The sequence below is a fragment of the Gadus morhua genome, chromosome 3, assembly GCF_902167405.1.
Source record: "Gadus morhua chromosome 3, gadMor3.0, whole genome shotgun sequence".
Classification (NCBI taxonomy): domain Eukaryota; kingdom Metazoa; phylum Chordata; class Actinopteri; order Gadiformes; family Gadidae; genus Gadus; species Gadus morhua.
Window position 1 is genome coordinate 21546699 of NC_044050.1, and position 70825 is coordinate 21617523.

General features: G+C 43.1%; 7 protein-coding genes across 9 annotated transcripts in view; 1 reads left to right on the forward strand and 6 right to left on the reverse strand.

The window, feature by feature from the left end:
* The window catches only part of LOC115540116 (claudin-9-like), a 3395-nt gene extending 1000 nt beyond the window's left edge, over positions 1-2395 (reverse strand). The window contains exons 1-2 of the mRNA XM_030351118.1: positions 1003-2395; positions 1-714 (exon numbers count right to left, since the gene is read on the reverse strand). The exon at positions 1-714 is cut by the window's left edge and continues 1000 nt beyond it. Coding sequence (XP_030206978.1) covers positions 1-383 — 383 coding nt within the window. The 5' untranslated portion in view covers positions 384-714; positions 1003-2395. The remainder of the gene's footprint in view (positions 715-1002) is intronic.
* A 187-nt stretch (positions 2396-2582) lies between these two features.
* Positions 2583-4640, reverse strand: LOC115540110 (GTPase IMAP family member 9). Its single transcript, XM_030351111.1, has 3 exons — positions 4265-4640; positions 4000-4074; positions 2583-3772 (listed from the first exon to the last, which is right to left on the reverse strand). Exons 1-3 carry the CDS (start codon positions 4272-4274, stop codon positions 2802-2804), a joined length of 1056 nt encoding a protein of 351 aa, XP_030206971.1. The 5' UTR covers positions 4275-4640; the 3' UTR covers positions 2583-2801.
* A 3922-nt stretch (positions 4641-8562) lies between these two features.
* Positions 8563-11050, reverse strand: LOC115540112 (GTPase IMAP family member 9-like). The gene is made up of 3 exons (XM_030351112.1): positions 10890-11050; positions 10684-10785; positions 8563-9809 (listed from the first exon to the last, which is right to left on the reverse strand). The coding sequence occupies exons 2-3, from the start codon at positions 10772-10774 to the stop codon at positions 8926-8928; spliced, it is 975 nt and encodes a 324-aa protein (XP_030206972.1). The 5' UTR covers positions 10775-10785; positions 10890-11050; the 3' UTR covers positions 8563-8925.
* A 2141-nt stretch (positions 11051-13191) lies between these two features.
* LOC115540114 (GTPase IMAP family member 9-like) lies at positions 13192-37673 on the reverse strand. 2 transcript variants are annotated; one of them, XM_030351114.1, is made up of 3 exons: positions 30765-30924; positions 30559-30660; positions 13192-14880 (listed from the first exon to the last, which is right to left on the reverse strand). In XM_030351114.1, the coding sequence occupies exons 2-3, from the start codon at positions 30647-30649 to the stop codon at positions 14045-14047; spliced, it is 927 nt and encodes a 308-aa protein (XP_030206974.1). In that variant the 5' UTR covers positions 30650-30660; positions 30765-30924; the 3' UTR covers positions 13192-14044. The 2 variants fall into 2 exon arrangements, with proteins under 2 accessions (XP_030206974.1, XP_030206975.1); XM_030351115.1 differs by lacking the exons at positions 30559-30660; positions 30765-30924 and adding an exon at positions 37581-37673.
* A 4317-nt stretch (positions 37674-41990) lies between these two features.
* LOC115540113 (GTPase IMAP family member 9) lies at positions 41991-46404 on the reverse strand. Its single transcript, XM_030351113.1, has 3 exons — positions 46332-46404; positions 46119-46223; positions 41991-43731 (listed from the first exon to the last, which is right to left on the reverse strand). Exons 2-3 carry the CDS (start codon positions 46210-46212, stop codon positions 42851-42853), a joined length of 975 nt encoding a protein of 324 aa, XP_030206973.1. The 5' UTR covers positions 46213-46223; positions 46332-46404; the 3' UTR covers positions 41991-42850.
* Positions 46405-56611: 10207 nt separating this feature from the next.
* rasd2b (RASD family member 2b) lies at positions 56612-58459 on the reverse strand. The gene is made up of 2 exons (XM_030352427.1): positions 57567-58459; positions 56612-57437 (listed from the first exon to the last, which is right to left on the reverse strand). The coding sequence occupies exons 1-2, from the start codon at positions 58147-58149 to the stop codon at positions 56899-56901; spliced, it is 1122 nt and encodes a 373-aa protein (XP_030208287.1). The 5' UTR covers positions 58150-58459; the 3' UTR covers positions 56612-56898.
* A 72-nt stretch (positions 58460-58531) lies between these two features.
* The window catches only part of mycbpap (mycbp associated protein), a 14151-nt gene continuing 1857 nt past the window's right edge, over positions 58532-70825 (forward strand). The window contains exons 1-17 of one of the 2 annotated variants that reach the window (XM_030352425.1): positions 58532-58998; positions 59120-59169; positions 59479-59638; positions 59942-60048; positions 60497-60698; positions 61456-61571; positions 62188-62338; positions 63264-63382; positions 64745-64860; positions 64967-65096; positions 65392-65593; positions 66952-67139; positions 67353-67499; positions 68919-69017; positions 69347-69570; positions 70134-70252; positions 70346-70470. In XM_030352425.1, the coding sequence (XP_030208285.1) occupies positions 58926-58998; positions 59120-59169; positions 59479-59638; positions 59942-60048; positions 60497-60698; positions 61456-61571; positions 62188-62338; positions 63264-63382; positions 64745-64860; positions 64967-65096; positions 65392-65593; positions 66952-67139; positions 67353-67499; positions 68919-69017; positions 69347-69570; positions 70134-70252; positions 70346-70470 (2328 nt within the window). In that variant the 5' untranslated portion in view covers positions 58532-58925. The remainder of the gene's footprint in view (positions 58999-59119; positions 59170-59478; positions 59639-59941; positions 60049-60496; positions 60699-61455; positions 61572-62187; positions 62339-63263; positions 63383-64744; positions 64861-64966; positions 65097-65391; positions 65594-66951; positions 67140-67352; positions 67500-68918; positions 69018-69346; positions 69571-70133; positions 70253-70345; positions 70471-70825) is intronic. The other variant, XM_030352426.1, reaches the window with a different exon arrangement.

A 70825-nucleotide genomic window follows, 5' to 3' on the forward strand; every position in this document is an offset into this window, starting at 1 on the left:
GCGAACAGCGCCCCCGCCAGCTTGGCCAGCCGAGGCTTGGCCCCCGGGTCCCCGTCGCCCAGGCAGTGCGTGCACTTGGCCCCGGCCACGGCCAGGGCGAGGGCCCCCACGCAGAGCAGCAGGGAGAGGACCGTCATGGTGCGGGCGGCCTGGGCCGAGGCGGGCAGGGCCAGGGTGGAGTCGTAGGTCTTACACTGGATGTGGCCCGTGGTCTGGGACAGGCAGTTCATCCACAGCCCCTCCCACTGCACCTGGGCGATCACCAGCTCCCCGCCCACGAAGGCGGAAATCCGCCAGAGAGGGGCGGCGCACACCAGCGTCCCCAGCACCCCCCCCAGCACGGCCAGTAAGAGGCCCAACAGCTGCATCCCCGTGGAGGCCATGGTCGCCCCGTGGACAAGACTCCTGGTCGCTGGAGCTCTGCGGGAAAAGTAGTAGTAGTAGTGGTCTTGGGAGTACTAGTAGTCGTTGTAGTGGTGGCGCAGGTTGTTGTGGTGGTGGTGGTAGGGGTGGTGGTGGTTCTCAAAGTCAAGTCATGTAGGCTTCAATTGGTGGTCAATTGGAGTACCAAGGAGCCAGAGAGAGTGTTGTTCTATCTGTTGAAGACTTGGGGTCCAGAGACAGGTCCCAGAGATAGTCTAGTGCGGGTCTTCCCCAGGAGGAGTGAACGTTGTGAGAAAGGCCCCCTTCTGCACATCAGAATGCCGTGTGTAACTGAAGAGATTACAGTAAGTAATGTAAGATAAAAAAAAACGGGGGAAGTGTTTCAGATCAGATCATACATTATGTGTAGTTAACATCCCATAACAGAACATTAAAAAAAACTTTACAATAGCGTAACAGTATTAAAATAAACCAAACTAATCCGTGGTAAGCAATAAAACAGTGACCCTACCTTTACTGTACTTAAATAAACCAAACTCAACGGTGGTAATTGATAATAATCTCAAGCCACAGGGCGACATGAAGTGATAATAAATGAATCCTTTTGGTTGAACTCACCAGCTGAAGGCACGCGGTCTGCTGGGACGGTCGGTCTGGATGCCTCAGGGCGGTGGAGCCGTGTGAGGGGGGGGGTCACTCGCTCCTCTGCTTTTCTACTGTTATATTATGACAGGCCCGCCTGTCTTGAAATCATACATAGATGTGTGGGAGGGCAGCAATGTCCAATGGCCCACCCTAAACACACACACATGCACGCACACATGATTATGTTAAAATGACAGCACAATGTCACTTTGTTTATGCACATGACTGCAGACTTACAGACATAGACGATTGCGGAATATCTTTGTGCGCGAGGGATTGTTATTGTTGTTGTTGCTTCACTGTTCTCTGTGATAGAGGCTTATTAGTGGTGCTATTTTGTTGTGGCCTTCTTGTCAGATTGTCAGAACTTGTATTATTATATTTTACCTCTCTATATGATGTATCATGGTGCATATTTGTTAAATTGTATACATACATATGTTTAAACTCTCTTTAAACTCTTGGATGATTATGCCAATACTGTTCCATAAGCTAAACAAATGCAAAAGGTGAACTCATTACACTTTGCCTAAGGTCGTTTTTTTTGGTAGGCAACAGACTCAAACAACACATTTTCCTTTCGATTTATAGTAGATTCAAGTGTTTTCAAGAAGTTTTCAAGTTATTTCAACTGTAAACCAAACATTGTTTGGACTATGACTAATGTTGGTGAGGAAGCATCGAAGTAGACCTCCACAATTGTCCTCCCCCCGGCGGAGAAAAGCTCCCGGGGTGAGGCAAGGTCGTTGGAGAATACAACGCTGGCTACATTGTGTTGGATATAACAAACACCAATAACAGGGAACAGGTGCGGATGCCGTTGCCTTTTTGGATTGTAGAGATGGTTTGTAGAGATGGTTGAGTTCAATAAAAGTCACTTCACCAACGAGCTATGCCAAGTGGCTCGGAGGAAGGCGCGTGAACGCGCAACAGCGAGGGTTAGGGCTGAGATTTTGAAGCGAGCCAAGTAATGGGATTCAACCCAAGTCTCAATAGAACGCAAAAAGCTACAGGTCTGGTAAGGGCCGGAGTGGAGACAATTTCCCACCCGGGGGTTTCATGCCCAAGACCAACCCACTTGTTTTTTTAGTGATGGAAAGGTGGTGGTATTTTAGTTTTGTCATGTTTCATTTTATATTTCACTTGTTAAACATAAATGTACAGCAATACATATCTCCTTGGATTAAAGCTACTATTTAGAATCCTTTGGGAGTCAATAGTTAATGCTCGGAGGAATGTGTGTGATTGTTTTGAAAACCAACCCCTTTAAATGTGATCCCTGGGCAATCATATACCATTGTCTCTTATTTCCTTGAAGGAAGTGAGGTCAAAATGCTCAAAATACACCCGGCAGACGACATCAAATTTCTGCTCTTCCATAAGAACACATCAGACTAAAAACATTTGGCTTTCCTTTGACCTTTTGACCTTGGTATCTCACATCTAAAACTTTCACAAAAGGTCATGGAGTTGCAGTAACATTTTATACTTGGAGTTAACACAAAAATTAGGTTTAATTAAGGGAATCCATAAAAAAGTGGAAGAAGCATGGATCTTGTTCAAGCCATTTAAGAAAATAAATCATATTAACAGTAGGGTGCTGCGAATGGCATAAAAAATCAACAACAATACATTGAAAACGCTTGTTTTTACATTCTTGGTAATAATGTGGTGTATAATGACAGTGTTGGAGAGCTCAGTTTCACAATAAATACACCCAAAAGTGGGCTACTTCATTCAGAATAATACTTTAATCAAACTGTCAGGCAGAATCAGTGGACCAACATGCCGTCACATGCCTGCGGGGCATACACCGGCAAAACCACGACCTTGGATTTGCCGCTTCGTCTTTTCCAGATGTAAACGGCAGCCAGACCACAGGCCGCCCCCAGTACTAGGGTGGGCGCTCCGAGGGCCAGGGCCACCGTCGTCTCGGCGCCGATCGCTATGGCGGCCCCCACCAACACCAACACCACGGCGGAGGCGCAGGCCATGCCGATGGTCTTTTTCCTGAGCCTTTTCTTCTTCTCCCTCTCTATCTTCATCTTCTCCCTCTCCTCGTCCCACACCTTCCTCTCCTCCTCTTTCTTCTGCTGCTCCTCTTGCGTCTTGCGCTCCTCCTCCTCCCGCAGCTTGCGCTGGGCCTTCTCGTACATCTCGTTGGTGTAGTGCTTCCCGCCGTTCTCCTGCACCATCTCCCGGATCATGGTGATGAGCTCCGTGACCTGCAGGCGGTCCTTGGGGTCGTTGTTGTTGAAGGCGTGATACCGCCGTCCGAACGTGATGGAGAGCCGCCGCAGCTCCTTGCACTCCTTCAGCGCGTTGTCCGCCTTGGCCTGGTCTTTGCACGTGAACAGCATGATGGTGTACATGGAGGCGTCGTCTCCAAAGTTCTCCTGGATCCATTTGACGGCGTTCCGCTCCTCCTCCGTGAACCTCACCCCCAGCCTGATCACCAGCAGGAAGGCGTGGGGCCCGGGCACCGACATCTGGACGCACTCCTCTATTTTGGCCTTGACCTCCTCCTGCGTCACGGCCGTGTCGAACAGCCCCGGGGTGTCGATGACCTGCACCACCGTGCCGTCCACCTCCCCGCGGGCCGTGTCGCAGTGCTGGGTCACCGACACCGAGCTGGGGTCCTCCTTGAAGGCCGCCCTCCCCAGGATGGTGTTCCCGGACGCACTCTTCCCTGATCCGGTCTTGCCCACCAAGACTATTCTCAACCCGCCAGTTAAGTCCAAAGCTGTGCAGGAAAAAAGGGGGGGTTGTGTTAGTGCAGCACAGAGTAGGCCCGACTACACGATCACAGAATATCAAGGAGGAGAAGTTGGATTTTGTATTTGCTCATGTTAGAATATCATTGCATAATGAATCCATTTGGCACTTTGGGTGGATTATTTTGATATTGTGGTCATTTATTCAGAACACTAGAGGCAAGTATCCAAACCCAAGCAAAATGGATATGCTTACCTTCAGGGTTAGAGAGACCACACCCATCATCAGTCCGAGGGAGAGTCTTCTGTTTTTTCTCTCTGAGGGGAATAACTGACACAAAAGGACACTATTCAGATCTAAATATGAAAACATAGACCATAAGATATCCACTCTCCCCCCAAACTCTTTGCTTCGACCATCTTAATGTAACATATTCCTAAACACTGTGTTTTTAAGGCTGAAGTGCACCGCTTTGCCAGACAATGATTCTATAATCATGGCTTCAAACAATTCTTCTTACCTTCGGCCATTATCTCCGATTCCCGTCAGCCAGTTCAAAGACGTTGTTGACCCAGCTGTGGAACTTTTAATCTAATTTCATTAAAAAAAGCTTTTGTTTCTTCAGCTCTCCAGCTACACCGAAGTGCATGCGTGTTCTGGGAACCTCTGGAATCTTAGCCCATTCAGAAGCCTCTTCCCATTTCCTTGTATTGTCTCTATTATCGGTTAGAAAAAAGAAAACATCCTAAAGTAACTGTGGACAACACTATGAATATGCTGAGTGGACATGTATGCAGCGACACTGCATGTCCTCTGTATTGAAATGACAACCCATAAACAACGGGGGATGAATTAAAGGGACTTTAGCGTCTCTGATTATAACCATATAAAGAGATGTCATTGTTTGAAAGAGAGGAAGACAGCGACACCCCTGACTTCATCACTTCCTTCCTCTGATCCCCTCTGCCCCGCCTCCACTGAGGCCAGTAGGGAATATGCATTACTACTTCCATTCAAAAGTCTTAATATATAAACCTTCCTCAGCATGCAGTATCCCTAGTCACGTGGTTCTGAGGCTACTCTTTGTAACGCAAGCTCCTCATGCTCTAAATCCAGTAACACTGTCGCGTTTAAATGTGAAACGACTTTGTAGCGCACCGTTCTGGAAGAAAAAAGAAAATGAAAGAATCGACAAAGAAAAAGGATCTCAGCAACAGCTCCTTTATGTAGGAACTCATTGCAGCAAGGTCATTTGCTACATTACACCCAGGCGGCTGCCACACTCCACCTAGGTGGCTTCTATATGGCTTCTCCAAGCAAAGGACCAGGCCCGCCGCTCCCTAAACGCAGAGTACGCAGAGTGCGTAGGGCACCAAGTACCTGAGGGGGCACCAAAAACGAAGGTTTGTAAAAAAAAAAAATAATAATACATTATTGAATTAAAAAAATATGCAAATTAGTTATGAAGAGACCCACCGTTGTTTGTTCTTAATTGTCTAACCTATCACTGGGGTTAGACAGTGATAGGTTCTAACCTATCACTGGGGGGGCTCCCTCCCCAGTGGGGCTCCCTCCCCCCGCTCGCGTAGGGCACCGAAACGGCCAGCAACGGCCCTGCAAAGGATGCAGGATGTTTGTGTTGAAAGACCGGTTCATGGTAAAGGAAAATGTTTCATGACCTGGTGCTCTGCATTTCCGCCTCAGAGAACTCTCCCGAGTGTGTGTGGAGATGGCTGGTGCAACCAGTGCGCACTTATTACTCAATGTACAACAGTAGTGCAGCCTCAAGTCCAATCAGACTCAGCCAGGTGAGGCTGAACCAGCCGTCATTCACACACACTCCTACACTCAGGTTGCCACCACTATAGCTGAACTAAATCCTATATTAACCGTCAAAATGGATTGGAGCTGGTAACAGAATTTGGTTTCTAAACATTTTTGTCACGTGTGGAGATTCTCTTCATCTGATAATAATCAATAAATTAAATGCTCTGATCAAAATCCCAGGGATACCCTTTAATACCTCATACCTTTTAAAGATTTAAGGATTTAAAGATTAAAGAAAATAATACATTCATTACATTCCAGACATTGCAGTCCATGTGTATGTATGAAGAAAGGTAAATTGTGGAAATAATATCACAAACAATAAATGTCCATTAATTGTGTGGCTGATGCATCCGTGTCCGAAGAGTTCTGAACAGCTCATTCAAAACCAGCCTCATATGATTTTAGTCCAGCAAAACCTAGGCATATGAGGGAATTGCTAGACCTCCTCCTTGGAAATACAGCTTTTTCCTGATTTCTCCCGGTTTATACAAAATGTTTTGTTGATTTGAAAATCTTTCATATCATTCGTATTTATAACTAGCATATTAAGACCTGTGAGATCTACTTTTGATCAACCTATAAATGAGCTTGAATGTGATGTATTCTGGTGCTTAACCATAACTCATACACACATAGAAATGTGCTGTGAACTTTTCTGTCAGTTAATGACATATGCGTAAAAACAATGAATAATAGTAATATAATAATAGTAATAATCAATGTTATTACGTGTGTTTGCCATCTAGTTGCGTGCCCTCGCACGGCCTTCACCCCCATATGTCAACGTTATCAGGTCAACTCCCATCACTGTGAACAAGTGGCTGATTAAAGTGTTGAGAGTCATGCTTCACCTCAGCTACACCTGGCCACACATACTGACATTTCACCTCCCCTCCTCAGAACCATTATCTCCATCTCTTATCTCTCGCCTCACAGTGACAAACAATGAGTTTATCTTCAGATCTCTCGAGGATTTAATGCAGGGTTAGTTCACTAATGCTTGCAGGATGTATAATAAGTAGCGGCATATTATTGGGATAGGCATCAGTGAGCCCATGTGGATTGTAGTGGCAGGTGTTTCTACACGGGGATAAAGAGATGGAAGAGATGACCTTTGGATATAAACATTAGGAGGACACAGAGACACAAATAATTCTGCTGGTTTACCATCAGACTTTTTAACCCTTCTATTCTTTAAACAGTGGTCATTCAGCAAGACTCAATGTTTTGCTTGCGAACTTGTAAATAGTTGGAAGGTAGTATGACAGATCTTAGAAGGAGCATTGTGGCTTGTTGGTTGCATGTATTTGAATATGTCCAAATGTATATGTGTGCATGCATTTGCTAATGTATTTGACAAATTTCTGAATTATTTCAGTATAACGATAATGAATTACTAAAATAATAGTTTATTGCACAATTGCACTTCTATCAGCACATTTTGAAACGTACCCATAAAGATATAAAGAACATGTGATATCTCGAGAGTATTTGTATTTATATATATATGTATATATGTGCTTGTGTGTGAGGGGTACATCTATGAATGGTGAACTTGGTAGAATTATAAAAACGTGCCGTACAGTTTGAGCGCTCACACAAAACCCAAGGCCAGTGCACATGCTGAATAATGGTGGAGACTTCATGTTGAATACAATAACCATTTTCTTCTTCGTTGAAATAGCTGTGTCAGCTTCCCACACAAAAAAAACATTATTGGTTTGTTTTCTTCTTAAGTTTTGTAATTTTATTGATATGAATTGAATAGAAATCTCCATGGAAACGTACCAGACTGTGTGGTCTTTGTCAGCAATAACATCACCGTTTATAATTAAGACATCTTTAAGAGATAATCCAAGAATAATGCGATGGATTATTTACAATGCACAGCTACCTATTTTAAACCATACTCGTTCTCCCACTGCGAGGAATTATCAACATTAATGACTATCATATTGAGTAATTGATTAAAGTATGCTGAGGCAGTGTTTGGCGATGGTAAACCTCAAACCTGCCGTCATTCAAAACCTAAACACACTTGCCTGCTTGCCTGGACTACAAATGTAGGCTAGATATGAACTATGCAGTGCAGTATACAGTAGTAGGAACTCCTTGTAGATCAATCTATCCATCCATTTCAGTATCAAGTGTAACGGAGGGGTTAGGCTAGGCAGAACCCAAGTGCACAGACTGACAATGGTGACAGGGCAGTCCAAAGTTTTTATTGGTCGCACAGATGATCAGGGTCGGGCAGGCAGAGTAAACGGGGACAGGCAAGAGTTCGGGAACCGGCAGGCAATCAGGCAGACTGGGGGTACCGTCGGCGGGCTGGTAGTCGGTCAGGCGAGGGGTCGATACCAGGAGGACAGACAGGCGGCGAGGAGCCGGAAAAAGGGGAGCAGACAGGCCGGCGGGGACTCGACAACAGGCGGGTGGTCAGACAGGCGAGGGTTCGGTAACAGGGTCAGCGTTGGAGAAACTTTTCTGGAGTCGCGGGAAAGCTCTGTGAGTATCGAGAGACGATCTGGCAGAGACTGAGTGGAGAGAGAGGATTTATATAGGTGGTTGGGTTAATTAGGGGAGATCATGGTGGCAGAAAGGTGAATGGGAAAACCAGGGGCGGCGCATGACAATCAAGATTTTGCGTTGGACTAAAGATTCTCACTTCATTTCACATTTTCTATAATGTTTGCCAAACCATCAGGCTGAAAAAAACATCTACTCTTCACTCCTCAAAATGTCATGACAACATGACATTTTGAGATTGAGCAATTGTTGGCAACACACACAAATTTACAATTTCAGATACGTGTAATAATAAATAATCTCCTTTCTGGATAATATTAATAAATAATTTCAATAACTTTTTTCAAACTCACATGTATACGCACATATCAATCTTGGAACTTAGAATGATGAAGTTTAACTAAAGACCGGTTACTGATATGTGTGTATTAAGGAATCTGGCACAAAATGAAAGAATTGAGAAAGATTAAGGAACTCAGTAAAACATCTTTATTGAGAATCGTATTTTGCCAACTAAACGTAATCCTATAATAACATTCAATGTAAAATGGATTAAAGCTAGGGTAAGCAATTCATTTTTTTCATTGTCATATTTGTGGATTTCTCTGGAAATCCCAACATTAATCAATGAATGAAACGCTCTGTCAAAAAGAAAAGATGAAAAAATCCAGTATCCGCAGCTGTCCCAGACCTGTAATAAGACGTTAAGCACACTTTTGATCATGCCCATCAGCATACCCTTGAAGATGTGTTTTAATTACATAAGGTCCAATATCGATCAGGAACTTTTTATAATCATTATCCTGGAATCACACTTCATGTAGCCTATCCCAAAAAATTGTGAACAGCACATTCATAACCAGCAGTAGAAGCTATTGCTGTAGCCAAACCTACTAAGGCAGTTGAGGGCATCAATAAACCTCCACCCAATGCTGCAACAGCCGTATAAAAGGCTGCTTTGCACCTGAATCGTCGAGACTTCTCTTTGTCTGCTTTTTCCTTCCTCTTTTTCTCTTGTTTTTTCCTCCTTTCCTCTCGTTCTTTCTTCTCTTTTTCTGCGTTTTTCCTAATTTCTTCCTTGTCAAGTTTCCTCTGAGCTTCCTTGTACATGCTATTGGTGTAATGCTGCCCTCCATTGAGCTTCACCATTGCCTCAACCATTTGTAAAAGCTTTTGAACCTGCTTGGGGTCACTCCCCGGGCCGTTGATCAGTGAAAAATATCTCCCGCCACAATTGTTGAGGACTCTCTTTAAATGTTTACTTTCGCTCACAAACTGATCCACCCCTTTCCCTCCCAGCATGTCTCCATGGGTGAATAGAATGATGATGTACATGGAAGAATCTGAACCAAAGTTAGTCTCGATCCACTCTACAGCACTGCACTCTTCCTCCGTGAATCTGGCCTTCAGACTGATCACCAGCAGAATCGCATGGGGCCCCGGAACGGACTTCTCGACACACGCCTTTATTTTTTCTCCTATGACCTTTGTAGTTTGGTTTGTGTCAAAGAGGCCGGGGCTGTCGACCACGACGATGGTGTGTCCGTCTCTGGTCACCTGCTCTCTCTGGCAGTCCTCTGTCACAGATCCAGGAGAGATGTCTTCTTTAAAGGCGTCCTTACGTCCCAAAATGGTGTTTGCACTTGCGCTCTTTCCTGAGCCCGTTTTTCCAACAAGGATCAGTCTCAGCTCCTCCGGACGCTTATAATCTGTGGAATATTTAGCGGTTAAGGCGAAAAGAATGAATAGTGTTCATGCATGTCAACATATACTCTCCTGAACAACACGGAGTCATAGACTCGTCCATGTCAATTGTACATCACTGACAGACGCTGTGCTTAAATATCTCAGACATATCAGTCCATCTGTGTTTTATTTGGTGTCTCTACTTCCCTGTCCTTTTGTTTCAGGTCAAGTTGTCTGCCTTTTGTTCTAAATCACAGTCCCTCGTCATCATCATATTATTATTATTTTTGTGTTAGTATTAAAGCTTAGGTTATGTTTTGAGATAGAAGATAGAGAGATATAGGGCTTCAACAATAATATGTACAATTAAATACTTGCAGTACACCATTGCAGTAACAGTACACTGTTTCCATACGGTGGTCCTGTGGTATCAGATTCATTGGACAACAGCTGGTATAAGATAATGGTTCTGACTTGGACACAGAAAAAACTTCTTGGTTTATATGCCGCATCCACTCAGGTTCTCAACAAGGGGGCCTTCGTGTTGCTTGCCATGGCAGAGGTCTTTTTTCTACTCTATTTTCTAGTCTCCAATGGTCTCCACAATTTCATTATTTGCTTCATTCTTGGTAAATGATTTCACGTAATGCAAGGTCTCGTTTAATTTCAATGCATATTGTTGCCAAACTGTTTAGAAAAAAAATGAAATTCTTTGTAACTAACATGTCCTGATTATAATGTGTTTATGCACATTTTTCATGAACATTTCCAATAACGTTTCGTGTGCCTTTCCTTCTTGTTGGGGTTGTGGTGTGCCTTTATTTGACTTGCATAACATTACATATAAATAGTATGAGGCCTATTTATGTTTGTATTTTGAAGTGTGATAAGTTTTACCTGAATGTTGGCACTGAACAGAGGACCGGTCCGCACAATATGCTACAAACAGCACAAAGATCCAACGTAGCGCAACACTAACTTGTATCATCTTTGCAGATCCTGAAACCAAACACAAAGAGGAAAAAAACAACGTCATTGGTAAAATTATCCATCCAAAACACAGTTCAGGTAATTGATTGTTATAAAATGGCAGATTATATTACCCAAATTCGAGATTTTTTTCTTTTCAGCTGAAGTACTCCTACAACTCTTGACGGAATAACTTAATATGGGCTTGTTAATGTCTGGTGTGTTAGTCCCTGCTTTGCAATTTGGTTGAGTTTCATTTCATACAAAGCCTTCCCATTTCCTAGCCTACTGGGTACACTGGGCTGGTTTGCCATATGGCTCTCTGCCATAAAGACAAATCCCTGAAGGTGACGTAGTATGATGAACAACAAAGTACATAGGGAGGAGGTTTTGGCAGATGAATGGTTTAAACACAGGACACAAAACAAGGAGACCGGCTTCTTTTTGGTCTTCTGTTAATTTATTTTAGAAAATTGCAGCAATTAAATGATCAATGTTATTTCATGTGTTTGTCATCTAGTTGCGTGCCCCTCACCCCGCCTTCACCCCCATGTGTCAACATTAGCGGGTCAACTCCCCTCACTGTGAACAAGTGGCTGATTGAAATGTCACCCTAACCCTAACCCTCTTCAGACCATTATCTCTATCTCTTACATCTCGCCTCACTATGACAATCGATGCATTTATTTTCAGGTCTCTCTCGTATTTCTTGCAGGGTTAGATCGGTATATTTTTGGGATACAAGTAGGCATCAGGGAGCCCAGGTGGAGTTTGATGGCAGATGACCTTTGGATATCAACATTAAGAGGACACAGAGAAACAGATAATTCTGCTTTTTTTCCATTTGGTTTGTTTATTCTATTCTCTAAACAGTGGTCATTCAACAAGACTCTATAACAGAAAGATTTGTGCCTGCAGAAAACCATGTTTTGATTGTGTACTTGTGATTACCAGTTGGAAGTATGACAGATCTTACAAGGAGCATTGTGGCTTGTTGTTTGCATACATGTGTTTGAATATGTCCAAATGTGTGCATGCAGTTGCTAATATATTTGACTAAGTTGTGAATGATTACTGCAAAACGATGATGAATTAGTAAAACAATAGGTAATTGCACAATTGCACTTCAATTAGCACATTTTGAAACATACCCCAATATATTGTGGCAACCCGGCCTTTGCCAATTAAGGAGGTGAAGAGCACCTGAGGAACCGGTGGAGAAGCAGCTTAAATAGCCTGCTTCTCCACTCATTCGGGCCTCTCTCAGCCATGTGGCTCGTGCCGGGAGGGAGCCGAGTGAGAGACAGTCGCGGGAGAAGCCGAGAGATGCCGGGAGCGGGAGCCTCGCCGACCTCACCGACTGACCGGACCCAGAGACCCCTCACCCTTTTTGCCCCAGTGTGGAAGAAACTTGAGTTACTGTATGATTTCCCATTTCTTTTGTGAGCTGCAGTAATAAAACCGTTGCACCGCAACTGTGCTCGAGCGTTTGTTTCGGGAATCGCAGCCGCCGACGACCAGGGTTGCCACGATATATATATGAACTCCTGATATCTTTATATCGAGTATTTGTATTTATTTTACTATTTTTGTGCTTGTGTGTGAGGGGTACATCTATGTATGGTGAACTTGGGAGTATATTATAAAAACCTTGGCATACAGTTTGTTGAGCACTCACACAAACCCAAGGCCAGACCAGACGCTGAATAATGGTGGTTTTACGGGCGTGGCCGTACGCAGCAGATGCTCTATCTTCGTCATTGAAATAACTGTCAGCTTTTCCACACAATAAGGAAACCATGATTTTTTTTTTTTTGTCATTATATGAATTGAATACACGTCTCCATGGAAACGTAGGCTACCAGACTCCGAAGTGATGATAGCCTTTGGCTTTCTGCAATAACGTTGATAACTTAGACATCTTTGAGAGATACTTCAAGAATAAATGGATTTATTATTTACAATGAAGAACTAACTATTTTAAAACCATACACATTCTCCCACTGTGAGGAATTATCAACATTAATGTCCCAAAAAAAACCTAGGACTACTAATGGAGATATGAACTATGCAGCATATAGTTGTACTACTTGTGGATCAATATATCCCTCCATTTCAGGATTGTTATTGTGCATTGCAATATAGATGCTAACATCATTTCACATTTTCTATATTTTTGCCAAACCATCAGACTGAATGAAACCAAAATCAATAACTATTTATTTTCCGGATTCTACAGCATTTATTCATAGCTCTGAATCAATGTCACGACAACAATACATTTTGAGATAGAGCTATTGTTGGCAGCCTTATTGTAAGCCAACACACTACATTTGAGATACTTCTAATAATAAATAATCGCCTTTCTGGATAATAATAACGGACCTGATATGTCACTCATGGAATCTGGCACAAAATTAAAGAATTGACGAAGAATAAGGAACTCAGTAAAATCTCTTTATTCAAATGGGTGTTTTGCCATAACCATAACTAATCTTAATCCTATTATAACATTCAATGTTAAATGGATTAAAGATAGGTTAAGCAATTCATTTTTGAAGCATTGTCATATTTGTTGATTTCTCTTGAAATCCCAACAGTAATCAATAAATCAAACGCTTGGTCAAAAGGAAAAGATGAAAAAATACAGTATCCGCAGCTGTCCCAGAGCTATAATAAACCCACCCAATTGTGCAATTCAGCATGAATAAATGATTGTATAGCGGACCGGTCTGTCTTCCTACCCGGCTACCTGTGCACACTCTGGCCATGCAGAGTGCATGACTCATTGTGCATGACTGGAGTCTTCCCAAAGGCTGGGCAGACATTCAGCTAAAGCTATAGCAGTCTTGTGGTTTGGGGGAGAGGCTTTGGAGGAAGGGGTAGGATTTTTTTCTATTGGATACTTATCCAACATTAAAATTTCATGCTTACTCTGGCTAACTTCTCCAAATTACCTACCCTAGTTTAAAATTGAATTTAAAAACATTGTTACAATTACATTGCAAACCTGTATAATTGTCCCGTTTAACACAACTTTGAGCATAATCAGGAAAATTGTATAATTTTTACCTCCCAGAAATTACTTATTTTGTTCTGCAATACCCATGTAACTGTACTTAATAGTAATTCATTAAAGTATTATCGTGGTCAATTAAAATATCATGCAGAAAAATGTTAATGTATTAATTGTTATCCGGTGAAATTAATAATTTTGCATGGGGGTTGAACCCTTTTGTCAGGCACTGCATACATAAATGTATGGTCATACAATCACCCTTCATTTAGCCTATTCGAAAAAGGTCTTCAGCATAAATGTGTAGCCGGTGGCAATAGAAAGTATTCCTCTAGCGACAAATACTATTTGATGTGAGGGCAACAATAAACTGCCACACAATGCTCCAACCATCACCGAAAGGAGTGCCTTGCTCTGCAATTTTTGATACTTCTCTTCTTCTTCTTTCTCTTGTTCAGCATTTCTCCTAATTTCTTCCTCTTCAATTTTCCTCTGAGCTTCCTTGTACATGCTATTGGTGTAATGCTTCCCTCCATTGAAATTCACCATTTCCTCAACCATTTTTAAAAGTTTTTGAACCTGCTTGGGGTCACTACCCAGGCCGTTGATCAGTGAAAAATATCTCCCCCCACAATTATTGAGGACTCTCTTTAAATGTTTACTTTCGCTCACAAACTGCTCCACTGTTTTCCCTCCCAGCATGTCTCCATGGGTGAACAGAATGATGATGTACATGGAAGAATCAGAGCCAAAGTTAGTCTCGATCCACTCTACAGCACTGCGCTCTTCCTCAGTGAATCTGGCCTTCAGACTGATCACCAGCAGAATCGCATGGGGCCCTGGAACGGACTTCTCGACACACGCCTCTATTTTTTCTCCTATGACCTTTGTAGTTTGGTTTGTGTCGAAGAGGCCGGGGCTGTCGACCACGACGATGGTCCGTCCGTCTCTGGTCACCTGCTCTCTCTGGCAGTGCTCTGTCACAGATCCAGGGGAGATGTCTTCTTTAAAGGCGTCCTTACGTCCCAAAATGGTGTTTGCACTTGCGCTCTTTCCTGAGCCGGTTTTTCCAACAAGGATCAGTCTCAGCTCCTCCGGACGCTTATAATCTGTGGAATATTTAGAGGTTAAGGCGAAAAGAATGAATAGTGTTCATGCATGTCAACATATACTCTCCTGAACAACACAGAGTCATAGACTCATCCATGTCAATTGTTCATCACTGAGCGATGCTGTGCTTAAATATCTCAGACATATCAGTCCATCTGTATTTTACTTTGTGTCTCTATACTTCCCCGTCCTTTTGTGCAACCCAGTCACCAAGAAAAAACGTCCACGGTGTACGTTTCCATGAACACTGGAAACGTACACCGTGGACGTTAAATAGCGTGTTATACCTACAGTATCCACGTGTGCCGCTGTGGAGGCGGGTTTCGGGGTTTGGGGTTTCACGGCTTTCGCGGCAAATTGTGTGACACGATTGTTTAGGGGGGGGGGGGGGTGGGGAGACTGTTGTTGACCGGGTAGGAGGGGGGGGGGTGGGGTGGGGGGTGGGGGGGGGTGGTTGGGGGGGGGGGGGGGGGGGGGGGGGGGGGGGGGGGGGGGGGGGGGGGGGTGAGACCACGTTTGTTGAGGGGGGGGGGGACCACACGATTGTAGGGGGGTGGGGGGGACACGTTTGTTGAGGTGGGGGGGGACACGTTTGTAGGGGGGGGGCACGCTCGACAACGAGAGTTGGTTTTTATTGAACGCTCGACAACGAGAGTTGGTTTTTATTGAACGAGACTTCAACACGGAACAGCTGCACGAAACGATGGTCACGTCACTCTCGGTGACGGTGTCGACAATAATGAACACACGAACAATGTTAATAGAACAACACACAACCACATAACATCCCGAACCCATTAACCCCTCTTAATCCTAACAACAAAACAAGTTAACAAGAGCCCCATTTGTCAACTGAGAACCCCATTTCCCAGAATCCCCCGCGGCTCCGGAACACGGCGTAGCTTATATTAATCTTTATTATCTGAATGGGAAATGAAATATTTAGGACAGATACACCATTAAAACGCGTTTCTAATGAATTTCTAGCGAGAAATGTACATTTTCCTTACATAATCTCAGTTCAGTGAATGTGTATGATCTTTATTGATCTTTATTATCTGAATGGGAAATGCAATAGTTTAGGGACCGATCACCGTTAAACGTGTTTCTAATAACATTTCTAGCGAGAAATATACTTTTTACTTGCATAATCTTCAGTCAGTGATTGTGTCTGATCTTTAGTTTTATAGTTATTAGGATTTGAATCGGCTCGCTCGCATGTTTCAACGACGTCAGGTTGCTTTCGCTAAACTAGCAGCTCACGTGCTTCCTGCGTTTGTGTTATTAAACTGTTACTTTATGTAACTTTTAATGATATCATCTTGTTAGAAACACGTATATCTGAGAGCCAACCCAGTCGCCAAAAGCATACCTACGTTGACAGTGTACGTTTCGTGAACACTGGATTACGTCGCATTTCAACATAAAATAGCGTGTTATACACACACACACACACACGCACAGACACACACACACACACAAGCACACACACGCACGCACAGACACACAGACACAGACACACACACACACACACGCACACGGTGCATTTCGCTGCTAAAACAACAACAAAAAAAGATTCCCTCAAATATTATTACTTTCAAAACGTTGGCCAAAATGGCCAATAATATCATTTTTTATTTGGGATGCTTCTAGGAGATTTTGGGTGGATTTTGATCAATTCATTAGTCAATCAGAAGCATGTAAATATCTTCCCGGTGGCGTAAGAGGACGAACAAGGTGTCCTTCAACATCTACGCTTCCAGGCGATTGCAACGGTGCCACATGAGCATATTCGAACATGTTTAATGGTAGTAATTAGCTGTCGAAATTGGAGGCCTTAATCAATACTGAGCAGCTATTGATTTGCTTCCCGATAAAGATTTGTCACAAATGACATGTTATTTAGCATCTACACGTTGAGCTGAATCCAATGATACCAAGAACGACACTCTAGCTAATGGTAACATGTATTTTACATGGTACACCTAGGTCTAGGACATGATCTCGGTGTAGCAAGAGGCCGAGCTTGATCTCATTGGACTCAGCTTAACGTGTAGATGCTAATTAACATGTAATTTGTCAAAAATCTCCATCGGGAAGCAAATCTATAGCTGGTCATTATTGATAAAGGCCTCCAAAATCGACAGCTAATTACTACCCCGAAACATATTCAAATATGATCATGTGTGGCACTGTTGCAATCGTCTCGAAACGTAGATGTCAAAGGACACCTTGTTTGCTCTGTTGCACCACCGGGAAGATGTTTTCATACTTCTAATGGATTGATTCATATATTAAGGTTCTCGGAGTGAGACTTTAAGTGGCTGCAGCAGAAGTGTTGAGACGAAAGATGATATCAAGAGATTTATAGAATATTCCCATTCACATTATGATTCTTCGTCGTAACATCCGACCAAACATCCTTTACATTCACAGAGCGAAGATTATGAAAGTCCAGGCCCCCCCTTCCTGCACTCGGGGTCCGACCGGGCCAAGTTTCGGTGCGGGGGTCCCAGTTAGGCCCTAGAATATGATATTCAAATTTCAGGGCGGTAGGACCTTCCTATCTCAAAAACTTTTTTTCCACTACATTCTGAACCATTAGGTCTCGCAGGCAACACTTCTGAAGGGGCTTTGTCCAAATGACAGTGCATTTGGGAAAACTTTTTTTCTCTATGGGCTAGAACTACAAATCTTGCATATGTCGTTCTCGGGGCCCCGGGAAATGTGTGTCAACATTTTAGCATCCCTAGCTATCTCGAAAAGGCTTGAAAAGGGCGTGACCTCCAACAGTACAGTCAATGTACATAAGACAGAGGTTAGTTTCTAGGCCCCATTTTTTGCGGGATGGAGGTGTACATTTGTGGCTTAATGTGTGTAGACACAGCTGGCCTGTGGCCACGTCTTTGAAGTCTGGGGTTAAAAGGTCAAAAGGAGCCGGCACCACGCCGCTTATGAGATAACAAAAAGTGAATCTGTATTTCTCTCATTACATTTTGTCATTATTGAAGAAAGGCCTGATTCTCAGATATGCATATTGGACTGTTAGGGTATAGGTCTGGGAAGAACTTCAGGCCAAAATCTTGCAAGCGAGCCGCTCGGTGCAGGTGCAACGAGATGGAGCACTTGCTGAGCCTGGACTTTCCTAATCTTCGCTCTGTGAATGTAAAGGATGTTTGGTCGGATGTTACGACGAAGAATCATAATGTGAATGGGAATATTCTATAAATCTCTTGATATCATCTTTCGTCTCAACACTTCTGCTGCAGCCACTTAAAGTCTCACTCCGAGAACCTTAAAATATGAATCAATCCATTAGAAGTATGAAAATATCTTCCCGGTGGTGCAACAGAGCAAACAAGGTGTCCTTTGACATCTACGTTTCGAGACGATTGCAACAGTGCCACACATGATCATATTTGAATATGTTTCGGGGTAGTAATTAGCTGTCGATTTTGGAGGCCTTTATCAATAATGACCAGCTATAGATTTGCTTCCCGATGGAGATTTTTGACAAATTACATGTTAATTAGCATCTACACGTTAAGCTGAGTCCAATGAGATCAAGCTCGGCCTCTTGCTACACCGAGATCATGTCCTAGACCTAGGTGTACCATGTAAAATACATGTTACCATTAGCTAGAGTGTCGTTCTTGGTGTCATTGGACTCAGCTCAACGTGTAGATGCTAAATAACATGTCATTTGTGACAAATCTTTATCGGGAAGCAAATCAATAGCTGCTCAGTATTGATTAAGGCCTCTAATTTCGACAGCTAATTACTACCATTAAACATGTTCGAATATGCTCATGTGTGGCACCGTTGCAATCGCCTGGAAGCGTAGATGTTGAAGGACACCTTGTTCGTCCTCTTACGCCACCGGGAAGATATTTACATGCTTCTGATTGACTAATGAATTGATTCAGCTATTCCCCCAGAAGTCTGGGGTCAAAAGGTCAAAAGGACACGGCACCACGCCGGCCGGATCCAGATCTCGGGCAACAGCGCAGGGTTGCCAGGTCCTGCAAAAAACGTGCCCCCCACATACCGTTCAAAATCCACCCAAAATCTCCTAGAAGCATCCCAAATAAAAAATGATATTATTGGCCATTTTGGCCAACGTTTTGAAAGTAATAATATTTGAGGGAATATTTTTTTGTTGTTGTTTTAGCAGCGAAATGCACCGTGTGCGTGTGTGCGTGTGTGTCTGTGTCTGTGTCTGTGTCTGTGTCTGTGTGTCTGTGTGTCTGTGTGTGTGCTTGTGTCTGTGTGTCTGTGTGCGTGCGTGTGTGTGTGTGTGTGTGTGTGTGTATAACACGCTATTTTATGTTCAAATGCGACGTAATCCAGTGTTCACGAAACGTACAGTCAACGTAGGTATGCTTTTGGCGACTGGGTTGGCTCTCAGATATACGTGTTTCTAACAAGATGATATCATTAAAAGTTACATAAAGTAACAGTTTAATAACACAAACGCAGGAAGCACGTGAGCTGCTAGTTTAGCGAAAGCAACCTGACGTCGTTGAAACATGCGAGCGAGCCGATCAAATCCTAATAACTATAAAACTAAAGATCAGACACAATCACTGACTGAAGATTATGCAAGTAAAAAGTATATTTCTCGCTAGAAATGTTATTAGAAACACGTTTAACGGTGAATCGGTCCTAAAATATTGCATTTCCCATTCAGATAATAAAGATCAATAAAGATCATACACATTCACTGACTGAAGATTATGTAAGGAAAATGTACATTTCTCGCTAGAAATGTCATTAGAAACGCGTTTAATGGTGTATCTGTCCTAAAATATTGCATTTCCCATTCAGATAATAAAGATTAATATAAGCTACGCCGTGTTCCGGAGCCGCGGGGGATTCTGGGAATTGGGGTTCTCAGTTGACAAATGGGGCTTTTGTTAACTTGTTTTGTTGTTAGGATTAAGTGGGGTTAATGGGTTCGGGATGTTATGTGGTTGTGTGTTGTTCTATTAACATTGTTCGTGTGTTCATTATTGTCGACACCGTCACCGAGAGTGACGTGACCATCGTTTCGTGCAGCTGTTCCGTGTTGAAGTCTCGTTCAATAAAAAACAACTCTCGTTGTCGAGCGTTCAATAAAAACCAACTCTCGTTGTCGAGCGTGCCCCCCCCTACAAACGTGTCTCCCCCCCCCCTTCAGCTAACGTGTCCCCCCCCCCCCCCCCCCCCCCCCCCCCCCCCCCCCCCCCCCCCCCCCCCTCAACAAACGTGTCTCCCCCCCCCCCCCCGCCCTCCCCGGTCAACAACAGTCTCCCCCCCCCCCCCCTAAACAATCGTCCACAATTTGCCGCGAAAGCCGTGAAACCCAAACCCCGAAACCCGCCTCCACAGCGGCACACGTGGATACTGTAGGTATAACACGCTATTTAACGTCCACGGTGTACGTTTCCAGTGTTCATGGAAACGTACACCGTGGACGTTTTTTCTTGGCGACTGGGTTGTTTTGTGTCAGGTCAAGTCGTCTGCATTTTGTTCTAAATCCCAGTCCCTCATTATCATCTTATTAGTAGTATTTTTGTATTAGTAATAAAGCATAAGTTATGTTTTGATGCTGTGATTTGAGCTCAATTAGATAGAGACAGATAGATAGGCTTCAACAATATACTATGTACAATGAAATACTTGCAGTACACTACACTGTAAAACCTGACAAGTTAGTTCAACTTAAACTATTTGAGGAAACCGATTTCCTTGAACTATTTAAGTTTACTAACTCAAATAAATTAAGTACCAGCAATTATTTTATGTAAGCAAAGATAACTCTTATATCTAGAGTTATTGTGACATGTGTATTCTGAGCTAACATTACTAATTCCATTTACTGAAGTGAAATGTAAAGAATTAGCTTTTTACACTTAAATGCAGCAATTCATTCAACGTATATAACATGTGTTCATTAAATGTATGTGAATTAAGTAATACTAACTGAAATGCCTCTTGTATTGCTAAATCTTTTTACTTAAGTATAATCAACTTTGTCTTCCAACTGAAATAACTTATTACATTCTAGTTGTGACAACTTAAAATTACATTTTGTCTACTTAATTCATTTGAGGAAACCGATTGCCTTAAACCAATCAAGTTAAATTAACACAATGAATTCACCAATCTCTGATCCAACTTAAATTATTTATTAAGCTGAATGTTGAACATTCATAACATTTCCATTTCAAGTAGTAATTTAAACAGCTTTACTTATTATTTTTAAACATGCAATTTCTTTATGACACACACACACACACACACACACACACACACACACACACACACACACACACACACACACACACACACACACACACACACACACACACACACACACACACACACAAAGTTACTGATTAGAAGAAAGACCAAGGTGTAAAAAGGGCTAGGAGCAGAACAAGTTTGTGGCGGAAAGTAAATTCCAATGGTCATGGAATGTCATTGTGGGAATTCTCAACAGTGAAATACTAAATTACATAGAATTACATGAATATTTCGACCATTAAAGCTCTGTTTACAAAGGGCCGGTTGAGTGAAGGCAGGTTGAATGGGTTCGTAGGTGAAAACACGCTTTTACATTAGTTTAAAAAACATCAATCCAGACAGGCACTTAGTCAGAAACAGAAACACAATGAAAAATATGAAAATCGACAAAAGATGTAGAAACATAAAGCTCTCATCTAGGTCCGCACAGTAGGCCTACTTTATCTTTATATTGCTGAGGCCTTTATCATAATGATGACCATAGTGACTAGTGTATCCTGAGTGACAGTAGGACAGATAGGACGTCTAAAATGAGGAACATATCCTACCGGAACATATCCTACACACACACAAATCCCACACACACACACACACACACACACACACACACACACACACACACACACACACACACACACACACACACACACACACACACACACACACACACACACACACACACACACACACACACACAAAGATCTTGATCATTTACTCCAGCTCATTTCTCAATGCCTGCAACTTTGGTTTGAGCTGCTTTCTCCCTTCATCAAGATTTAGGAGGACAACCTGGATGAACTCAAAGAAGCCACTTAGCTTTTCGGGATAGCTCAAATGTAGAGCATAAATCAAGCCAAATAAAACAACAAGTGAGTCAGTCCATGCTCTTGTAGACATCACAACCTGGCCTTCCAGGATGATGGACACATGCTGCATGTCAAAAGGAACTCCTGTCAGCCCCTCGTCTTCAGCGACCACTGCCACCAAAGCCACAGCTTCCTCCTGGGACACCTCAGACTCGTCCTGGGGAAGAAGTATGTATTTAGTATGTGTTAGGAAGAACGTAAAGGGTTGATGAAAACACAGACCTAAAGAGTGAAAGGACATAAACAGTGATAACTAGTCTCTGCTGATTTTGTGTCTAGGGTGCTCTCCGTGAACTGATGTGGTTTTCCTTTAATGTTGTCCACTAGCTAGAAATTAACATTCTTCCTGGTGTAGATAATTTAATATCTACTCCGATAATCGCTACAAAGATTCACAGTATGTACTGTGTAAGCACAATTTAAACACACTCCCAGATATCAGATAAATGTACCGTCTAATTTTACCCTCAACGTGGCGTTATTTCACGAGTATAAATTACAATCAGTACGTTTACATGACACTCAAGAAAGTCAAATTATTGGCTTAGCTTGACTATGATTGGATTACTAAAATACATGTAAACACCTTAGTCGAGCTAAAGTCGAATCAAATTGGGTTACTCATAGTCGAATTAAGACACCTAGGTAACTCGATTCGTAGTCGAGCGAAGCGCGTACATACGGAATGGGATTGGGTTATGCGTTGAATTGTGTTCTGAGCATGCTCAAGATCTTTTCCCGGGGCCGTGAGCCGGAAGTAGAAGGAGACGATAGTCTTGTTATTGTCGCCGTCGAAAAACGAGAAAGGGCGATTTATTTAAAAAGGTGGCGCAGAAGATGAATGTAGATACCCCCTATAAGAATTGTGTCCCGACCGCGGGAGCGCGCATGGCATGCATTCATTAAAGGTAGAAGCACATCGTGTTTCGTGTTTACGATCTTTATTCATTCATTGTGCCGCGGCGGGGACTGCCGTATACGGACGGGCGGCGGAGGGGCTGCTCCGGCGGGAGAGAGATGGTTTCAGTAGACAGCTGTCCACTCACTTCGGGTCGGCAATTTATTTTAAAAGCTGGCGCAGAAGATGGAGGAAGCCGGTGTCGTGACAATGTAGTTACCCCCTATGAGGAGTATATCATTCAATATCACTGTATTCATTCACTGCCCCGCGGCCGAACTGACGGGGTATTCTCTGATATTATGAATCTTACAGACTGCGACGGGTTCTCAGGTAATTCCACAACAACTAAAGACTCGTAGTAGGGTTTATGTCGCTCATGGAGAATATGGATATGAATTGGGGGAAATTAACTTTGGCTCTGACTCTCTACTGTCCAGATTGAAACGAATGGAGGAGAAAGCGATGTTACAGCAGAAAGCTGTCAGTTCACTTCGGGTCCATATCATTTCTCCGACGCTCCATTGTTCCGACCTCTCGGTCGTATGCGGACTTCTCGGGCTGCTCTGCCGGCGGAGGTGTCCGCATACGACCGAGAGGTCTGAACAATGGAGCGTGGGAGAAATGATATGGTCCCGAAGTGAACTAACAGCTGTCTACTGAAAACATTTTTCTCGAATGGCGCCTGACTATGTTGTTGTTGCTGGTGACCTAAGCAAGGGAACTGCTATAAACGAAGCCAATTGGGCACACCGTATAAGGCAGTTTCAATTAACTCTGTTCAGTGATGTTTCAGTTTCAAGTTTTGATGCAGGAGAATAAAGAATTACCGTGCAAGTCTTGAATATGTCTGAAGAATCCTCTTTCAGGTACAGTGGTAGGCCGGCAAGGGCTGCTGTTCTGGCTGCAGTGATGTTGTTCTTGTCCTTTTGAACAAAGACATAGATACATTAGCTGATGCTCAAGTCAGCTGTTCACATAAATGGTCAATGTTATGTAATAGAAATGTGTTTACCTGTTCTTCGTATGCTGTCACAACTTGCTGCAGCTTCTCTCCAAATCTTCCAGTCGTCTTCTTTTTGTACAATTTCAGAAGCTGTGATGTGTATTTATCCAACTCAGAAAAAAAGGAATATGGCAGATTTTGATTGGTGATCCTATGGAATTCCAAGTAGAGCTGCAAAGAGAAACAAACACACCAATTACTATAATTACCTTGATTTGATAATAATCACAACTGTAAACTGATTCAGGTATTGTTGTATAAAACTTTTACTTTTAAGACAGAAATGTCTAAAACATCAGATATTTATGATTTATTAATGACTTTTCTGTCTTAAAAGTAAAAGTTTTATACAATACCTGACTCAGTTTACAGTTGTTGAAATGATAATTGTGTTCACGTGTCTTGTCAGCTTTTTAAGTGATTCTTTAAAGTTGTTGGTTTTCTACTCACCTGGGGTTCACAAAAAAGTGCAGGCCATCTATCCCTTAGTTCATCAATCGGAGGAGCAGAATTTACAATTTCTTCACGCCTTAGTGAAAAGGTACGCTGCATTTGTTGGTTGATAAGAAGCATGTCTCTTTCAGCCGCGGTCTTCTTGAACTCCTCCACCATGTTAAGCCTCTGCATCTCCAGTGTGTCCTTTGTTTCACCAGAGGGATAATTGGGAAGGAAGTTCACTTCTCCTCTTCTTGGTCTTTTGATGTTTGCCCTGGAAGCTGTGCCATCTGGATTGGTCCTGCTACGCTTGCCTGCATTCACAGCCACATCTTTTATACCAGCTCTGCAAAGTTTGGTCCTGTAGTTGCCCATCTTAAAGCGAAGGCTGTTTTTCCAACCCTCACATCCAGTTCTGGAACCATGTTCAATGAGGCAGGGGTGTTTCCTGACTAAAGCCTCTGCAGCCTTGCCAATCTGCGATGTACTAGGATAAGCTTTGTGCTTGTATATTTCAGCAGACATGACATCAAGTATGTTGTGTTTTTGATCTCTGGTGAATCGGAGACCTCTCCCTTCTCTCTCAAGTACAGAGTTGCCCTCTCTCAGACAATACTCCACCTCTTATGAGAATGTTGGAACAATGAAGACTTCTGGCCACCGGCAAAGACGATCAGGTGAAACAGTATTGTCAGACAGTAACACGGTATCATCCGTGCTCGTAGAGGACAAATCTGCCTCAATGAGTCTTATTACTTGAATAGTTGCCTTGGATGGCAGGTCCTCCATGTTTACTAAATTGCATAAAGCATTGTCAAATTCTGGATCTTGAAACTGAAGCCGGAATTCATACAACAGGTTCAGTTTACTTTTCACCTCAGATATGAGGGCATTTATAGTCTCAGGACGAGAGGGCAAAATCAGCCTCTCAGCATTGACATCGTCAAGGATGACCCTTAGTTTGAGGACGTCAGAATCTTCCATTTACACTGTGTAAGAGGAACCTGTAACAAAAAACACAAAAAACAACTATTCCCTTGCTCTTTGTTTTTATAAGCTGCCTACATGGACAACACATTACATGTTGTTACTTGTAGACTGAGCAAAGGTAGCATTACAGTCCTGCGCAAAGCTTAAAAACTAACTGCATTTCTTACCTCAATTTACAGAGAAGAGACTGATTCGACTTTATCTTCACATAATGGCAAACGATTTATTTCACTGGTACTGGTTTACATATTGAGAACCGATCATTGTGTGTGAGAAAAGCAAACGTGTAAACTGACATTACCTTACAATGTGTTGTCCTGGGTGTCAAGGTGATGGAATAGAGCTGGAATAGATTTGGAATAGAGTTAATAGATAAAAAGTAATAGAAAGGGTCTGAGATCTCCCTTAGGTCCCTGGGGGAAGAGGAGGATGTCCTCTGGGGTGATGTGGCTCTCACTCTGTGACTGTAATAAAATGTTTAGTTGTTATAAATAGCTTGCCATAGACTTTGTAGGCAAACTGTGGCATTTGGTCAGCCAACTGGAACAAAGATTTCACTGTATGGCCCTTGCTTGTGTGATCTTTTAGATGATACGAGCGCAGATGCTCAGTGTATTCGGTGTCATAGTCTTTCAGTAAAAAGAAGATATCATTCTGGATTAGGAATATGCTTCTGATCTCCTTAAACTCAGGCAAGGCAGCATGTGTCCCGGTGCAAACAAACATGCCAGTCACAAAGGTTGTGCCCTCAATGGTTACCTGTTTTGTGCGATAAACACTGCTGCTGTCTGTCATGCTGGATATTAACACATGTGTATCGACAGGCAATGAATCGACATAGACGGACTCAACTTTTGAAGTTTGTACTGAAGGCTTAAAAAAACGTGGTGAAGACAAATAGAAAGCCATCATGCTCTGGTGTCTCTCTGCTAAAGTTTTTAACACATTTTTGTAGTTATTAGTGTCACGAATAATTTTCTTGAAGATTTTGTGCTTTCCCTCAAATCTCATTGTCCAGAGATGCACCAGTGGACCAAAACATTTTATGAGATGTGGATAATGCTCAATAAAATGGTGCTTTGGTCTTAATCTTAAACTGGCCAAGACTTCTTGTAGCAACTGCCTGTGATCTAAAATCTTGCAAGCCATGTACTGAATAGTTTCGTCAGTAAAGCTATGAGACACAGCCAGTTCCACAATATCTTTTAAGTCCATTAGGACCTCCCAGAATTTGTCTCCTTCTGGGACTCTGGAGCCAATGAGAAGAGGAAGCAGCCTAAGGAGAGTGTGATTCTCATGTCCATTCCCACCAATTGTTCCTCGACGGACAAAAGTTTGAGGAATTGGGTGAGGGCGGTCAACCATATCAGAATGTTGATAGGGAAAAAACAATATTGCTCTATTCAGCTCCTCCAAAGTGAAATATTTTTTTGCAATCATACTTTTCAAACAATGTGCCAACTCAACAGGAACCACACCTTCAAACAGGTCATGCAGGACATCAGGTGGAAATCCTGTGATAGGATGGAAATATTTGAGATGGTCAGAGAGAACACAACTGCGTTTTACCCCATAACACTGTTCAGCGTCACCTTTCTGAATTTCTTGAACAAGGCTGTCATGCAGATCTTTGGTTCTCAGGTTAGCACCAGTGACTGCATCAGATACTTGCATTTCAGTCTGAGTAGTATGACAAAATCGACAGAAATATGTCGACCTGAAACTCTCATTGAAGCCAGCTAGCGCATGGGCAGCAAGGTTATCAGCTGCAACTGAGAAGACTGTTCCTTTGACACAGTCACCAAAGGCCTCAATATAGACGCCCACCTCTTCAAGAGTTCTTAGGTCCTTTAAGAGGGGTGCAAAGACTTTTGAAAATCCAAATTCCCGCACATCATTAGAATTGCACAAAAGGGCAAGTTGAATTTAATGGAGAGCTGAACGGTACTTTGCTGGCAGGTTAGCTAATGTCCAATAAACTGCGCATACTTTGTGTATTTTTCGTGATGTTCCTAGGGGGTTTGCGATTTCAAAATCATCAACATAAAGAATTAATGAGAATTTCTGACCCTCATCTGAGAGAAGCGCATTTTCCTGGCAGTAGGAGCCATCACAGTGTGACAAATACTGTCCAGGCAACTTAGAAGGGGTTTCTTTGACTTTCTCAAGTACATCTGGTTTTTTTAACAACTGTTGCAAAGTACTGAGAATAGGTACATACATAAAGGTATGCTGTGACGACTCAATCAGGTATTCGACAGGCCTAATAAGTGGAAACTTTTCTTCATAATATGTTTTCCTCCTTTTGGCAGTTGAAAGGGGTCCTTCAGCTGTAACTGACTTATGCAAAACATTACTCTCCGACACTGCCTGGACTATCTCAGTCACAAGTGTGTCAGTAAACGGGCAATTATTTTTTTCCATTATTTTTATTACAGAATCCCTGACAACAGGTTCTGACAGTAAAAACAACTGGTCAACATGTTCAATGATTTCCTGTGTTGCCCTCTGTGACACATGGAGAACAGTATGCATTTTTAAGAAAAAGGCAGCCAGATTGAATTGTAACTGCTCTGCTAACTTCTCATTGCTACCTCCTGCTACAGGGGTAGTTTCATTTTCATCTGTCAGTTCACCTGGATCCTGTTCAATGTCACTATCCTGGGAGACATTTACATCATTTTGCACTATAATGTCATCATAGTCACGAGTATTTTGATGTTCTCTGCATCTGTGTGCATTGAACGTGGAGTACACATTTGTTTTAAACGTGCAGGCCCTGAATGGACAGGGAACGGTTTCTTTTTTCCTTAAATGCCCCCCGGAGATGTATAAACAATTCTCTCTCAGCAAATGGCTGTTCAAAATCACAAACAGGGCAATGAAATGCCCTTTTTACAATCAAACCAGTCGTGTCACCATCTACCTTTCTTTTCCCTGCATGTATTCTTGACAAATGTACCTTTAATGAATTAAAAGTACTAAATGACACATGCAGCTGTTGTAGAGGCATGGTAAAGGTGAAACTGTTGAATACTGACCATGGTAAAGTCTGTAATGTCTCAGTAACTGTATTTTTAAGTTACTAGAAAAAACGCACAATTTACATTTCCACATTATATGTTCCTGACAAAACTGGTGTAGGGTAAAAACGCAACAAAAACGGATCAATTGCTAGGCTAATACAACCCGACTTTGACGAAAACATGCCCAAAAGACGTACAGCTGAAGATGGGATTTTAGGCGCTAAAAAAACTTCGAAAAAATACGAACGTTTACGATGGTAACTGTGACTTAGTAAAGAATAAAACACACATAAAACTCACCCTTGGTTAGTTAACATGGCATGCAGTTATTAAAAATTGTGATTTCTTTCGAATAACTAAAGTTTTTATAGAGCTTGCAACCTAGCAGCAGTTGCTAATGCTAACACTATCATACTACATGCAAGGTAAAGCACAACCGAGCAACATTACCTCAAGTGGACAATAAAACTGCTTACCGGCTGGGTAATGGGTCGAAAGTCAGCGAAAATGTCGGCGAAAAGGTAGGTGTCCGCTGACCCGGAGTTGATGCTAACGATGAAAAGATGTCCAAAAATAGTCTGATCCGTCGTCGCTGTGTGCGTGAAGAGAAGACCACGAGTTGAAATTTTGAAACGAAGTTCACTGCTCACGTTGAAAAAAAATAGCCAGTAAACGGGGTGTCCCAGCCAAAAACAGAGGGCTAGTTGCACTGTGATCATTGAAATGATGTCACAGTAATTATTTGTTTTAATTGGGCATTGCATAATCATCAGAAATTTATATAATATAAATAATAGAGATAGCAATAAAAACTAATTACACAAAGTGTAGCTTATATAGTCTACTGAAAATGATATAGCTACACTTAAGTTAAATAAGTCAATGGAACACACTGGAATAAATAAGTTAGACTTAAAATGTTCCTTATTTGAGCAGCACTCAAAACAAAAGAGTTATTACATCAATTATTGATTCTTAAGTTCTGTTCATTCAGGTGAATGAGTAACCCCAACGATTTTGAGATTTAAGTTACGTCTACTTAGTTCTTTTTAGTAAGATGTACTGTTAGGTTTTACAGTGTACTGCAGTAACAGTTAACTGTTTTCATATGGTTGCCCCGTGGTTCAATCTTATATAAGAAGTGTGACTCTCAACGTGACTCGCAACAAAATGTTTCATGATTCATTGGACAACAGCTGGTATAAGCCAATGGTTCTGGGACACAGGAATAAACGTATTGGTCGACATCCATATGCAGCAACCACTCAGGGTTTCAGCAAGGGGGCCTTCTTGTTGCTGGCCATGGCATAGGTCTGTGCTCCACTGAGCTCATTTTCTAGTTCCAATGGTCTCCACATGGCGTCAGACACAATTAGCTGATCACAATTTGGTATGCTATTTGTAAATATCATGCAAGACTGAAGGTGGTTTCACATATCCTTATCCAGTCAGTCAGGGACAAAGTCATGGTACATTTCCACTCAATGCTCAGTTCTTAGCTCTACCACCAGTTTGTTTTTCTTGTGCCACACCTTATTATCCTGAATATTAAATAAACAAGCTCCATCTCATCACTGAACACCTCACCTGTTCAAGCCCTTACCACCCCGCACTGACATTTCCTGTATTCAATGCATGGACAACACCCATGATAAACATGCAGAGACATCTTGGCACAGTCACCCACAAAATCAATATGGAATACATTTTCCACTGAAAATCCAAAATATTCACATAGGCCGAGATTTTCAATTTTTTGGTTGTTTACTTAGAAAACACACATTTGTAATCCTTTGGAGTTACAACAGTAGGGAAGGAGGTATTGAAAGTAGTTACTGTTTGCAATTTAACATTACATATAATTACTTTGTATTCATTATTTGCTTCATTCTTGGTAAATTATTTCACAGAATGGATGGTCTTGTTTCATTTCAATACATATATTTTTGCTAATCTGCTGTCTAGAAAAAATTATGAAATTCTTTGTAACTAACATGTCCTGATTATAATGTGTTTATGCACATTTTTCATGAACATTTCCAATAACGTTTCGTGTGCCTTTCCTTCTTGTTGGGGTTGTGGTGTGCCTTTATTTGACTTGCATAACATTACATATAAATAGTATGAGGCCTATTTATGTTTGTATTTTGAAGTGTGATAAGTTTTACCTGAATGTTGGCACTGAACAGAGGACTGGTCCGCACAATATGCTACAAACAGCACAAAGATCCAACGTAGCGCAACACTAACTTGTATCATCTTTGCAGATCCTGAAACCAAACACAAAGAGGAAAAAAACAAAGTCATTGGTAAAATTATCCATCCAAAACACAGTTCCGGTAATTGATTGTTATAAGATGGCCGATTATATTACCCAAATAGGAGTTTTTTTTCTTTTCAGCTGAAGTACTCCTACAACTCTTGACGGAATAACTTAATATGGGCTTGTTAATGTCTGGTGTGTTAGTCCCTGCTTTGCAATTTGGTTGAGTTTCATTTCATACAAAGCCTTCCCATTTCCTAGCCTACTGGGTACACTGGGCTGGTTTGCCATATGGCTCTCTGCCATAAAGACAAATCCCTGAAGGTGACGTAGTATGATGAACAACAAAGTACATAGGGAGGAGGTTTTGGCAAGGGTTAGTTAAATTAAGTGGCTGATTGAAATGTCACCCTAACCAGTGTTGTAGTCTATTTTATTGTAGTGGGTATACTGTGATGATTCCCTCCCAGCCTCGTACAAACCCGTCCCACCGGTACGTGTACGTGTGTGGCACTTATGGGATGTCGCACCACACTCACCAACGCAGGGGTCTACAACCCGCTGACCTTTAACGATTATCAACAATCATGTAATGCTGAGTAGGTTTATCAGTTTTAATAACAGTATGAACAAATAGAAGACAAAAATGACAAGTTGTGCTTTGTATATCTATAGTAGCAATAGCACATGCTAAACAAGGACAAAATCTACTCAAAATAATTTAATGAACTGTTTACAACCATGGCTATGAGAAGGAGATGACAGGAGACTAATGTTTCACTCTTTCAATTGCTCTAATTTGAGCTCTTACTGTTGTTATCTAACATACCATACAGTAATTGAATTGTGTAAAAGTGTGAAATTACTGCACCTTAAAAATGACCATGAATTAGCTATACTCTCATTTGCATAGTGATTAACATTATGAATTTCAATTGTGTATACCAACTGTATGTTGGCTGACATTTACCTAACTTGTTTTCCCTCCACTCTAACCAAGGATGCCTGTTTTTATTCCCTAGCCTGACACCCAGTCTGAAAGGCTGACCAGGGGGTTCTCATCTAAAAGTAACGAGGAGATATAAAGTGGGATTAAAACATTGTCTTCTGTTGACTACTTATTATGTGGTTTACATATTAATATGTGAGGACTGGACACACACACGCACACGCGCATGCGCGCGCGCACGCGCGCGCGAGAAGGAGGGGCTCGGCCCGCCAACTAACGTGCAGAGATGCAGGGGCAGCTTCGCGCTTCGTAACAGAGACAGGGCAGAGCGCGAGCGCGCAGGGGGAATTTTATGAATGTGTGAATGTAGGAGATAACTTCCCCTGCTTAGAGTATTTTATTGCAGTTATACCCAACCGATATTTGCGAAAAATAAACACAGAAGTGAAAGATCTGTCACAAGACGATTGATACGTATCCGTGCATATTTTTAAGTGGGTATACGCAAATCCTGGTGCGTTCCTAATGGGTATGCGGCGTATACCTGCGTATCAAGTAGACTACACCACTGACCCTAACCCTAACCCTCTTCAGACCATGATCTATCTCTTACATCTCGCCTCACTATGACAATCGATGCATTTATTTTCAGGTCTCTCGTATTTCTTGCAGGGTTAGATCGGTATATTTTTGGGATACAAGTAGGCATCAGGGAGCCCAGGTGGAGTTTGATGGCAGATGACCTTTGGATATCAACATTAAGAGGACACAGAGAAACAGATAATTCTGCCTGTTTTCCATTGGGTTTGTTTATTCTATTCTCTTAACAGTGGTCATTCAACAAGACTCCATAACAGAAAGAAATGTGCCTGCAGAATACCATGTTTTGATTGTGAACGTGTGATTACCAGTTGGAAGGTAGTATGACAGGAGAATTGTGGCTTGTTGGCTGCATGTATGTGTTTGAATATGTCCAAATGTGTGCATGCAGTTGCTAGTATATTTGACTAAGTTGTGAAAGATTTCTGTATAACGATAATGAATTACTAAAATAATAGTTAATTGCACAATTGCACATCTATCAGCACACTTTGAAACATACTACCATAGATATAATGAACTAGTGATATCTTGTGAGTATTTGTATTGATTTTACTATTTTTGTGCTTGTGTGTGAGGGGTACATCTATGAAAGGTGAACTGGGAGAATTATAAAAACCTTGGCATACAGTTTGTTGAGCTCTCACAAAAAGCTCAAGGCCAGAGCACACGCTGAGTAATGGTGGTTTTTACGGCCGTGGCCGTACGCAGCAGATGCTATGCTCTGTCTCCCCCTCTTGGGCAAGGTGGTCCCTTGTTTTCCCCTGCTCTACACCTGTCGGACTTGCACACCTGCCATCCATCTCCAGTCATCATCTCTGCCCTACTTAAACCCTGGTTGTTCAGCCAGATCGTTGTTGCAATCACAGTGGATCACCAACCCTGTACCTACCTACCTACCACCCACACACCAACCCAGTGTGGGTGGGTGTCTCATCTCTCTCCTGCCAGTAGCCCTGCCTGCCTGTAATCCATCTTTGTCTGTCGACCTCCTGATTGTTCCCTACAGCTCTCGTCCTCCCTACAATAAACCTCTGGTTTAATTAAACCTCCGTCGTCTGCGCTTGGGTTCCTCCCCTTCGATCTTAACAGGTGGAGGCTTTATGTTGAATAGAAGAACATTGCCACGGCCCACGGCACACATGAGCATGAGCCCTTCATCACGTGAACACAGCCTCTTGGCCCCTCAGTAAAATCGTACTTTCTAAGAATTATCCCGTCCCACCTGCCTAACCCTTGCTCCTCAGTTCCATGCCCCCCCGCCCATCTGTCATTGTGTGTGTGTGTGTGTGTGTGTTGTGTGTGTGTGTGTGTGTGTGTGTGTGTGTGTGTGTGTGTGGTGTGTGTGTGTGTGTGTGGTGTGGTGTGTGTGTGTGTGTTGCCACCCTCCCTAAGACCGTTTTTTATCCCTGTCCCTGTAAATGAACATGCTTGCGTTGTACAATATGCCCTGCAACTGCCGCAATTATTCATTGTTGCGCACCATGTTGAAGGAACAAATGTTTGGGTAGGAACTTGGAACTATCTCGTGTATGTTTCCTGCGACCAACGCCGGTGAGGAGACATCTACATTCCGATTGGCTGCGGTCATTTACAGCTGAAATAGTTTTGCATAGAGTTGAGTTGTTTTCAACTCTCATTTACAGCTTTACAGCATTAAAGCTTTCATTCAAGCGTCTATCGCTCCTATCACTTGTCGCACATGTCTAATAGAAAGTGATCTCTGTCGATCGCTCGTAACACTATTATAGCTTTTGTGTGTGAACACCCACTTAGTGTTTTGCCAACACACACACAATTTGAGATATGTGTAATAATAAATAATCTCCTTTCTGGATAATAATAATAAATCATTTCAATACCTTTCTGCCAACTCACATGTGTGCGGCACATATCAATCTTGGACCTTGGAACAATAAGGTTTAACTAGCCTATTCAAAAAGCCTTTTAACACAACCATGATGTTGCTTTAAAAGCGTCACAACGGTTAATGAGATGTATCACTTATGGAATCTGGCACAAAATGAAAGAATTTAAAGGATTTCAGCAAAACCTCTTTAATCAGAAACTTATTTTGCCATCACTATAACTAATCTTAATCCTATAATAACATTCAACTAATGGATTAAAGCTAGGGTGAGCAATTCATATTTCATTCATTTTTGAGGATTTCTCTTGAAACTCATTGATCAATACATCCAATGCTGATGAAGGATTCCAGTATCCGTGGCTGTCACAAACCTAAAAAAACAGCAAACATCCAATTATGTAATTCAGCATGAATAAATTATTGAATGGCCGACCGGCTATGACCAGTAATGGGTTGTTGGGGAGAGGAGGCATGGTGCAGTTCTAAGAGGAAACTTTGTTCTGACAGAAACGATGGGACAAATTGGTAATTATAACTGTGACTCGCTCTTGTGTTGGCCATACTTGCATGCATGTCACCATATACTCTCCTTAACAACACAGAGTCATAGACTCATCCATCTATGTCAATTATACATCGTTGACATACGCTGTTCTTAAATATCTCACACATATCAGTCCATCTGTGTTTTATTTATGACGGGGAAGTAGTGACTTCCCCGTCCTTTTGTTTAGGGTCAAGTTGTCTGCCTTTTGTTCTAAATGACAGTCCCTCGTCAGTATTTTAGTATTAGTAATAAAGCATTTATTCAGATAATGTAACCCATGCACTTTTTTTTCATAGCAGCCACTACACTTGTTTACTGTCTGAGAACGTTATCCTTTACCTGTTGCTTCTCGGTGCGCAGATTGGAGGGAGAGCATGTTTGGACAATATCTGTACTGTATGATTCATATTTTTGTATTGATGATTCGATGATTTTTGTGTCAATGGTCATTAAATCAGAAACAAAAATTCAAGTTGCTGATATTAAGAAATACAAAATTCATTACTCATTTTTCAAGAGGTCAAAATATGGACCAGAAAATGCAAGCCAAAAAAATTATAACTGCAGTAGCAAGGTATTCCAAGGAGAAGCCGAAGCAATTCCATCCTTCACTTTCACTTTTGAAACATATTTTGTGTGTAAAACCCATGTTACTGTACTTAATAGGCATTCATTAAAAGTATTATTTTTGTAAATGAAAATATGATGCATAGAAAAATATGAATGCATTAATTGTTCTCCAGTAACATTAGTAATTTTGCAGGGGGGGTTGAACCCTTTTGCAAGGCACTGTATGCATAATGTCTGGTCCTAGAATCCCCCTTCATGTAGCCTATCCAAAAAATTCGTGAACAGCACATTCATAACCAGCAGTAGATGCTATTACTGTAGCCACAACTGCTAAGGGAATTGAGGACATCAATACACTTCCACCAAATGCTCCAAGAGCCGTATAATAGGCTGTTTTGCACATTAATCGTCGAAACTTCTCTTTGTCTGCTCTTTCCTTCCTCTTTTCCTCTTGTTCTATCTTCTCTTTTTCTCTTTTTTTCTTATTTTCTTCCTCTTCAAGTTTCCTCTGAGCTTCCTTGTACATGCTATTGGTGTAATGCCGCCCTCCATTGAGCATCACCATTGCCTCAACCTTGTGTATAAGCTTTCGAACCTGCTTGGGGTCGCTCCCCGGGCCGTTGATCAGTGAAAAATATCTCCACCCACAATTGTTGAGGACTCTCTGTAAATCTGTACTTTCGCTAACAAACTGCTCCACTGTTTTCCCTTCCAGCATGTCTCCATGGGTGAACAGAATGATGATGTACATGGAAGAATCTGAGCCAAAGTTAGACTTGATCCACTCTACAGCACTGCGCTCTTCCTCAGTGAATCTGGCCTTCAGACTGATCACCAGCAGAATCGCATGGGGCCCTGGAACGGACTTCTCGACACACGTCTTTATTTTTTCTCCTATGACCTTTGTAGTTTGGTTTGTGTCGAAGAGGCCGGGGCTGTCGACCACAACGATGGTTCGTCTGTATCTGGTCACCTGCTCTCTCTGGCAGTGCTCTGTCACAGACCCAGGGGAGATGTCTTCTTTAAAGGCGTCCTTGGATCCCAAAATGGTGTTTGCACTTGCGCTCTTTCCTGAGCCGGTTTTTCCAACAAGGATCAGTCTCAGCTCCTCGAAACCCTTATATTCTGTGGAATATTTAGAGGTTAAGAGGGAAAGAATGAATGATTTGCATGCATGTCAGCATATACTCTCCTTAACAACACAGAGTCATAGACTCATCAATCTATGTAAATTGTACATCGTTGACATACCCTGTTCTTAAATATCTCACACATATATGTCCATCTGTGTTTTATTTTGTGTCACTACTTCCCCTTTTGTTCTAAATCACAGTCCCTCGTCAGTATTTTAGTATTAATAATAAAGCATATGTTTGATGCTGTGAATTGAGCTCAATGAGATAGATTGATAAATAGGATGGATTCAACAATATACTTATGGTAAACGTGAACCTCCTAAAATGGCGCAATTTGATTGGTTCGCTATCTCGGGATATTGGCAATATCCCATGATTGAGATCTCAAACTCTGAGTATATTGTTTTCATCGCAAAATGTCTGTCTCGTCACGCCAATAAAACAAAACAAAACAAATAAATCAGTAGAGTCTTCTGGTTTATTTTTCTATTCCCCACTAATCACTTCGCCTTCTGCAAATAATTGTTAATGAAATACTTGCAGTACACTATTGCAGTACACTAACAGTACACTGTTTCCATACAGCGGTCCTGTGGTTCAATCTTTGATAAGAAGGGTGACTCTAAAAGTGACTCCCAACATAATTTATCAGATTCATTGGACAACAGCTGGTAAAAGCTAATGGTTCTGACTTGGACACCAGGAATAAACTTCTTGGTCGACGGCCATATGCCGTAACAACTAAGGGTTTCAGCAAGGGGGCCTTCTTGCTGCTAGCCATGGCAGAGGTCTGTGCTCTACTGAGCTCATTTTCTAGTTTCCAATGGTCTAGTAGGTCTAGTAGTTTACAGCAACGGTAGTTAGCTAGTAAAAGATGCATTGAAAGTACTTGTTTACAATATAACATTATATTGTAATTGACTTTTGTATTCATTATCTGCAAGGTCTTTTTTTTTTTGCCAATCTGCTGTGTTGGAAAAACTGTGAAATTTGTTCATAACTAACATTCTAGTTATAATGGGTTTATGCACATTTTTCACAAACATTCCCAATAACCTTTGGTGTTCCTTTCCGTCTTGTTGGGGTTGTGTATGCCTAGACCCAAAAAACGTTTAGAACCTCTTCTACCATAATGTGCAGCCTACATATAGTGTACAAATATATGTAATGCTTGTTTTATTTGACTTACATAACATTACATATAGATAGTATAAGGCCTATTTGTGTTTGTAACTTGAAGTGTGATACGTTTTACCTGGATGTTGGCACTGAACAGAGGACTGGTCCGCATAAAATGCTACAAACAGCACAAAGATCCAACGTAGCGCAACACTAACTTGTGTCATCTTTGCAGATCCTGAAACAAACACAAAGAGAAAAAACAGCATTGTCAATTGTAATATGAACCATCCAAATGATTGTTATGTTATTATAACTCTAGTTCTATGATGGTAGGCTACGCCATCTAGGCCTCCCCTTATCGGCTTATCCCGTGCGCCACAGAAAATGTCAGCATTGTACCAATCAACGTGGGCACCACCCACATTCCCCACGGCCCCCTGAATATATTGCAGCGCACAGCAGCGTTCGTCCTCCACGCTATCCTTTCAGAAATTGAAACTCTACGATCATACAGTTATAATAACCTTACTATCGTTCTATTTCATGTCGGATACACCGTCTAGGCTTCGCCTTATGGGCTAAGGTGAAGCTGCGAGCGGAGCCCAAACAATGTACTCCTGCTGGACCCCAGTCACAAAGACCTAAGTCACAGGGCACATAAGACTCAATAAGTGAGGATGTGCAAAACACAACAGCTAAATAAAAACTTGAAAATTCTTCTAAGAACACGCAAAGCAAGATCAAGAGAATAGAGTGAGTCTGTAACTTCTGACTCAACCCATATCATAGAATCTATGAAAAATGAAAGATGCAGAGCAGCAAGGTTTCTCCTAGGTCCGCTACCGTAACCTACATGAAATAAATGGCGTATATAATAAAATATATAATAATAATATAATAATTTTACGCACATAGCCAGTGCCCACACCGGTCACAGGAAGTACCACTCCGCCTCTGCCTAAGTACACTAGAATGGCAGGGAGTGAAAAGCCTCAAGCATAATATCCCTCGACCGAAAAAATAACTGTAAATGTTCTTGGAGAAGAACCGAGGATCAGGTATAAGCAGCTGTCCATGTTAAGTAGCAAGCAGCAGGATGAACGCTGCTGTGCGCTGCGTCATATAGATGTCCCTAGCAGACATAGCACCTCAAAACAGGTCTAGTGTAGAGCAAATGCGTCTGGTTCTACTATGTCGGAAAAGGGACTACCAGTACTTGGGGAAAGGATTCTTCTAACTTATAACAGACCTCAATGATCTTAAGGATTATGACATCACCACATATGATAGGCAGCTGAAAGGATCGCTGTGTGCCAGTGATGGAGACAACCTTGGATCACACAACATTGGTGGTTTTCTAGAACGTTTTAGCAAGAGAATTTATTTTGCAGATTTTGTGGCATAGATCGTGCAACATTTGATTCCATGCCAAAAGCAAAGGCCTCAACCAGAACAGTGGAGTCATATAAAGATAACGTGCAGTATGTCCTTGCAAATAACTATAATTATTCTGTCAGCATTAAATGTGATTACAATTTTTATGACCTTGCTTTTTCTTGTTTGCAATCCTGGTTTACATCCTTGCTTGGGCCCATGATCTTTTTGAAGGTGTGGTTTCCTATATGGACCTATATAACTTGTCACTGTATATCAGCCATCTTGTTCAAATGAAGATGTTTACTTACTTGGAATTAAATCAGCCAATAATGATTGATATTACCTTGGCGATGATGGCAGCAACAAACAAAGTTAATTGGGCATGCAGCCAGAACTTGTGTCTACTGAGACTCATGCCAGTGTTGATAGGGGACAAGATTCATAGCCCAATGGATAATGAAGAGTGGCAACTTGTGTTATAACTCGACAAATCGTTGAACTAACTTTTGCGCCTGCGATCAACAGAGGCCAGACAGACTGATCAATGCGTATATGCTGTCTAGAAAAGAGACTTTCACTCATCCTCCATTAAAGCCAAAGCATCATTACATAACGCATTATCCAGACCTTATCATTATCTTTGGGCCACTCAAAGGGTTCATTGCCTATCCAACACAGAGCACAGTACTTTTGTCTTAAACATGGAGAGCTGCTAGACTATATCCTTTGCCAGAATACAACATGTTGGGCTTATCAGTAATAGCAATTCACCATTCTGTTCGATTCCAAGCATAAGGTCTGCTGAAGCCACTACGTTGATCCAGGAGATCATCCAGCCCACACTCCACACGAGTCTTCCAGAAGGGAAATTAAAGTTGGTGGTTGACAAGTTGATACAGCAGGGAGTCGAGAGCAGAGAAGACCTGAAGTATATGCGGGTGGAAGACATGGTAGAGTTGATCCGGCCCATCTAGTGCGTGAAAATCCTTGATTGTGTTTTCATTTTCAGATGCAGTGCTATAACCTATCCCCAGTAGCCTTCTACAAGAACTTCCACAGCTCCTAGCACTTGGAAATCAAGTTGTCCCATGTCCTCTCCTCAATCATGTCCTTACCCATAAGTGAAGAAATACCGGCCTGACATGTACGTAGTGGACTGGGTCAAAATGACACAGGGTTGCTGTCAACAGTTATGAGTGAAAAGAAGCCCTCGACTGCTGACAGACGCCAGTTTGTCAGCGTACTCATTGTGGATGACATGAGACATGAGGTATGAAGTTAATCCAACCTGGCAACAATGTCTCATCATCGCCAGAAAGGTGATGAACCAATATGTTCAATCATTTGCTGATACCATGGACGATGGGAAGACTGATGATTGGAGGAGGATGAGAATCCCTTTTGAGCAAAATAAAAGTATGTGTAGAGCACTTGAATAGGAACAACAGGCTTGCACACCATTGAGCATTGAAGGAATGTCACAGGAGTGATTCCAAAGTGTGGGTGGGGAGCTATGGGTGCACAAGATGGCAGCCAGAGCAACCACCTCAGGAAACAGAAGACACCCTGGAAGCCATGAGGAAAAGGACGACCGAAATCTTAGCACATGAAAGGGGAAAATTAAAGAAATTGACCACTTATTTTCTACAATTCAAAAATATATTCTTGCCACACCAGCTCCCCCTCTGGTGGACATTAAAAGTCAGTCGCCCTACCTGTTTCTGCCTTATGTTGTTTTCAGTCGGTTTCAGATGGTTGATTGCTCTACAGCAGAGCCTATCCCAACCTTATAGGTACGTTTATCAAAAGGGTATCTGAAAATGCTGCAAAACAATAAATATTTTACTTTGTATTATTATTTTGGGCATTTGCCACCAATCCACAAGTGATGTGTGTGTCTGTCCTTGTGTTGTTTTACCTCGTAGCTGTGTTGGAATCAACCCAGAGAGAGGAACGAAGGCAGAACACAGAAAGGGGGTCAGCAAAAGTAGATGGAAAATGGTCCAGAAGAAAGCAGCCACACTTAATCCACATGTGTGCACTCTCTTCGAAAAGCTTATGCTTTGACAGTTACTGCCCACAGAGGCAGACAGTCGCTTCCCTGAAACACACAAAGTTATCTCTTTAGTTGCATGACACACCTGTTGGACGTTGGACTCACAAACTCATCAGACATATACACCCATTTGTATCTGAAAAGGCTTGATAGGGGAATGCCACACACACACCACACACACACACACACACACACACACACACACACACACACACACACACACACACACACACACACACACACACACACACACACACACACACACACACTCTCTCTATCTCTCTCTAGTGGGATTGATTTATTTTTTATTTATTTTTTTACCACATCACATGTGAGCGTGAGCCCTTCCTCACGTCACCACAGAGCGAAGTGAGGGCACTTCCTTCTGTGTTGTCTGGAGGAAGATGGAAAGAAATGAAAAGATTGAGAAGGAGCCAGAAAGAGAGAGCTATAACACCTCCGTTGTGATCGTCTTACCTGGACAAGATGGACTCCCGTACACCAGTGTAGAAAATGGATATGATCCCGAAATCAAAGCACCTTCTTCTCCTTCTTCATTGAAATAACAGTCTGTTTTTCAAGACAATTTTTTTTTATTGGTTTCTTTTTTTCTCATTTTCGTTATTTTATGTAACTATGGATTGAATAGACGTCTCCATGCTACCTATTTTAAAACCAAACACGTTATCCCACTGCGAGGAATAATCAACATAAATGAGTTCAATTGAGTTATAGATTAAAGTATGCTGTGGCAGTGTTTGGTGATGGTAAACCTAAAACCTGGCCATCATGCAAAATCTAACTGCTACATTTTTACTACTACTAAATGTTGGCAGCCTTAGTGTTGGCCAATACAGACAAAATCAGATTCAGATACTTATAATAATAAATCATCAGCTTTCTGGATAATATAATAAATAATTGAAATGCCTCTCTGCCAACTCACATTTATACGGAAAATATCAATCTTGGACTTTGCCAACTCACATGTATACGCAGTTTACGCACATATCAATCTCGGACCTTGGAATAATGAAGGTCTACTATTGAAAGACATGTTAATGAAATTTGTCTCTTGACAAAATGAAAGAATTTACGAAGAATAAGGAACTTAGTAAAACTTCTTTATTCAGAAACGTATTTTTCCATCACAATAACTAATCTTAATCCTATAATAACAATCAATGTAATAAATGGATTAAAGATAGGGTAAGCTATTTATTTTTGAAGCATTGTCATATTTGTGAATTTCTCTTGAAATCCATAAAATAATCATTAAATCAAAAGCTCTGTCAAAAATCCAGTGTCCACAGCTGTCCCAGAGCTATATAAACCCATCCAATTATGTAATTCAGCATGAATAAATGACCGACCGGTCTGTCTGCCTACCCAGCTACCTGTGCCCACTCTGGCCATGCGGAGTTCATGACTCATTGTGCATGACTGGAGTCTTCCCAAAGGCTAGGCAGACCTTCATCTAAAGCTATAGCAGTCATGTGTTTTGGGGGAGAGGCTCTGGAAGAAGGGGTGGATTTCTTCTGTTGAAAATAAAATATCTTGCTTACTCTAACTTCTCTAAGTGACCTGCCCTACTTTAAAATACGTTGAATTTCAAAACATTGTTACAATTACATTGCAAATGTGCACAAGAGTCCCGTTTAGCACACTTTTGATCATACTCAGCATTCCCTTGAAGATGTGTTTTAATTACCTGATGTGCAATATTGATTAAGACAATTAGTTAAAGTTATAATCATTACATCCCAGAAATTACTTATTTTGTTGTGCAAAACCCATGTTACTGTACTTACTAGTCATTCATTAAAAGTATCATAGTTGTCAATTATAATATCATGAAGAAAAAATGTTAAGGTATTAATGTTATAATTGTGAAATTAGTATTTTTGCACAGGGGTTGAACCCTTTGGCAGGGCACTCTATGCATGAATGTCTGTTCCTAGAATCACCTTTCATGTAGCCCATCCAAAGAAGTCGTTAAAGAAGTCGTTAACACATTCAGAACCATAGGTAGATGCTATTCCTGCAGCCACAACTATTAAGGTTGTTGAGGGCATCAATAAACCTCCACCCAATGCTGTAACAGCCGCCGTAAGGGCTGCTTTGCAACTTGATCGTCGAGCCTCTTCTTCTTGTTCTCTCTTTTTCCCCCTTTCCTCTCGTTCTATCTTCTCTTTTTCTGCTTTTTTCCTAATTTTTTCCTCCTCAATTTTTCTCTGAGCTTCCTTGTACATGCTGTTGGTGTAATACAGCCCTCCACTGAGCTTCAACATTGTCTCAACCTTGTGTAAAAGCTTTTGAACCTGCTTGGGTTCACTCCCCGGGCCGTTGATCAGTGAAAAATATCTCCCCCCACAATTGTTGAGGACTCTCTGTAAATCTGTACTTTCGCGAACAAACTGCTCCACTGTTTTTCCTCCCAGCATGTCTCCATGGGTGAACAGAATGATGATGTACATGGAAGAATCTGAGCCAAAGTGGGTCTTGATCCACTCTACAGCACTGCGCTCTTCCTCAGTGAATCTGGCCTTCAGACTGATCACCAGCAGAATCGCATGGGGCCCTGGAACGGACTTCTCGACACACGCCTTTATTTTTTCTTCTATGGCCTTTGCCGTTTTGTTTGTGTCGAAGAGGCCGGGGCTGTCGACCACGACGATGGTGCGTCCGTCTCTGGTCACCTGCTCTCTCTGGCAGTGCTCTGTCACAGATCCAGGGGAGATGTCTTCTTTAAAGGCGTCCTCACGTCCCAAAATGGTGTTTGCACTTGCGCTCTTTCCTGAGCCGGTTTTTCCAACAAGGATCAGTCTCAGCTCCTCCGGACGCTTATAATCTGTGGAATATTTAGTGGTTAAGGCGAAAAGAATGAATAATGTTCATGCATGTAAATGCAGCAAAGAAAAAAGAGCCAACCACCTAAACCAGCAATAGACTGTCTAATCATATTTAGCCTTAGTTATGGCCGCACTTGAACCTTATGGTGATTTTATTTGTGAACTATTTGACACTGGAAGGACACACGACGAGATCAGTATACCGCTCTAAAGCAATCTGGTTCCCCGAAGTGCTCCTTCATGACGTTGAGGAGGTTCTGTGTGGAGCACAACCTTCGAAGAAGAAATCTAGTTTCCGATTTAGTTTCAGATCGTCCACTCGCAGACTAAGTCGCCGGCTCCCACGGAAAACAATAAAGCTTTTTAAACCGCGTGCCCTTTTTCCCGGCAATAATTGCGGTTTTATCTAAATATCACACAAACAAAACAAGCAACTGGATTATTCAGTTTTCCCGCTTTGATTTAAAAAAACTGAAAAATGCCATTTATTAGTTTATTCCTTTTGCCCTTTTTCCGCTTCAAAACCAAATCCGATAAAAACGACTCGGTTAATTGTTTTTTCTGATTTTGTTTTGAATCGGAATGTTCAAAGAACGAACCATACACGGATTGAATCGAAGACGAACTTGTTGTTGTTGTGTTTGAAACTGGCGCGAGGGTTCTTCTTCTTATTATACAGTTCCGGCAAGGCGCGAGGGTTGCTGGGAAAGCGGAGACGTATGCAGGACGTTGCAATGACTTCATGAGGTTGCTCTCGCCGGCTCCATGGCTGCTCTGGCCGGTGTGAATCCAACTGGTTCATACCTGGGATAAGGCTAGAACCAGTTTGGAACTGGCCCCTAGCACCAGCCCGGAACTGGCTCTTGGTTCTTTTGGTGTGAAAGGCCCAATTGTGACTCGCAACAAAATGTATCATGATTCTTTGGACAACAGCTGGTATAAGCCAATGGTTCTCACTTGGACACAGGAATAAACTTCTTGGTCGACATCCATATTGTTACGTATTTTAAGCACATAAGCTGCCCCCACATAGCCACTAGGAAGCAGGATCGAACACACAAGCTGCATTGCCCTCACATAGCCACTAGGAAGCAGGATCGAACACATAAGCTGCAATAACTACTCCAGCCACAGATGGCAGCACCTTTAGACAGGTGAGGATGGCGGAGCCATTACGTCACACCGGTCACGCCCACTTAACATAGGCCACGCCCACTTGACGAACACAGCGCGGAATTCAGATTGAGAGGCCAGAATCAATAGGTAGCCCGGCCGAGAGCATGATACGCGTTGGATACAATTCCCTCCCTTTTGCTTCGTAGTTACCATACCGAAATATGCCTGCCTTAACAAATAAAGTGAGTTAAAAGCAACCGAGGATTGGACTACTTTCTTCCAGAAAAAACGCAACAATATGCAGCAACCACTCTGGGTTTCAGCAAGGGGGCCTTCTTGTTGCTGGCCATGGCAGAGGTCTTTGCTCTACTGAGCTCATTTTCTAGTTCCAATTGTCTCCACACGGCGACGGACACAATTAGCTGAGCACAATTTGGTATACTATTTCTAGATATCATGCAAGACTGAAGATGGTTTCACCTATCCTTATCCAGTCAGTCAGTGACAAAGTCATGGTACATTTCCACTCAATGCTCAGTTCCGAGCTCTACCACCAGTTTGTTTTCCTTGTGCCACACCTTATTATCCTGAATACAAAATAAACGAGCTCAGACACATTCCTGCACACCTCACCTGTTCAAGTCCTTACCAGCCCGCACTGACATTTCCTGTATTTAATACATGGACAACACCCATGATCAACATGCAGAGACAGCTTGGCACAGACACCCACAAAATCAATACGGAATAAATATTCAACTGAAAATCAAAAATAGTTGTTTACTTAGAAAACGCACAATTGTAATGCATTGGAATTACCATATAACACACTGGTGGTGGTTAGTGAGGTCCCACTTCATTGTAAAGTGTCTTGGAGTGTCTAGAAAAGCGCTACATAAATTCAATAAATTATTATTATTATTATTATTATTATTATTATTATTATAACGGTAGGGAAAGATGTATTGAAATGAGTTACTTTGTATTCCTTATTTGCTTCATTCTTTGTAAATTATATCACATAATGCAAGTTCTTGTTTCATTTCAATACATATAGTTTTGCCAATCTGCTGTTTGAAAAAAATATGAAATTCTTGTAACATATCCTTATTATAATGTGTTCATGCAGATTTTTCATAAACAATCCCAATAACCTTTGGTTTGCCTTTCCTTCTTGTTGGGGTTGTGGTGTGCCTTTACTTGCATCACATTACATATAAATAGTATGAGACCTATTTATGTTTGCATTATGAAATGTGATAAGTTTTACCTGGATGTTGGCACTGAACAGAGGACCAGTCCGCACAATATGTTACAAACAGCACAAAGATCCAACGTAGCTTAAAAATCCTAACTTGTGTCATCTTTTCAGATCCTGAAACCAAACACAAATTGGAAAACAGCATTGTCATTTGTAATATGATCCAACCATCCAAAACACAGTTCAGGTAATTTATTGTTATAAGATGGCAGCTTATATTACCCAAATAGGAGATTGTTTTCTCTTTAGCTGATGTACTCCTACAACTCTGGAAGGAAGAATTGATATGGGCTAGTTAATGTCTGGTGAGTTTGTCCCTTCTTTGTCATTTGGTTTAGTTTCATTTCATGCAAAGCCTTCACATTTCCTAGCCTACTGGGTGCTGAACTCACACAGGACGTGTTTGTATTCTGGCTCTTGGCCAGAAAGAGTTAGGTGACAACGTAGCCTATAATGAACAACAAAGTACATTGGGAAAAAGGGGCGCCAGTCGAATGGTTCAAACACAGGACATAGACCAAGGAGCCCGCGGTCTGTGTCCTGCATCATTTTTAAAAAGAAAGAAAAAAGAGAGCTATAACACATCCTATTGTGATCGTCTAACCTGGACAAGTCAAGTCAAGTCAAGTTTATTTATATAGCTAATTTAAAACAACAGTAGTTGACCAAAGTGCTGTACACAAATACAATATAAAATAAATAATAATAATAATAAAAGCCTTAAAATTGCATATTAGCAACAACAATGAATAAGATAAAATAAAATCTTAATCTGTATTAAACGCCAATGTAAAAAAGTGAGTCTTTAGTTGCGTTTTAAACTGGTCGATAGACTGGGCAGTTCTCAGACTCAGGGGGAGACGGTTCCAAAGATTAGGAGTGGCCACAGCGAAGCCTCTGTCGCCTTTTGTTTTTTGTCTGCAGCTAGGTACATCCAGCAGCACCTGCTGAGCTGACCGAATTTCTCTAGCTGGAGCATGGATGCAGACCAGGTGCCAGCCCATGTAGAGATTTAAAAGTAAACAACAGGATTTTGAATTTAATTCTAAAAGCCACAGGAAGCGAGTGAAGAGAGGCCAGGACAGGGGTAATGTGGTCATATCGCCTTTTCCCAGTAATGAGACGTGCAGCAGCATTTTGGACCAGTTGCAGGCGACGGAGCAGACATTGGTCCACACCAAAGTAAAGAGAATTACAGTAGTCTAAACGGGACATTATGAACAGGTGAATTACTCTTTCAAAGTCCTTTGATGGGAGATACGGCTTTACTTTCGCTAGGAGTCGCAGCTGGAAGAAGCTTGTCTTCACGACTGAGCTTTGCGTGTTAAATTTGAAACCATTGTCGAAAATAACTCAGAGGTTTCTGACAAAAGGGCGGCTGTAGGAGGCAAGGGGACCAAGAACACTGTCGGTGCCCTCCAGTAGTTCGGATTTGCCAAAACAATTATTTCGGTTTTATCATTGTTTAGTGTTGGGAAGTTAAGTTCCAACCAGGTTTTCACATCTTTCAGACAGTTTGACAATGCATTTGTGGAATCCTTGTTTGATTTTAATGGCAGGTTGATTTGTAGGTCATCTGCGAAGCAATGGAAAGAAATGTTGTGTTTTTTAAAAATGGAACCTAGGGGAAGCAAATATAACGCAAAAAGAATTGGAGATAAAATAGAGCCTTGGGGGACCCCACAGACTAGTGGGGCTGCAGCTGAGGACTGGCCTAGATGAACAGAGAAGGTTCTCTTTGACAGATATGACTTGAACCATTTTAAAACATTTCCAGTAATACCAACACAGAGTTCCAGGCGGGATAAAATAATCTGGTGGTTGACTGTGTCAAAGGCAGCAGCGCAGCAGAACTCCCCGAGTCAACAGTTAAAAGAAGATCATTAAAGATTTTTAAAAGTGCAGTTTCTGTGCTGTTGCGTGATTTAAAACCAGACTGAAACTTTTCTGTCACATCATTAAGATCCAGGTGTAGCTGCAGTTGTTCTAAAACCACTTTTTCTAACACTTTAGAGAGGAAGGGAAGCTTAGAGATAGGCCTAAAGCTGGAGAGAACAGAGGGGCCGAGGTTGTGTTTTTTGATAATGGGCTGGACTATGGCATGTTTAAAAACAGTTGTAACACAGCCTGAGGCAAGGCAGGTGTTTATTAACGTTAAAATGTATGGGCCAACAGTGTTAGACACGTCTTTCAGTAATCTTGCAGGAATACTGTCTAGCGGATATTGTGAAGGTCTCAATTTTGTAAGGACAAGATGGATTCCCGTACACAAGTGGAGAAAAAGGAGATAATCCCGAAATACAATAACCATTTTCTTCTTCATTGAAATAACAATGTCAGCTTTTCCACATAAAAAGACATTATTGGTTTGTTTTCTTCTTAATTTTTGTTATTTTATCTCTTTGAATTGAATAGACGTCTCCATGGAAACTTACCTCAAAAGTGATGATAGTCTTTGTCAGTAATAACATCCCTGTTTCTAAATAAGATATTGTTAAGAGATAATCCAAGAATAAAGGGATGGAATATGTACAATGCACAGCTACCTATTTTAAAGGTCCCATGGCATGCTTCTTTATGGATGCTTTAATATAGATATTAGTAGGCCTCAAACACAGCATTTGAAGACGGTCCCGAAATTCAGCCGTGGTGCAGAATTACAGCCACTACGAGCCAGTCGCACATTGAACTTTTTCCAAATGCCCCGTTTCACTGTCTGCAGCTTTAAAGGCCCACTATGCAACTTCGGGCATGTCTTCGCTGTTTTCTTGGTTTTGGCACGCACATTTCTCTACACAGCGCCCCCTAAAGCTTCGTAGTAGATATTTCACAACACTGTCGTAACAACTCGTTGACGTCCCTTCCCCATGCTCTTCTACGCGAGCCATGTGCATTTGTTTTCAAAGAAGCCGGCGAATGCGCGGAGCCATGTCCGAAATAGATGTTCATAAAGTGTAGGCAAGGTTATACATTTTTAAAATGGTGTATTTGCATTGCAATAAACATATATCCATCATTTTTTATAGTTGACGGGGAGAATTTATACCCTAGGTTATAATTATTTTATCTTAGGTTGAACAGAACAATCAGTGTAAGAGGTTTGGCCAACATAATAATCGAAATAAACAAGAACCTGGATTCGGGGATTCAGTCTGTATCTGGGGGACGAGACAGACGAACAGCAAAACACCCATGGAAACAAAGGTGTTTATATGGTTGCAACCAAGCAAGCTAGAAACAAACAGGGCTCACAACAAAACGGTCGAGAAAACAATTTTTACAGGGCTCAAAAAAATGGTTGAGCAAACACATGTGTACAGAGACTATCAGAATCAAGAATATTACGCAGACAAAGTTCACCCAAGGGTACTTTCAATTTCAAAAGCAACACGGCCGAGTCGGCGTCTGATTTGCAGTCTTCTTTTTCTTTCAGTTCACGCTATTCCTGAAAAGCTTGCCCAACGTTTACTCGTGTCTGGCCTCTCTGTCGGTCTGTCTCCCTTTTCTCTTCTTCTGTTCCTCCGACATTGGGTTTCTCTGTCTCTTATTAGTCGGCTGATCTATGATGAATATAACAATCCATTAGTTACTTGTGTTTATATCGAGCCGGTTCCGTGTTTGTGGGTCTGTGCCGTAAAGCAATTCGTTACTGTAGTGACCATAGTAGTGACCCTTGCACAGAAGCATACGGCCGACATCTTTCTTTTTTCTGGGTGGAAATAGTAACATAGTTACGCCATTAAATGCGTTTATGGAAACATTTTTAGCGAGAAATGTGCATTTTACTTTCAGAATGTTCGCTCGGTGAATGTGAAGGATGTTTGGTTTGATTGTTATGACGAAGAGTGAACGCTCCGTTCACTTGCATGGACAGTCTCTGGTTGCTAAGCAACCTCAACGTCTTGGCGGACTATTTCTCTACTGATCAACACTACGAATGCTGGAAACACACCAGACACACCATGTGAAGTTATTTAACCCGATTATCGTTATTTATGAGTCCTTAGCCCAAGTGAAGGAGTTCAAGTACCTCGGGGTCTTGTTCGCGAGTGAGGGTACTATGGAGCGTGAGATTGGCCGGAGAATCAGAGCAGCGGGGGCGGTATTGCGTTCGCTTTACCGCACCGTTGTTACGAAAAGAGAGCTGAGCCGCAAGGCAAAGCTCTCGATCTACCGGTCGATCTTCGTTCCTATCCTCACCTATGGTCATGAGGGTTGGGTGATGACCGAAAGGACGAGATCGCGGGTAAAAGCGGCCGAGATGAGTTTTCTCAGAAGGGTGGCTGGCGTCTCGGGATAGGGTGAGAAGCTCAGTAATCCGTGAGGAACTCGGATTAGAGCCGCTGCTCCTTTACTTAGAAAGGAGTCAGCTGAGGTGGTTCGGGCATCTGGCAAGGATGCCTACTGGGCGCCTCCCTTTGGAGGTGTTTCAGGCACGTCCATTGGGGAGGAGACCTCGGGGATGACCCAGGACTAGGTGGAGAGATTATATCTCAACACTGGCCTGGGAACGCCTCGGGATCCCCCCGTCAGAGCTGGTCAATGTGGCCCGGGAAAGGGAAGTCTGGAGCCCCCTGCTTGAGCTGCTCCCCCCGCGACCCGACCCCGGATAAACGGATGACGATGAGATCGTTATTTATATCCGAGATTATTTAATCTAACCCGATCTAAACTCTATCATGCACCCAAACACGGCGGCGTTTGGGTTTCCTACCTCGGACAACAATTGCCTCGCAACTGGCTGTTTATATCTAGCCGGTGCCATGTTTGGGTGTGTGTCTGTGCCGTAAAGCATTTTCGAAACTACAATCTGACTACATTTTCGAGGATACTTCCGCTGCGTCACATCCGGATTGTGTCGGTCCGAACAGATCAAGTTGCATATGCGCTTTTTCACTGGAGAGGCGACATGGGGAAATGACACACCCACCAATCAACCCAGAAATGGATGCAGAACCATCAGCATAACTCTCAACCTGCATACTTAATGTAATTTTGGCTAAAAAAGTTGCATAGTGGGCCTTTAATACAAATGAAGAGGAGAGAGGCGGGTTTAGGAGGAGGATGGGGGTGTGGCCCTGAGCAACTTGCAGCCACGGTACCATGCACTCTGTTTACAGTGAATGTATGGCAATGGCGAGGCGCACACTGCCTTTAGCCGTGTTCTGTAAATATTCTATAACACACGGGAGTCCTGGAGCTCTATATTTAAATAATACCATAGTATACATAGATATGTATATCATATAATATATATTATCATGGCCAAAAGCTGTGTGAGCCTCCAGACGATATTATGCATAAAGCTGTTTAACGCTGATTGGCTGTCATCATGCGAATGTCTCAGAAAGGTTGAAATATTTCAACTCAAGTGAATTTGTCGCCTGCTCGCCTGTGCAGGGCGAAAGTGTGGCGCGACAAATCAAAAACTTGGCGCCGGTTTTCTCTAGCGAATAACACGCCCGATTCGTGTCTCTATGTTCACTATGTATGGGATTGTGTCGTCCCTTCGCGTTTGGTGTGAACGCACCTTAAGGCACCACCGCCTCCTGTAGCGTCGAGGCAGTGGTCCCTCGGCAGAGGGAAGCGGGGCTCAAGCGGGAGACATTCGCGGCCAACAATCCCTTTCACCTCCATGTCGTGACTCATGTACTTCAGGGAGTCACAGCCAAATTTCCTTTCCCCCAATTCATTCTCAACCATGGCTGAGATAACCCCCATTACTAGTCTCGTTGTGGAAATACCAGAGATGAGAGTCTGACGTGTTATGCGCCATAACACCAACCGCAGAACGGTTATCCAAATAACAAGGAAGTGTACAAAACTTGCGTTACAGTCCTGGAGCTCTATATCTAAATAATATCATATAATACATAGATATCTATATATTTATCACGGCCAAAAGCTGTGTGCGCCTCCAGACGATATTATGAATAACAAACGACTTTGTCGAGTTCTCTGATGTCTCTGGTTCTTCCACTTCCACATCAATCTGAAGTAGACTGAACCGCACGCTGCCGGCTGCTTGTTGCCGGGCAGTGATGCTTCACCGCGTTGGTTCCTCGCGGCAACCGGCGGCAGGCAGCATGTTGCAGTTCATGTACTTCAGGGAGCTCATGTACTTCAGGGAGTCAAAGCCAAAGATCCTTTCCCCCAATTCCTTCTCAACCAGGGCTGAGATAACCCCAACTACAGTCTTGTTGTGGAAATACAAGAGACGTCAAAGAACCGACGTGTTATGCGCCATAACACCAACAGCAAACACTTGCATTACAGTGTGAGTAATCACAAATAGGAATTTTCGAACACGGATTACGTAGGCGGTACAATTTTCGCCCACGGTACAATTTCGGTGTGACAGCACCTTCCTTTTTGTCTTAATCTCTCGGAATTCTGAGAGCAGACCATGGACCTATTAAAGAAGGAGTAGAGAGCAGTGATGACGCTCTCAACAAAATGGCTGCGCCCGTGAAGAGATTTATTTTCTTTGTATTTGTACCACGTTGGTCATTTTAAAGTCGATTTTAAAAGGTCTTCCACACTTGATTGCATTGCTACTTTTTTCCGGTCACCAATGTATGCATTGCACGGTCTTGCTGTGCGTGCAATACAATGTAAAGTTGTGTTGTTTTTTTTCGAGCTGGTTTGCTAAAGAGGCTTATGTAGCTAACAATAAACAACAACTAGCCAATTTCATGACACAATCACAAAGTCGCACGGGAACGCTATAAATGCTCTGAGCCCAGAAATTACGTCAAAAGTGCCACTCGGAAGGTTGGCGATTCAAAGTACATAAATAAAACAAACTAGAACTGCAAGCAGTTATGCAGGGGTCCAAGAAGTGTGCATTTCGCCGGCACAACGCGACAAGAAATGTGCGTTTCGCCGGCACAACGCGAAGCATGTGTTCAAAACGCTACCCTGAATACCCTGTGGATACAAAGGATTTGACTGTGGTAGGAGTAGCGAGAAGTCAGTTCGCGGCAAATTTTTTTAGAAGATATACAATTTCCTCGTTTATGGCGCCCCCTAATGGCGAAATTTTCCGAATTTTTTATCGAACGACATTAAGGTTAGCACCAACATGTCTGTAAAATTTGGACTCGTTCCGATGTCTACTTTTGGATTTTTCTGGATTTTTGACTTTCCACCTCTAATTTAGCTAATATACCAATATTCAAAACGCTACCGTTTCGTCGTCGAAGGTCGGATCAAAAAAGTGTTCGAATTTTATTTTTTGAGTGCGTCTGACGATGTCGTGTGCAAAGTTTGGTGTCGATTGGTCAAGAAATGTGGGAGGAGTAGCGAAAAAACAGTTTAGCGGTTTTCGCGATTTTGCGAAAAAAAAATTATCGACGCAAATGGGCGTGGCCTATGCCAAAAGATGCAGCAGACTCCAGTGAATATGTGGGTACAAGTTTTTGACTGTGGGAGGTTCGGTGTGGGAGCTATAGCCCCAAACGTGTTTCTCCTTGGTATAGCGCCACCTAGTGGCCGGCATGTCTGGATTTGGTTATCTGAGTAGCGGTGCCGGACCTGGTTCTAGTCATGTGCACCATTTACGGTTTGGGCTGTTGGCACTTTCAAGGCGGGAAGAATAAAAAGAAAAATCCTTACAAAAACAATAGGGATCCAACCTGTTGGCTTGGACCCCTAACTACATAGGGAAAAAGTTTTGGCAGATGAATGGTTCAAACACAGGACTTATAGACTATAGACCAAGGAGGCCAGGTCCCGTGTCCTGCATCAATTTTTGACTTATTCATTCTAGTCTTCAGCAGTTGGGTTAGGTTTAGGCAACACAACGACTTGGTGCAAACTTCATGACTACTCGATGCCCTGGCCAACTGCTACGAGCTTGACACAACTTCTACACCACCACATGGACACTGCTGGAATATTAGCATAATAAGGCATGTTAAACCAAACATAGCATTAGTCCTTTTCTAGTGTGCAGGCCTACTCAGATAACTTATTTTGAATCAACCATTCATTATAACGTTTCCTTACATAACCACCATTGTACTAGGTGTCATGTGAATCCCTGTGAGACTTCTGTGATTAATGGTGCGTTCACATCGCCAGAAATGATGGGGAAAATTTTTTCGCGACGTCGGAAAGTTTGTGTGAACGACACCTCATGACGCTGTTATGATTCTACTTCCGTTCGGCAACTCGGGCCAAATTTTGATAACAGAGTTGCCCAGTTGGTGACGTATGGTTTACTAGTGACGCGCATTAACATGGCGGAACATGAACATTTTAGTCAATATAAAAGAATCAACCATCATATCACATACTTTACTGATTGACGTTGTAACCGTTTGTTGGCATCGATTTTGCTCAGTTTTAAACGTTGTGTACTGGTAAACCAGCTCTAGATGAGGGCATGTGTAGCCTTCTATACAGTGGCAATGCTTCTCATAAATAAAAGCAAAAGGATAGTGGGTGATAGGCTACAAGGAAATGAATGCGATCAGACTTGAAACTGATCTTACTAAGTTCTGTTTAGTTCTGACTTTTTTTTGTCTGATAAAAAAACCGAACTTTGAAGTGCAGAACTTTTAGATTCCCAACGCCGTGCACATGAACGGTCGCTGTCGGGAACACGCGTAAGCATGGGCGTCATCACTGGCGAGCCGTCTCATTATCACCAGGACCATGAACGCGCCTTAAGGGCAATGCAATTCACTTGACTTAAAGGAAGCCGCATGTGGAAGTTGGATGCAGAGCTTGGTTTACATGCAAATGACATGAAGATGTCTGAATATTTACACCAAGTATTTGAAGACCCGTGAGATCAGCTTTACATAAACCTACAATCCAACTATGAATCAGCTTCATTATTCCATTTGTTTGTCGGTTAGTTTGTCATCTAGTTGCGTGCCCTCGCCCCGCCTTCACCCCCATATGTCAACGTTATCAGGTCAACTCCCCTCACTGTGAACAAGTGGCTGATTAAAGTGTTGAGAGTCATGCTTCACCTCAGCTACACCTGGCCACACAAACTGACATTTCACCTCCTCTCCTCAGACCATTCTCTCTATCTCTTATCTCTCGCCTCACAATGACCGTCAATGCATTTATTCTCAGATCTCTCTAGGATTTAATGCAGATCACTAATGCTTGCAGGATGTATAATAAGTAGCGGTAATTTGGGATACATGTAGGCATCGTATCACTATCAGTGACCCCAGATGGATTGTAGTGGCAGGTGTTTGCACTTGGGGATAAAGAGATGGAAGAGATGACCTTTTGATATCAACATTAAGAGGACACAGAGAAACCGAAAATGCTGCTTGTTTTCCATTGGATTTGTTTAACCCTTCTATTCTCTGGTCATTCAACAAGAGTGGTCAGTGGTCATTCAACAATACTCCATAACAGTAAGATATGTGCCAATATTTTGCTTGCAAACTTGTGATTCCCAGTTGGAAGGTATAGTCTGACAGATCTTACAAAGAGCATTGTGAATTGTTGGTTGCATGTGTTTGAATGTGTCCAAATGTGTGCATGCAGTTGCTAATATAATTGAAAAATTTGTGAATTATTCAAGTATAACGAAAATTAATTACTCAAGTAATAACTCATTGCACTTCTATCAGCACATTTTTAAACATACCCCGATCGATATAAAGAACTAGTGATATCTTGTGAGTGACTTTATTTTACTATTTTTGTGTTTGTGTGTTAGGGGAACCTATATGAATGGTGAACTTGGTAGAATTATAAAAACCTTGGCATACAGTTTGTTGAGCACTCACACAAAACCCAAGGCCAGTGCACATGCTGAAAAGTTGTGGAGGCTTCATGTTGAACTGAAGAAAATTGCAACGGCCCATGTGAGCGTGAGCTCTTCCTCAGTGAACACAGAGCGAAGTGAGGCCACCTTCTGTTGTGTTGAAAGAAATGAAAAATTGAGAAGGAGACAGAAAAGAGAGAGCTATAACCCATCCTTTGTGATCGTCTTACATGGCCAAGATGGACTCCTGTGCACCAATGGAGAAAAGGGGATATAATCACGAAATCCAAACACCTTTTTCTTCTGCATTGAAATAACTCAGCTGTCAGCTTTTCCACACAATAAGAAACCCATGATTGTTTTGTTTTTTCTTCTTAATTTTTGGAATTGTATGTCATCATATGAATTGAAAAGACGTCTCCATGGAAACGTAACAGACTCTAAAGTGATGATAGTCTTTGGCTGTCTGCAATAACATCCCTGTTTATAACTTTTATAAACATCTTTGAGAGATACTCCAAGAATAAATGGATTTATTATTTACAATGCACAACTACCCATTTTAAAACGTTCTCCCACTGCGAGGAAGAATCATCATCAACTATACGGCAAAGTTGAGTTATATATGAGACAGTCTTTGGCGATTTTAAACCTCAAACCTGCCTTCATGCGAAAACTAACACATCGATTTTTGTGTATTGTTGGATCATCCTTTGTTTTATACAATCAGTCCTAATAAAAATAACCTCAACAATTGTAATTCCAGTTTCCACAGCATTTATTCGTATCTCTGAATGCATATCACTTGACAACATGAAAGAGGGAGCTTTGGCCAACACACACAAAAACAAAGTGAGATACGGGTAATAATAAATAATCAACTTACTGGATAACATTAATAAATAATGGCAAATACTCAGCCAACAGCCACGTAGGCCTATAGTCCACAGCACATTTAAAAGGGACCTTGAAATAATGATGTTTTACTATTAAGACCACCATGGAATAGGCTGTTGAAGCACCGCAACGGTTATCGATATGTGTTTCTTATTGAATCTTGCACTTCTCAAAATTTTTACAAGGCTTTTGTGGCTGATGAGGTCCCATGATTTGACGAAGATCTGTGCTGAAACTCGGCCGTCGTGCTAGTGGATGCAGTGCGCCGCACGCGTCATCGCTGCGGGGCGCCTGGCTCCATCTGCCGTGCACGCGGTCCGTGCACATTGCCTGGTACGAACGTAGAGAGACTTTGCGGTGCTGCGATGGGCCGGTTTCCGCAGGCAAGCCCCCTTGCTTCGCCAAGGCCTCGAATACTTTATCTAGGTTAGTACTTTCCTTGGCAGAGGTTTCAAAGTACGCACAATCCTCGCCAAGCGTTTGCATCAAGTCTGTTTGCGGTATAGCTCTCTCCGACAGCGGTAGATCCATCTTGTTGGCGCACACCACAAATGGAACAGTTGCGCACTGACCCGGCACAGATATTTGGTTTAGTTTGGCCTTTGCTTCCAGGATCTCTGTCCGCAAGGCGCACACCTCCTCGAATGAGCTCCGGTCGTCCAGACTGAATACTAGCAAGAAAACGTCACCTGCGGAAATAAGTACATTAACATGAACTATTTATTTTACATGTATATGTGTCGTTCTCGAAACTACATTTGATTTAACAATTGCAAATACAAAATATTTGCAACCGCAATTACGCAGAGATTACGCACCAGTTAGAATGGAGAGGCGCCGTTTGGCTGGAAAGCTTCTTTCTCCAGACGCATCCAGGATGTCAATTTGATATGTCTCTCCGCGGATACGGAAAAGCTTTCTATGAAAGTCCTCAGAAGTCGGCTTGTACTCTTCCACAAATCCATCCCGGAGGTACCTTCTGAGAATCGAGGTCTTTCCGACCCGCGGAGCGCCGAGCACCACGATGCGCTTACAGTTCTGGTGTTTCCTGGACTTATCTTGGCAGGGCTCCTGTCCAAGCTGACTCAGGCGGGTTGGACCATTAACCACTAAAGCTGCCAATTGATCGAGCGGGGAATTCTTGCAGGAATTCCTGCTGGATGGCGAGGACCCCTGCTTCACGATTGCCTCAGATCGCGTCTTACATTGTTTCCATTGCAACGTCGCCAGTTTCAGCATACCCATCCCTGCTTTTATTCCACTCGAGCACAAATGCTGCGACGCGTTCCTGTACGCAAGAACAACTTTTGAAGAGCCTGCTCGATCGACGGTCGACCGGCTGGATTGGGGCGAGATTGCCATTTTGGACTGTAAAACAGGGGACATGCTGTTTAGCTCCATGGTTTTGTGATGAATTCATCAAATCCTACGGCGTCGACAGCTCGCTCAGACCTGCGGGTCGGTCCAAGTGAGACCCGCTCGAGCCTCTCCTCCCAGTGGTTGATGTGGTCTTTGCGATGTCTTTATACGCTGTCGTAGCTCCGTGCCCATTCACGTCACCACAATGTTTCCTTCCTTTGGCTCACTGATTGGCAGTAGCGGTGGTCGTGTTCTCGACAACAACACACACGGTTTTGTTTTGCTGTCTGCACAGGAGCGCGCAACGTTAGGTGTAACGCCTAATTATGTTAATAATTGGCGTGTCTGTTTAATTTCTAATGTGTTTTTGTACTCATTGACCAAACGATCGGCTTACGGATTTTGTTTGAGTTCAGAGATTAAGGTCAGAATTCTGATTTAAAAATCGGAATCCTGACTTAAATCTCAAAAATCTAAGAATAATAATCACATACTGCCCTCATCCTCTTCCTATGGGCTTTTCGTCACATGAATAAATCGTGCTGTAGGTCAAAGTTAGGAACTATAAATTGGCGCTGCCAGAGCACCGCAGACTTGCCCCAAGCGTCCGTTGCTATGGTTACGACATAGCGAGCGAGAGGGAGGAAGTGGTAAGCTAGCTCTTATATGGTTGTACTCTGACGGTAATTATTCTAAAATTTATATTAAAGATGTCCCATAAACATGGTTAGTGACGTTACCAGGTTAAATAGGAGGGTTTAGGATTGGATTGAGTTGCGTGTGAAGAGTAGACAACGTATAGTGATCACTTATAGGCTATGGCTCATGTTGTTGCTACCGAGTCTGGTGAAATAACTCACCAAAGGGACTTCAGAACCCGAACTGCACCGGGTAAGTGGGCCTATGGATTACCCCCCTTCTTATTGTGGTGTATCCCCTTCTCTCCTGTTTTCTGTATATTTCCTCTAAAAAAAAACGTGTGAAGTTGACGGCAGCATCTCTCTTCCATCAGGGTGTGTTAATCGTTCCAAATTAATGCAAGTCAAAAGCATACAACCTAATGTGAGTACAGCCTATTCGTCAAGTTAATGATCCAGACGAGCAGCTTCCTTGTCCCTCCCCTCTTCTCTCCAATGTTCTCTTCTCCCTGCTTTCCTTCTCTCTCCTCTCCTTCTTCCTTGTCTTTTATCCACTGTCTTGTTTACTTTCCCCTCTCCCCTCTCCTTTTTCCTCCCTTCTCTTGAATTGACGTCACAGCTATTGCAGCCTCTAAGATCAGAAAGCCAAGGAAACCAAGGAAATAGCCAAGTTCTTTCAGGGAAAATACACTGAATAGTTCAAGCAATAATATACAGCGCATGTGTGCTTCAGCTTCATTCACCAAAGCCTCCCACTGACTCCCGGAAGCAAGAAGAAATGACTGGAGCCCTGACGCGGAGGATACGAACAGGCCAGCAAGGCTGTAAAACAGTTGAAGAGGCTGAGGGCCAGCTCTGCCAAGCGGAGGGCACATTGTTGCTGCGCCACACAGGTGTAATGGACTTGGTCTTGGTCTAGTCTTAAATGAGTCTTAGATAATCATACTCATTTGCAAGGTTGCCTCTGGACCACATGACTATGTATATAGTATATAATATTCCATCTAGACTTTTATGTACATACCCTCAACAAATGCATAGTCTTTTTTCATATGCTGCCCAAATAAACCAAATGACTACAATTCAGGATTTTATTCAGAGTTTAAAATATTCGATTAAAATAAGCATATTTGTTTGTGGAATCGAATATACCACTCATACCACTGCTTTTGTGTTCCTCGTCTCTCATATCTCAGGGCACAGAGGGCCCCGCTACGACCATCAAGGCGTGGTTCTGCCCCACAGCATTCTGGGTAACCTGCAGGACTTCAAGAGTTATTTGGAGACCAGGGGAGAAACTGAGGTAAATAGGGAATGAGTAAATATGTGCCGGGATGGGTTTCCCTTAAAAGGGAGGCACTCTAACAAGTAAAAGGTAGAATTGTATTATTGGTATGTGTTCCATTTATTATAAGGTTAGAATAACTATTAATGACACAACGTGTATTTGACTCAGAGCCACACACATGGAATCTGTGGCTCAATTGTGTTGGTGTGTATGTCTGCGCTCGTGTGTGTGTGTGTGTGTGTGTGTGTGTGTGTGTGTGTGTGTGTGTGCGTGCGTGAGTGAGTGTGTGTGTGTGTGTGCGCATGCATGTGCATGTCATTTACCAAACTGACATTGTCATTGATTACTGAAGGACCAATTCAGTGGACTACTCAGAATTCTCAAGACTGGACTATAAGCGGTCGAAACTCTTGGTGACTTGGTGCTCACCCCCTCTTCCCTGTCCTCCCTCCGCGGCCCCCAGTCAGTCCGGAGGCTGCGGGAGACCACCACAGAGGCTCTGAGTGGACCCTCCTCCTCAGCCCCGGGGGGGGGGCACGCATACAGAGGGGCTGAGGACAGAGGCGGCGGGCTCTCTGCCGGCCAGGCACACACCCAGAGCCACGCCCTGCAGCACTGGAGCACACGCATGAGGCAGCGGCGGCGGCAGCAGGAGTCTCTAGCCAGTGAGTTAACGTAGGAGCCAGTCTCAGGGGAACCGGCTGCAACAGGATGGTGTCTATTCTTACCTTTGTACAATAGAGTTAAATGCGTATGCAAATTAGATTGAAGGTAAAATGCATGGATCACCTTCAGAATATCACTCCGCAGAAGACTCACAGGACATTGGCGTGATGGAGCCGGCAAACATGAGGCTTCACTGCCGACCTTTCAACCCAGCTGAAACCTCGTCGCCACAAACATCTATTCACTAAACCAATCAAACGCTTAAACACAATGGAGCTCAAAGAAACATGAACAGGGGGCGCGATATTAACCCAAATAACATAGGAATCAGTCCAAGGGTCATCACGGTTTAATATTGAGAAGAAACCCATTCATCCAAATGCTTACATTGGTGATACCAATCCAGGTCCTTTGAGGAGCAAGCGTTGGGGGTAAGGATGTCTATGCAGGTTGGCCTGTGTGCTTTGGGGATTGAAGCCAGCAGAGCATACCTTACAGTAGGGGTCGGGCACCCTATTCTCCACCCCATGCCCTAACGCCCCCCAGTGAGTGACGATGTGAATACAACACCACTACAGTCACTAAAGATGGAACTGCACCATGGCAGTCCACACCAGTCAGGGAATGAGTTATATACACGTTTAATTTGTATTATATAAAATATATAATATTATTACATAGTATTTATGTTCTAAACAATATGTAATATCACCGTTGTTTTTTTTAAAGTCTTTATGTTTCTCCTCTTCGTCTAAGAGTCGCTCCACAGGCCAAAGGATTGGTTGCTGATGAACCGAGCCAACAGCTTCCGGAGGGTTCAGGAGCAGAGAGAGCTTCTGAGCCTCGTCCTGCCAGCCATACAGCCAGGACATGTAGGTGAACCATCTCCTCAGCCATGGTACCCTCATAATGTACTATTCCATTGGCCGCTGGACCAAAAGCTTGCCACAATGCCACATAGTAGTATTTCTGGTGACGTATCAAGCACACACTGGTTCCAAGTAATTATATGGCATAATATTATAGCTATTATCAAATGTATTATGTGTGGTGTGTGCGTTTGCATGTGTGTGTGTGTGTGTGTGTGTGTGTGTGTGTGTGTGTGTGTGTGTGTGTTCGGAGGTTTGCTGGTGTTTGTGTGTGTGTGCTTGTGTGTTTGTGTGTGTGTGTGGGGGGGGTGGGCATTTGCGTGTGTCTGTGTGTGTGTGTGTGTTTATGTGTGTCTGTGTGTGTTTGTGTCTGTGTGTGTGTGTGTGTGTGTGTGTGTGTGTGTGTGTGTGTGTGTGTGTGTGTGTGTGTGTGTGTATTTTTGAGTATGTGTGTGTGTGTGTGTGTGTGTGTGTGTGTTTGTGTGTGTGTGTGTGTGTGTGTGTGTGTGTGTTTGTGTGTGTGTGTGTATTTGCGTGTGTGTGTGTGTGTGTGTGTGTGTGTGTGTGTGTGTGTGTGTGTGTGTGTGTGTGTGTGTGTGTGTGTGTGATGCGGACCCAGGGCTACCGTGTGGGCAGTGAGTTCTGGTCCCAGCCCGAGTGCTTGGGGGACGAGGTGGGCGGGATCGTGGCCACCCTGACTCGTAGCCAGCGGGGCCAGCAGGAGTCCTTGGTCCGCGTAGGACAACCACGCAGCGTCCAGCATGAGTCAGGTACACTCAGGAGGAACATAATTACAACCTTCCACCCATTTACATGCACTTTGACTCTTTATTAATATAAATATAGGCCTGCTGTAATTATAAATGTAACAAAATGTATTTTGTTCTTATTGTATTTTAGGTTGCCTATTGACAGCTGGCTGTCAATAGGCAGCTTGAAATGAGCCAAATAGGCTAAAGCTGCTCCTTTTACTGTACAGTTAATCAAAGTGGACTGTCCACGAAACTATAAACAAATAAATAAACTAAACTGAACTAAACTTAACTAAACTAAACTAAATGAGAGGAGACCTAAGTCATATTCTATATTGAAACGTGAGCACCCATCCGTGGGCTGATCTATTTATTCTGCATTCATTTTCTTTTCTTTTAATTTGCCCTTTCTTTGCAAGAGCACATTTCAATAGTATCTGTCAGAGCTTTTCAATAGAATCTGTAAAAGCTTTTCACAATACCCCATGACGGCGTCACAGCAGTGCATATGAGCATGTCATAGTTCCGTTGTTTGTATGATAGTGTCTATACAGTATAGCGTCTGTAAAAGCATCTCATTTGCTTGAGGTTTTCAGTATTTATGTTTGACAGATTCTCATCAGTTAATGTGTTTCTATAACGTATGGAGACATTTACATTTAGGTCAAACAGCAGACGCTTTTATCCGACTTATAATTATTTTATTAACGACTTATAATAAGTACATATTATTACATATTACAAGAAAGTGAAACATTATATCGCTGTGTACAATAAAGATGTTCATAGAAACTAGTGCAAAGCACTGACAATCGCTAGGTTAACCCATTCCCCGTACGCAACAAAGACAGCTAGGATAAGACGCCTCATAACTAAGTATTATAACTAAACACGACACACAATAAGTGCGTACATTAATCTGTAGACATCTTTGTTCCTTCAGGGAATGTGGTGTCAGAGAAGTATGGTCCCGCCCCTAAAGGGTGGAACCAGAGTGAATACCTCCGGCGACAGCAGCAGCAGATCCAGCCGCTGCTCAAGGAGCGGGACCTTGAAGCGCCCGTAAGTCGGTAGCTGCCTGGCTCACTCTCAGCCACTTTGGATTGACGCATCTCCTGAACCACTGAATGACTCGATTATGACCCGGCTCAGAGCACAGCTACACCCCCCCCCAGTCTGCTGAACACAGTTTAGCCGTAAGCTCTGAACTAGGACTTAAAACTGGTGCTCTGGTCACACAGTCAAACATAGATTGGAACTCTCTGTTAAGTGATTTATTTAAGGTTTATATTAACTACAAATTATGCATAGCTCAATTTAGATTATTCATTCCTTCAATCATGAGTAGTCAGTAGTTCAACTGTCCAATCTTTGTATAAAACACAAACCTTTCCATGAATTGTTATTTTTCAAGTTTTTTGTTTGAGTGCAATCGATATGCCTGTTAAGCTTGTTAGGTATAATCTAATCTTGGATTCAGCAGTCCTTTAGCAGAACTTCTGGGGGGAGATGGCACAAAGCCTTAGCCGGAAACCAGAAACTGCATTGTGGAGAATTACGCCCTATTACCTTTTCTCTGGTGTCCGGTAATTTAAATGGATAAAGATTTCAAAAGGGGATTTTAATCGGTTTTTCTACAGTGGCCTCGCTACACAGTGTTGATTTGAAACCTTTACAGACACTCTTTTAAAGTAAACTACTGCTGTACGAGTTTGTGTTACATATCCTGCCTCCAACGACAGCATTCAAAACAAATATGAAGCGAAACCATGTGAAACGGCACGTTCACCCTTTAGACATTAAACCAAAGTCAACCTTTCTTCTGTACTACCATCATCCTTGTTGTTTTGTCCCTCTGTTTTGCACGACTGACCACTATATATATAAATTGTATATTTATATATCTCTATGTGTTTTTTTAATGCCATGTTCAATCTGGCCTTGGAATAGAGCATCTTTTATCCGTCGCCAGATCAGCGGGTGGCTGGCCTGTCCAGAACACTCTGTCTCTGCCGCTGGCGCTCTTTGTTGATGTTACCCCATCCAGGACCACTCGGTTTCTGGATGTGCTTTAGCCAGAACAAAGAACATGCACAGAGGAAGACACACATACACACACACACACACACACAGACACACATACACACACACACTCACACACACACACACACACACGCACACACACACACAGACACACACACAGACACACGCACGCACAGACACACACGCAGATACACTCACACACACGCACACAAAGACACAACACGGACACACACATATACAGACCCACACATAGACAAACACTCAACAAGTTTTACCTTCCTCACATTCAAGGTCAGGTAAATCATGACCAAACCAGACCTCTGTATGCTTTTGCATCTGACGAAATCTTTAAATTCATTTCAACTTGTCCTCTGATTTAAGGACATGGAGCACTTGGAGGTGATAGGCTCCGGCAGGCCCGTCACACGTGTTTCAGTGCCTCCCAAAGCCTTGCACCGCGAAGAGGAAGCGCGGGAGAAGGCGACGACAGAGAAGCGGTAAGAAAGCGTAGCGTGCCTTCTGAATGGACTCTCCAACCCGCTGGCTTCCTCACTCCCTGTCAGCCGGACCTCTGCAACCTGTGCCCCCCCCCCTCTGACCCAGAGATCCAGGGGTGCAGGATGATGGTGATGATGGTGATGGTGATGATGATGACACCGCCGTGATGCCGGTCCCTGCCTTGATGTTCTGCGGCCAGAGAGCCCACTGGACCGGCAGCTCCTCCTCCCATCAGGTACGGCACATCCTTCCCCATACAGAGCTGCCCTCCTCCGACTGATGTGATGCCCTCCTCCTCCTCCTCCTCCTCCTCCTCCTCCTCCTCCTCCTCCTCCTCCTCCTCCTCCTCCCCCCCTCCCCCCTTAAGTAGAAAACACCAGATGCCAGACTCAGCATCAGGATTAGATCAGGGCTTCATGGTGCACTGTGTGATGTGGTTTGACCCTCTTTAGACCTCACCCCTTCTGCTTCATCTCTGCCCCTGCCTCTGTGTCTGTGTGTGTCTCTGGTCCGTGTCCACGTCCTCTCAGGGCCAGCTGGGGATCAGCTCCAGGATGGGCTTTGAGGTTGTGATCGGGGCCACGGCCCGCTCGCACCTGCTGCTGCGTAACCAGGGCAACAGCGCCCTCTACTACACCTGGCAGCGGCTGGAGCTGCCTCGCTGCTTCACCGGCACGCCCCGCACAGCGCGGCAGACCGCCAGCCCGCACTTCTACTTCAACTCCTCCATGGGTACACAGTACACAGTACACACACACACACACACACACACACACACACACACACACACACCATCAACCCAAACACACACACACACACACACACACACACACACACACACACACACACACCATCAACCCAACACACACACACACACACACACACACACACACACACACACACACACACACACCATCAACCCAAACACACACACACACACACACACACACACACACACACACACACACACACACACACCATCAACCCAAACACACACACACACACACACTGTCGTGGTAATTTCTCTATCAGAGTTTGCATCTAAGGCAGATGAGATATTTAGATGCAAAAAGCACACAATACTGTTGACAATTAGCGGTCATATATATTTGTAATAAAAGTACGAACAAAGATACATCACAACATGCATCAACAAACAACATAACAGGAATACATTACAATAATCTGAGGCCTCAGATGGGAGCTTCTCTTTGCGTGTTACTTCATACTCTAAAGGTACGCTGGGGAGAAGTCCACCGATTGTTCAGAGTCGTGAGTTCTTATTCACTTGGGATGGGTTCTGGAGGGGGTGTGTCCCCCAATAAACCAAAAGCCTTTGTTTACCAGTTGGTAATCTTTACAAATGAAGCTCCCCTGGATGCCATTGGAGGGGGTGGTGGCCGTGCCATGTAACCCTCTGGCTTCGTTGACGCTAGCCAGGGGGTCGAGGAACAGGCACATACATCAAAGGATTGCATGGAAGATGATTTACAAGACACGAAAACATAGGAACAGGCAGGCAATAAAACGCATCACACGACCCTGGAAGGTTCACACGTTAGATGACCCAAAAGGAGAGTAGAAGGCAGGCAATATATGCATCACACAAAATAGTAACAAAACTTAAGTTCATAGATAGACCAAAAACGTAACAACATGTAGATTTTCCATCACAAAACACACACACAAACACACACACACCATCAACCCAAACACACACACACACACACACACACACGCGCGCATTGCATGAATGACATGATGACAGAGCAAAGCACACAATCTCTTAAAATCACAGCTACGCACGCAACCTGACTTACAACACGCATAAACCGTTACAGCAATACGCCCACCACTCAGACACATACACACACACACACACAAACACTCACACACACTAAAACACACAGAACACATACACACAGTCTCCAAAACACACGTGGCACATACAGAAAGCCCAATAATCAACACACATGTTATTCAATGGCGCGTGTTGTGGTCGCGCCGACGTCATCGCTGCGTTCACCATCCTTTGTCTGCTCCGTCGCCCCCCCTCCCGTCCTGTCCCATCTCCCCCATCCCCCCCCCAGGTGTGATTCTCCCGTGCGAGACGCAGCAGGTGGACTTTATATTTAAATCGGACACGCCTGGAATCAAGTGTGAGCTTTGGCAGCTCAACGCCCACCCCGTGCTGCTGGGAGGAGCCGCCATGCAGCTCACACTGAGGGGAGTGGCCCTGGACCGGGACACCAACGCAGACCACAGGCTGGGCCTAGAGGTAGCCTACTGACCCCCAGACCAAAGGCTGGGCCTAGAGGTAGCCTACTGCTGTGAGACTACAGGCAGAGATAACCTGTATCACTAGACTATATTTTGCATGTGTGTGTGTGTGTGTGTGTGTGTGTGTGTGTGTGTGTGTGTGTGTGTGTGTGTGTGTGTGTGTGTGTGTGTGTGTGTGTGTGTGTGTGTGTGTGTGTGTGTGTGGTCGCAGAGGGAGTTGGAGAGGAAAGCGATGGTTAAAGTGTGCCAGTCGTTGGTCTCCGAGGTGCTGCGGGGGGTCACGACCCCTGAGAGATCCAGCTCACCTGCAGAGCTCTACATCACCGAAGACCAGGAGTTCCTCTGGAAGAATCCCAAGGTGAAGACAGAGAGTTGAGACAGCCATATTCCACCGGAACGGTTTACTAGAAACCTTTTATATCTTCGTTTAGGTATATGTATTCATCAAAGTTTCTTTCCTTTGCCATTTAAATGGACCTCTAATGAATCAATAACAATTCATTTTATAGGATACAATATATTCCTCAGCCAATTATTACTTTACGATAAAAAATCCATAAAGAGCCGTTTCATTTACAATCTAGCGTCAGGGTTTCTTTCTAAACATGGCCCGTGGCTCAACGTTGGTTCTGGATGAATCCCCACACTGTTCCCTGTGAGATCATATCACCTCATAATGGACTCATTCAGCATCTTGTTCTGCTTGACATTTAGACACTATGGCGTGGGCAGACCCCAGTGCGTCTCCGCAGCCCTAAGCTGCCCCACTCAGGCTCTCTGCGGAGAGACACGCTATTGACTCTACCATGGGGCTGCAGCTGCCATAATTCAACCTTCATTATTTCTGCTAATATTGACTCATAAAGTTCCAGGGCTATTGCTGATTTCATTCCTAGCTGTCTCTCTTTGAGTTTGTGAACGTTTATGAACAAAACAACGTAAATCTTTTTAACTACTTCTCAGTCACGGTACCAAAACAAGAGTGCTACTTCTAATTTTTGCATTTGGGGTGAGACGTGGTCACACTAAATGCTCTGGCGTGCAGTATCGACAAAGCAAAGTCATTTTGGCCAATTATATTGGTTGCGGATGTTTGAGTGAGGTAAGGAGAGACGGTTACAATGGTTTGTCCACCCAGACCGGTATGGTCCTTTAAGTTGGTCACAATGTCGCCCCATACACACGCACACAACCATACACACACACACGCGCACACCGGGAGTACAATGCAACATGGCTGTTGTTGGTTTTATTAGAATACTGATTCGATTGGAGATGAGCCAGGCTCCATTCTGCTGATTTGGCCCTTGGTATGAAATAGGAGCTGAACACACATATACACACCCAATACACACAATACACACACACAAACACACACACACAATACAGCACTCTCGCTCTGTCGTTCCTGAAAGTTTAGCCTCTCCAATTGGGTCGTTGTAACAGGAGAAATACAGGGCGAGGTAAATGCAGGGATTTTTATCCTGCAAACAATGCTCACCACTGGCGTGACTCACCGCTGCCCCCGTTCAAGCTCTGTGCTGTTTTCTGCGTACACGCACTCGTAATTGCTGCGACAGTGAGAAGGCTTCATCGATTCTTTCATCACGTGGGAGTGTCTCTCTAGCAGGCCACGGGTTGGGTTTTGATTTCAGGTGTATCATTTTCAGTATAAATTCAGTACAGAATATATATATTTTTTGAAAGACAGTACATTTGCAAACACCCCACAATGACTTGACATCACCCTTGTGCGTTGCTTCTGTCTCGGGTCCAGTTTCACTACGCTCCGGGGCCAGTCGAGGCCCTGCGGGTCCTTTGGCAGAGTGCAGCCCCAGGAAGAGACTGGGACCTCTCTGTGGGAACACTCAGACAGGTAGGGGCCTTCCTCTCTGCTAAGATGACGCTGTTTACACCAGAGAAGTATCAAGACTCTGTAACTGCACATGAATATAGGTTGTATCCAGGTTTCAAAATCTTGAATGTTTGCACGAAAGGCCACATCGCGATCCCAACCACCTGCAACATGTCTCTTTGCATTTCGATCTTACAAACGTCTTTCAATCCACCAATTGAAGAGAGATTTGGTGCGCACTTGACAAGGTCAATGTCAGGAAGTCACATGACAACAGAAAACAACAGAAACGTAGAAACGAGGAATCTCGGTGTAGGCTTCTGTGTGCCCTATCTCTACGTTTTGTATAGGCTTGTAATTTCTCTGCCCTGCGGTGCACATGGGAAGACCCACGGTCTGCTTTGCATTTGCGTCCATGCAAGGCGGTGCTGTCGCTGCGCGAGGATGACCCGGGCCCAGGGGACACTGCGCACACTCTGACCCGAGACCAGGGCCTGGCCCGGCTCAACTCCACGCTTCTGGAGCTTCCACCGCACCCCCTTACCACAGCCCCCGTCACACCTGCGGCTGTAGGGTGAGTCATACACACACACACGCACACACAACTACAACTCAGAGACATCCTCTTGACAAAAACAATTGTAGCAGGGAGTCAGGATTGCGATATATTACTCTCTTTCAGTCGCTCCCCTACAAATATATGTACGCTGTGTGGTTTAGTATCTCAGATGCCCAACCAGATTCAGTTGAGTTGTAGTAAAACTAGAATAAAATGTTTTCTAGGTGCAAGGGGGTCTACATTCAATTCATTCAGAACATATTGCCTCAACGTTGCATGAGTCAGCCAAGCAGGGTTTATAAAAATAGTCCAAATTCCATAGAACCGCAAAACTAAAATACTGTTCCACAACAAAGTCTGCAGGTAGCCAGCATGGCGATGTGTGAGCCAGGATACATGCTGACTGCAAGATCTGCAAGATCTATGGCTATCTGTGCATGATTATCCTTATTTAGAGCCAGGTGTGGCTGAGCTGCCTCTTAGCCCCTATGGCAGCAGGATGTGTGCGGACACAGCGTAGCATGTGACGTCAGAGCAGTCGGTGAGACGGTTGGTGTGGTGTGTGGCGCCCCCTGCAGGCGGCAGCTGTGGAGGGAGCTTCTGGACGGCCTGGCCGGCGAGGCCGCCACGCTCCAACGCATGCTGGGGCTCCCTGAGACAGACACGTGGTCCCAGCCCGTCCTAGACCCTGACCTTGGTGAGATTCATACCGCCTTGGTGGGTAGATACAATTAAAAGACGGTTGTTTGGGGAAATGTTCATGCCGGGACAGAACAGTGTTGTTTTCTAGGGTTGGAGGAGGAGGTGAAGACGGTTGGAAAGGGGGAGAGAAAGGGAGGTACCAAGGAGGTGAACAGAGCAGGAGGTGCAAAGGAGAAGGAAGATGGAAGAGGAGCCTCTAAGGCACCAGCCAAGGTGAGGGGAAATCAGTGTGTGTGTGTGTGTGTGTGTGTGTGTGTGTGTGTGTGTGTGTGTGTGTGTGTGTGTGTGCGCGTGCGTGTGCGTGTGCGTGTGTGTGTGTGTGTGTGTGAAGTGCAAGTTGCCATGGCAACACCGTCATAGCAATGAACAATATACACAAAGAAAAACGGTAAAACACACCAAAGTAACCAGTCTTCAGAGATAAATGGCGTAAGCCACATAAGATTCAGTGGAGCTGCTCTGTGTGCTCATTTTAAAAAATGCAACGCAGCATTTCTTTCCACTGAAGCCACCATTATTTGAAACTTTCGCTGTTTATGCGAGAGCACAAAAATTATGCTTTCGGTGC

Bases quoted from the DNA above. Each gene is read 5' to 3' on its own strand.
- LOC115540110 (XM_030351111.1), bottom strand. The intron at 3,773-3,999 runs GTAAGCATATCC...TTTCCTGCACAG, and splicing joins TGGTCTCTCTAACCCTGAAG to CTTTGGACTTAACTGGCGGG.
- rasd2b (XM_030352427.1), bottom strand. From the start codon at position 58,149: ATGGAGCTAAACAGCATGTCCCCTGTTTTACAGTCCAAAATGGCAATC. The intron at 57,438-57,566 runs GTGCGTAATCTC...TTATTTCCGCAG, and splicing joins GCGCCTCTCCATTCTAACTG to GTGACGTTTTCTTGCTAGTA.
- LOC115540114 (XM_030351115.1), bottom strand. From the start codon at position 37,671: ATGACACAAGTTAGTGTTGCGCTACGTTGGATCTTTGTGCTGTTTGTA. The intron at 14,881-37,580 runs GTAAAACGTATC...AATATTCCACAG, and splicing joins TGTTCAGTGCCAACATCCAG to ATTATAAGCGTCCGGAGGAG.
- LOC115540112 (XM_030351112.1), bottom strand. From the start codon at position 10,774: ATGATACAAGTTAGTGTTGCGCTACGTTGGATCTTTGTGCTGTTTGTA. The intron at 9,810-10,683 runs GTAAAACTTATC...AATATTCCACAG, and splicing joins TGTTCAGTGCCAACATTCAG to ATTATAAGCGTCCGGAGGAG.
- LOC115540113 (XM_030351113.1), bottom strand. From the start codon at position 46,212: ATGACACAAGTTAGGATTTTTAAGCTACGTTGGATCTTTGTGCTGTTT. The intron at 43,732-46,118 runs GTAAAACTTATC...AATATTCCACAG, and splicing joins TGTTCAGTGCCAACATCCAG to ATTATAAGCGTCCGGAGGAG.